Source organism: Podarcis vaucheri, assembly GCF_965113315.1.
Source record: "Podarcis vaucheri genome assembly, chromosome: 9".
Classification (NCBI taxonomy): domain Eukaryota; kingdom Metazoa; phylum Chordata; class Lepidosauria; order Squamata; family Lacertidae; genus Podarcis; species Podarcis vaucheri.
The window spans coordinates 29200444-29265410 of NC_138767.1; the positions used below are offsets into that span (position 1 = coordinate 29200444).

The 64967-nt window shown below is 41.6% G+C and overlaps 2 protein-coding genes, 2 long non-coding RNA genes and 1 pseudogene across 8 annotated transcripts; 3 read left to right on the forward strand and 2 right to left on the reverse strand.

Annotated features, from left to right (window-relative positions):
• Positions 1-3062: 3062 nt before the first annotated feature.
• On the forward strand, positions 3063-28777 carry USP53 (ubiquitin specific peptidase 53). Its single transcript, XM_082236904.1, has 16 exons — positions 3063-3201; positions 9884-10513; positions 12865-12957; positions 13716-13850; positions 14339-14452; positions 14533-14615; positions 16307-16412; positions 17541-17687; positions 19216-19365; positions 19687-19858; positions 20984-21133; positions 21902-22048; positions 22260-22983; positions 23763-23833; positions 25411-25492; positions 27142-28777. The coding sequence occupies exons 2-16, from the start codon at positions 10370-10372 to the stop codon at positions 28124-28126; spliced, it is 3303 nt and encodes a 1100-aa protein (XP_082093030.1). The 5' UTR covers positions 3063-3201; positions 9884-10369; the 3' UTR covers positions 28127-28777.
• A 4973-nt stretch (positions 28778-33750) lies between these two features.
• LOC309540334 lies at positions 33751-40248 on the reverse strand. The gene is made up of 2 exons (XR_014223183.1): positions 39983-40248; positions 33751-34026 (listed from the first exon to the last, which is right to left on the reverse strand). It is a non-coding gene; the product is annotated as an uncharacterized lncRNA (long non-coding RNA).
• A 331-nt stretch (positions 40249-40579) lies between these two features.
• LOC309540328 lies at positions 40580-64440 on the forward strand. 4 transcript variants are annotated; one of them, XR_014223179.1, is made up of 6 exons: positions 40580-40671; positions 58916-58996; positions 59817-59843; positions 61111-61140; positions 62472-62602; positions 64200-64440. It is a non-coding gene; the product is annotated as an uncharacterized lncRNA (long non-coding RNA). The 4 variants fall into 4 exon arrangements; XR_014223180.1 differs by lacking the exon at positions 40580-40671 and adding an exon at positions 42691-45079; XR_014223181.1 differs by lacking the exon at positions 40580-40671 and adding an exon at positions 47203-47834.
• On the reverse strand, positions 41067-45429 carry FABP2 (fatty acid binding protein 2). The gene is made up of 4 exons (XM_082237122.1): positions 45266-45429; positions 42512-42684; positions 42263-42370; positions 41067-41363 (listed from the first exon to the last, which is right to left on the reverse strand). The coding sequence occupies exons 1-4, from the start codon at positions 45330-45332 to the stop codon at positions 41313-41315; spliced, it is 399 nt and encodes a 132-aa protein (XP_082093248.1). The 5' UTR covers positions 45333-45429; the 3' UTR covers positions 41067-41312.
• Positions 50292-50640, forward strand: LOC309540219 (large ribosomal subunit protein eL38 pseudogene; annotated as a pseudogene). The gene has a single exon. The product of its transcript is annotated as a large ribosomal subunit protein eL38 pseudogene (transcript).
• Positions 64441-64967: the final 527 nt, after the last annotated feature.

The window sequence follows — 64967 nt, forward strand, 5'->3', positions numbered from 1 at the left end:
ATCTGAAGTCTCTGCCATCGCCATCACATTGCTCCCAACAAATTCCAATGCAGGACAGATTCACAATAGCTTTTACCCCTACTGCACAATGTCGCCTCTTTCCAATGTCAGGAAAACCCAAACATAATAAGAGTTTTCATGGCAATAATATGGCCCCACAGTTCCTGAGCCTCCATACCTTCCTTGTTTGTCCATGTCCTTCCTTCCAATATTTAGTTCCTCCAGTTCTTAAGCCATTTGTGAAATCCTCCTTTTTCCAGATTCATGCTGGTCATTCCTTTCCCTCAATTCCCTGTCTTGTGGCCCAGTCTCACATCAGTCAATGACTGCTTACATCAGTCATTGGTTCATAGTCCTCCTCCATGCTTTTTCAACCCTTCTGTCCCATCCCCCGCCCCCATCTCACATCATACTTCAGGCAACAGAATACATTTTCTCACCTTTCTTAAGCCCCAAGATTTCCCTTTGTTATTAACCTCTCCTTTCAATACCTAGGTTAATTTGCTTGCCTGTCTTTTCAGTGGCCACTGCCTCCTCTACTTACTCTTCCCTCCGGTTTCTGACTCATAGCTCTAGGCTACTCTGCACTCCCTCAATGAACTCCATGTCTGGGTTCCTTATGCCTGGAATCCTCCTCTCCTTGGATCTCTTCCACAACACTTCCTTCCCCTGGGGCCTATGATCTTTTTCATGTGAACAGCTCACAGTTTCATTCCCTTAGCCACTGTAATGCTTATGAACATTCCATGTTGTCACAGCAGGATATGCAGATGAGCATATATTTTCTTCATCAGAGTTACACAAACCTCAACCAGGGGCCAGGATTCATGGAAACATGACTCTCCTGGGCGGACTTGCTCCCAGCTTCACAGAAAAGGACAAGAAAAGGGGGGGGGGAGAGAGAGCACATAGGGAGACAAGTGGAAGAGAGATGGTAAATATGCTAGGCAGGGCAAGACAAAGGGATACTAGGTGAGGTAAGAAGAGGGGACCAAGCACAAGACAAGGCAAAGCATGTTCCATGGTTTGGGAAGCTCTCAGCAATATTCCCCTGGTGGACACTTCTCCTAGCTTCCCTGGAGAGGTCTAAACCTCCCACCACAACGTCCAGAGGGAGGTGACCAAAGACAGCAGCTACTGCTCCTTGCAACTACCTCTACAGCTTGCTGATCTGAGCAGGCAAGAAGCATCTGGTGCTACCCTCAGTGTTCTTCAATCATGGGTCTCCAAATGTTGTTAGACTGCAGTTCCCATCATCCCTGACCACTGGGCAAGCTGGCTGGACATTATGGGAATTCTAGTCCAACACCTGGAGACCCAAGGTTGAGGAGCACTGTGCTAGATGGCATGGCCACTGGAACTGGGTGAAACAGGTCTAGCCTTCCCAGAGGGAGCCTATGAAGCTGCTCTACCTGACAGTAGAGATGCTAGAACTAAATCCCTGTCCTGTGCTGCCCAAAGGGAGATGGTGATGAAGTGGAGGCAATGGCTGCTCTTAACCTCCATCACTTGCCCAAAGATCAGTCTCACCTTGCCTGCTCACTCCTTCTAAGCAGCAGTGCCCAGCCTATTTCCTATTGCTACCCACTGCAGACAGAAAAGCAGCAGCATCAACCACTTCTTTGGACAGCTGCTTGCTTCCCTGCATGGATGTTAGGAGCTATTGCTGCCACTGTGACATGTCTTGTCACAGCATCCAAGCAGGATTCACACTTCTCTGGGGATCCCCCTGACAGTGGTGGTGGCAGCTTGTCAGGGGTGGGTACCAGCAGACCTTTCCAAAGTACTGGTGCCTAAACTATTCACTGGTGCCTCTGCTGCCAGCCCTAGAATAGGATATGAAGTGTGGTGTGTGTGACGGAATAAAAATAATAAGGGTATGTTGTTGTTTAGTCGTTTAGTCGTGTCCGACTCTCCGTGACCCCGTGGACCAGAGCATGCCAGGCACTTCTGTCTTCCACTGCCTCCCGCAGTTTGGTCAAACTCATGCTGGTAGCTTAGAGAACACTGTCCAACCAGCTCATCCTCTGTCGTCCCCTTCTCCTTGTGCCCTCCATCTAACCCCTTATGGGGTTATTTGCATGTTTTCAGCATTGTTCCATCCATTAGATTTCTGCAAGAAAGAAAAGTGGAGCTGCTTGATGGCAAATGCCCTGCCCCTTATCAATGGGCACTTGCCACCATGGCTATGTTCTACCTCCACTATCAGGTAAATTATGTGTCTCAATGCTAGTTATCGGGAACTGTGAGTGGGCACAGAGCGCTGTTCAGCTCAGGTCCAGCTTGCAGGGTTTGTACAGGCACCTGGTTGGTCACTGTGAGAAAAGGATGCTGAGACCTTAGAGTGAAGTGTGGGTAAATCCAGCAGGCTGCCGCCAGCTCCAGTTCCGCAGCTTGCTGACAGCTCTACCTTCGGCTTCTTCCCAGCATCCTTCATCAGCATCCTTCATCAGCACTCTTCATCAGCCCGCAGGATGAACTGAACCGGAATCCCGCGCGCGTCCAACCTCCCTCGCCACCGCCGTCCCAGGCTCTGTGGGGTTGATTGATTGATTGATTGATTGAAGGAGGGGGAGTGGGCAAAACCCTGAGCTTGGGTTGGATGCTCCTGAGATGACGTCACGCCCTCGCACTTCCAATCACTTCCAGCCTTCGTTTCCCTACGGCCTCCCTTTCCTTTGCCCAATCGGAAGCCGGCATTTCCCCCGCGCGCGCTCTCTCTCTCTCTCCCCCCCTCCCCTTTCCCACTTCTCCCTCAGCGTCTGAAGTCATCGGAATGAGCAGGAACTCGCTCCAGACTGCCCCGACTACTTGCCCCGCCCACGCCAGTCAGCTGCTGCTACTGCCGCGCGCGCCCGGCCTGCCCGTGCGCGAGCGCGCCTCCCGCGAGAACTCCCGCCCTGCCGCTTCTCTTTCCTCCTCCCGCCTCCTCAGGTTCTGTCCCTCTCTCCCCCCCCCCCGCCCCTCTCAGCCAAGGCGCTCGAGCGTCGCCGCTCCAAGCGGGAAAGAAGAAAGTTACTCAGCGGGGAGGGGGGGGAGCGAAGAGGGAGCGAGGGGGCGGGGCCACCGCCTGGTGCTGGTGGTGGTGGGCGGGGGAAGGAGCCCTGCCTGCGGCATAGTCTGCTTGCCTGCCGGACGGAGGAGCCCGCGCTCGGGATGGGGAGAAGCGACTGGCGTGGCGGCGGCGTCGCACCGGAGGAGGTGAGGTCCCTCAGGGGACGCGGCGGTGCTGCTGAGGTGGAGTGGGATGTGGGGGGGGGGGGCTCCCATGAGGGGGAAGCGGCGCCTGAGACGCGGGGAGAGCGAGCGAGCGAGGAGCGCCGGCCGAAGAGGCACGACGGGGTAGGAGGAGGGGAAGGGAAGCGAGGTGGCCAACGGCTGGCCTTTCGAAAAGCCGGTCGGTTGAGAACTGGGGGTGGGGGGTGGGTAGGGAGCGAGGCCCTTGGCCAGCTTCTCTCTCTTCCACGTCCATACACACCCTCACCCTCCTCCCTTCAGCCTGGAACTTCCTGGCACGGAAAGTTTTTCCTCCGGCGGCAGGTGCCTGAGGCGGCGGCGGCGGCGGCGGGTGTGAGCTGAGTTTGCCCCCTCACGGGCCAGCTCGTTGCTGCCCCCTCGGATTTGGCCCAGCATGTCTGGTGGTCGAGCTGGTCGGCTTCTTATGCCCCCCCCCCCAAACACGACACGCCTCTGCTGCTGCCACCCCTCGCATTCTCACGCATCCCTCCAGGGCCCTTCGCGGGGTGGGCGGGGGAGTTAAGGGTAGGGTCTCCTTGGTGGAAAGCCTTTCTTTCTCGTCCACCATCGCCTTTAAAACAACAAGAAGAACCTGTTCCTCTCCTCCCCTATGTATATTTTTCCTTTTGGTTGTCGAGCCCTTCGAGCCGTTTTTTTAACCCTTTAAATAATAATAATAAAACACTCTTCCTCCTTGTTTACTACTTCACGCTTTCTGCTTCAGCCGTATCTGTTTATTGGCTGTTGAAATGGCTGGGCTTATGACAACTCTCCGCCCATACCTTGCTCTTTAATCCGGAGCCTTCCTTAAGTGTTTACATGCTGCCGCTCACCCACAGCGTGTGGTACGGTTTCTGATTTTTTCCCCTCTCCTCTCCTCCCAAAAGCCCCCTCCATGGTTAATTTCAGCAGATATTATTACATCGAATGAAGAAGCAAGAAATCAGCATGCTTGTGACTGGAAAGCGTGTTTAGGGCGAGGAATGGTCCGGGGTTGAGAGACTGGCCCACGCACTGGGCCATTGTTTTGACTGCCATTGCATCAGACAAGGTTTTGCTAAATTTAACCTTTCCAGATCATTGAAACCTGTGTGAATAGGATCTGCATAGTATCCAGTACAGTATCTGATTTCCCATTCTTGGGTATGTGTTAGTCAGTTTCCAGCAGATTTTTGGCCCTGTTTTAATCCGTATCTTCTCTAATTTGAGTTGGTTGATCTTCTTGCATGAAAAAGACCTGCAAATGACATACTATATTCTTTAAAAAAAAATTTGTGGTTTGCATAAAATACTTGGGATACCCTGATTCTGAGTATTTATGTTCATGAACATGCTAAATCAATGAAACTTCATTTTGTTAATGTGGCTAGCTTCAAAAGTGTTAACATAAGTGTTAATTTTTAACCTGGATGTTACACACATGCTCAGTGATTGGCATTAAGTAAGGAAACTGCTTTTGAAGTTTATAGGCAGTTTATGTGTGGCTTGCTGTACTGCTTATGAAATGCAAGGATGACATAACTATTAGGTATTTACAGTTTTCTTCACTGAGCAGTAGAACTGATACTTTGTTTTCTGTGAAGTTTTTCAGATACCATATTCATGCTTTTTGTGAAAGAGCCACCCAGGGAACTTTGGTAATAACACAGTATTTGGATGAATAAATACTTGCAGTATGCATTGAATGGATAAATACATGTACAGTATTAGCTTGTTTGTTGGGTGGGATATATTTATTGCCCAAAGCCACGCTTCATGGAAGCAAGTAGTGCAGCACAGGTGGCTACAGTGGGGGTGGGGAGAATTAACAGAAATTGGAGCCCTTCACCCTTGACTGAACAGAAGTACCTTTCTGAAAACAGGTCCAATTGAGCACAGTAGTATTTGCTCCTCCAAGCTTCAATATCCAATGTGTTTATTCTTTTAATGCAGTAAAGGTAATAAAGGTAAAGGACCCCTGGACGGTTAAATCCAGTCAGATTCGACTGTGGGGTGCGGTACTCGTCTTTTCAGGCCGAGGGAGCCAGCGTTTCTGAAGAAACCCATTGAAAAATCAAATAGAAAAAAATGTTGTAGCAATTGTCTTAAGTGAATATAATTCATACTTTGAACTGAATAAAGCAGATCAGATTGCAGTATTTGCCAGTAATGTTAAACGGCTATAAATCTTGGAAGCGTTTCAAACCAGATTCAAAACATCAGATTTAGGCATTGTTTCAGTAATCTGTCAAATACCTTGCAGAGTAAGAAGTGGAAACTCTCAAGCCATAGTTATTTGATGTTTTCAAAACTTTCCCGTTTATTTATTTTTGTAAATATTTCCACCTTCCTGAAAACTGACTTTGTGTATTCAGGACGTGGTTCCACCCCTGCGCATTGTATGAAAAGATTATTACTGGAATCTTGATGTTAAATTCACAAGTCTCGTGACATAGAAGTTCTTTATAAGTCTTCTAAGATTTAGTTTGCTGGAGCATGCATAGGCAAACTCGGCCCTCCAGATGTTTTGGGACTACAACTCCCATCATCCCTGTCCACTGGTCCTGTTAGCTAGGGATGATGGGAGTTGTGGTCCCAAAACATATAGAGGGCCGAGTTTGCTTATGCCTGTGCTAGGGGAATGGGCTTATAATGTTATAGTATACCATTTTGCAATATGAAACTATGAAATACTCTTCCTGAGGAAACTTCTCAGAATGGAAATATGAGCATATTGAGGAAGCAGTGTAGAACTTGTTTTTATTTCAACTGGCTTTCTGGAGAGCAGAAGGTTGAAATTTTAAAATGGGTAAAAATATTTTAATTCTTTTGCCTTTTAGGTATAACATAGGACCTTCAGCTATAAAACAAAATAACTCTAGATCATTAGTTGCAAGAGGGATGTACTAGCACTAGTTTAGCACAGTTGTGCAAAACTGAATATTTAAACAATGTGCACCACTCAAAAAAGTATATTTTCTGTGGTGGTGGGGGGGAGCTCGTTCCATTTGCATAAGGGACTGTTTATACAGAAGGAGGAAGAACTAAAATCATAGCCCCCCCCCCCCAAAGGTTCAAACAAGAGTAGAGTTCCACTAAAGGTAAATTCTTGGGGGTCAGAAGCAATTTCTGAGTATGTATTTATTTAAAATCACAATTGTCTCTGAGCGGTGCGGATCAGATTGAATACAATAAATATTAAATCAGTTAAACTATAAAATCAGAAATTACTTAAAATACCTGCTGGAATAAGAACATATTCAGTAGATGCTGGAGGTTCAACAGGAAGGGCCCTGTCTAATCCTAGGTCCTATGAAATCTAAAGGGTTTTAGGGAAGAGATAGCTCTCCTTCAAACTAAAAAGTGCACTATGTCAATAAATATATTTATTCAATATGGTCATATTTTAACTTCATTAAATGGAAGTTGCTGTGTTTTTTACTGTTCTTACTGGGAGAAGTGAGTCAGACAATGCTGCATGTTGTGGCTGCTTTATCATGGAAGAATAGTGGTGGTAATGGCTGGTACAGTGGGGATGATGTTAGGAACTCTATTTAAATCAGCAGGTATTACAAATGGCCTGCCACTGTTAGCTAAGTACATAAGACCTGTACTGGATCAGACCAAAGGCCTGTCTAGTCTGGCATCCTATTTTCCAAAGTGGTCACCCTGGAGTTTCCTGAAATTGCACAAAAAGGGCATGATAACAACAGTTCTCTCACAGCCAAGGTGTGTGGCCACTGATCATGGATATTTATGGTTGATAAACAAACTGTTGATAAACAAACCTTCCATTAATGTGTTTAAGCAAGTGACTATCATTTATATTTTGTGGCAGGAAATTCCATAAGTTTATGCATCATGTGTGAAGTATTACTTCCTTTTGACTATTGTGAATCTACCATATTTAATTTGCCTGAGTGTCAATAGTATGAGAAAAGGAGAAGCATTTCTCTGCTTTCTCTACAACATTCTTAACTTCTATCACGATGTTCCCTCTTCTGAACTAAAAAGCCCCAGCCTTTTGGTTGTTAGGGAAAGTATCTCAGCCCCTTGATCATTGGAGTTGCCAACTTTCACAGCTCTGATACCCTTTTTACATGGGGATTCTGGGTGTTAAAAAGCCACTTGCAGTTTCTGTTCATAGGACAAATTATTCTGGACTTCTGCTGAATGTTGCACATGGGTTAATATTCCTTACAGCTTTGTGTTGTTAAAGGTATCTCGTATTTGCTACCACTCCTAACAGTATTTTAAGTCAGACCAAAAAAAAGTTCTTTTGAGACTGGCCTGCATACATTTGTCAGCATTTTTGTAATAATTATTGGTTCTCTGAGAACAGACAGTGTTTTGTTTTTAGACCACCCACGGTGCCTAGCATCAAATGATGAAATGAATATTTTCATGTTTGTTTTCTCTAATTTTGGTTAATTCCATAAACATATTATTTCAGTAACCTCACACAAAAAGAAAAAATGTCAGTCTGTTGTTTGAATCTGGGTCTAGAAGCACAAAAAATGTGGAGTGGTTCAGAAAATGTGTGAGAGGTTGGATAGGGAGATAAACCTAATGTGTTATTCACATAAGGTGGATTTAGTGTTTGAAAATATATTGTAATGCTGGGCTTCTACCAAGTTGCTTCGGATGTTTCATTCATCTGACATTTTGGGTATGTTGATGTATTCCAGTTTATGTGGAAATGTATATAGACTCTTGTTTTAAGCATACCTTAGCTGTTAAAATTTAGTGCTAGTACCTCTGGAACTGAAATAACAAGTTGCTACAAGAAGTGCAGTTTAAATGATACCATTGCATGAGTACAAAGAGTTCTGTAGAACTGGTGGAAAAATACATAAAATGTTGGCTTGGTTCAAAGTACGTTATTCTCTTTTTGTACAGCCTTTATCTGTAGTTACACTCATTCAGTACTACAAATATATTTTCTCAGAAGTCAACTATCTAATGTTTTTATTTTGTCTTCTGGATTTACTTATTACCTGTGTATCCTTTTGATTGTATTGTAGCTCTAAAAAGACAGCTAACTGAGCAGCACTGAGTAACTGTCAGAATAATATTAGTAGTAATCCAGTCGGGATATTTCAAGAGCATGGATGATAATGGGCAGACCATCCCCATCCAAGAGCAGTCATAGCTGCTGAACCAGCTAAAGCTGGGAAAAGGCCACCTGGGTCTCAAATGACAGAGCTTGATCAAGGGACATTGCTACGCAATACATCTGCTTTGTTGAGTACAGCTTCATCTAGAACAGTCTGCACTCCCAGAGTCTGAACACAAGAACACTGGTGCAAGTGACCTCAGACTTACAGGGATTTAGCCTCAGTTTCTTGATCCTCATCCAGCCCAATACCAAGTCCAAACATTGGTCAGTCTCACCTGATTCAATGGCAAGAGAAGTAGAGCTGAATATTATTAGCTTATTGATGGTGCCTCACCCAAATTCTCCTAATGCCACCACCCAGTCAGTGGCTTCATATAGATCAGAGATGGGAACCTGTGGTCCTCCAGATATTGGACTCCAGCTCCCATCAATCCCAGCCAGCATGGCAAGTGGTCAGAGATTATGGGAGTTGTAATCCAGCAATATTTTGAGGGCCACAGATTCTCCATTTCTGATATAGATGTTAAAAAGATTGATAGAACAGAACATTGTGGGATCCCACAGCACAACTGGCATGGGGGTTGAGCAGCCCCCCATGCCATCTTCTGAAGCTAACCCTGTAGATAGGTTGGAGCCACCCTATATCTATGCCTTCTACCCCCAATCCACAAAGCCTGTGTTATTGAATTTTATTTTATTAAAAGTCACTGTGGGAGCAAGGAGGAGACGAGCAGGGTTGCATTCCAACTCCTGGCAGTGATCAGTAGGGCAACTAAAGCTGTTTCAGTGTAAAACCAAACCTAGGCACAGAATGAAATGGGTCTAGGTAATGAGTTTCATCCAAAAGCACATTGAGTTGGCTGCCAACAGGTATTTGTGCTCCAAGGACTTTATATGTTATGCTATCAGTATATAGAAACCTAGAATTGGAAAGGAAAGCTAACAGCTGGATCTTAAGATAAGTTAATTCAAAGGTCCATAGAAAGAAAGCTTTCTGTTCCATTATCATAACTACATTCCCCACATTGAGACCCATGTTGGGCGAATGATTCCTACACTGCAGGGGGTTGGACTAGATGACCCTTCCAATTCTACTTTTCTATGATTGAGTTCAACATGGTCAGCTTAAGAAATGCCTTGATTAGCTAACACTCTCTTTTTGTAGTAGTTGAAAGTAGTTAAATGTGAGGTGATGATTTTAGGAAGTTTTTTAATCAGCTGGTAGATGTATTATACTTGGTAGATGCTTTATACCAAGGTTCCATTGGCAAATGTTTAGGTGAAATGCATGTTGCATCATCTGTATGTTCTTCTGACAGATTCCTGGGATCACTCATTCCAAATGGTGAAATGGTCTTGGAAACTGAAGTTATTAAATCCACTTACCATCTCTCTCTTCAGCTCTTACAACCCATCTCTTCATCCCAACTAAATAGCTGGAATAGAGAGAAGCCCTGTGTATCCATCTATGTTCTGTCTTTGCTGCTGTCAGCTGTGTACTTCAACTCTTTTGCTAATTTCAGATTCCCTCTCCCTTTCTCCTTACAGATTTTGAAAGAAGACAGATACACAGTGGAATTACTTTTGCAAACCACAGGAAGAAATGTGATTTATTTCTTAAAACGAAGAGAAAGAACCAACCTGCAAAAAGACTGATTATAGCTAAAACTAGCTAATAATTCCTGTTTTTTTTTCAATATAAAGCTGCCATAGTATTTAAAAATTATCTTCCAAAGAGTCATTTGCACTAATATTAAAGAAGAAGAAAAGGTGAAATGCTATAAAGATTGTCCATAAGTATTTGTATGGCTTATCATCATAATATTACATGATCTACTCATCAGAACAAAGTTTTTCACATTTTATTTTATCTTTATTTTTTAAAATAAAAAGAGCAGATGCGATATTGACTTAATGCAATCTGAAGACTTGGACTTCTGAACACAATGCCGTAACTTAAAGGCAATTGTCAGGACTAGGTTTGCTTTGCTTGGAATCCTTCAGTCTTATTTTATAAACACTGTTTCCTAAATAATGGCATGGGTAAAGTTCTTGAGGAAACCTGGAGGAAACCTTGGAAAAGTATATCAACCTGGAAGTGTGATGTCTTTGGCGCCTACCAAGGGCTTGCTAAATGAACCAGGACAAAACAGTTGCTTTCTTAATAGTGCTGTACAGGTAAGGAACTCCTCATATTTAATGCAATAAAACACAGCTCAAAGACCTATTTAGTCCAGCATTGTATTTCACGTAGTGTCCAATCAGATGAAGCCTACAAGCTTCATAAGTTATATTGAAAGCTGGCTATTAATATCTTTAAAATGCACCCCCCATTCACTATGTATCTTCCAAGATTGTACATGGTGGCAAGAATGAGAAGGAGCAACAGCCTCCATTTTCCTTGCCTTGCCTTTTGTACAGTTTGGTTCCAGAAGGAGGGGATGCAAGTGAATTGGCAATAGTGACTGTGGTGAGGAGGTGAGTCCACAAGAACACAACAGCCAGCAGCAAATTGAAGTCTGCTGTATATAATTTATAGACTCTTGAAACCAATGTTTCTATGAAGCATATATATGCTAATCTAATTGTTCCTAACCTTGAGTCTCCCAATGTATTTGCTAAGCAATTCAGGCCAACAAATAACTTTCATGTAATTTGAAACTTTTAAAAAAAAACCACCCACAAGGCTAGCAAATGACCACAGTGGCTTCCCATTATTGAGCTTGTGTATTTTCCAGAAAGGGCTGCCATTTTCCCTTGTATGGTAGCTAGCATGTCTGATAATTGCTGCTTGTTTGTATGAACAGGCTCTTATTCTACTTACGCTGAATTTGTAGGACTTCATAATATTGTGGTCATTTGTATTCCATAGAAAATACATGTTAAGCTGCAACTGAATTTTATCTTAGTTGTGCTAAATTACATTTTGCTTTAGTATGCACATATTATCAATGTTTGTCATTTAATCATTTTTGGTAGGAGACATGGAAATGCTGTTTACCTTCCCACCACAGCGGTACCTATTTGTGTACTTGCACTGGTGTGGTTTCGAACTGCTTGGTTGGCAGAAGCTGGGGACAGAGCAACGGGAGCTTACCCACATGTATTTAAACAAATTTGACACTGTGTTTTCAGAGGTTGATGAAGTAGTGGTTATCTTCCTTGGCCAAGAGGTACCACTTAATCAAAGTAGGACTGCAGACTTGAATACATCACTCATAATTGGAAAACTTTCCCTTTAATTGATCAGCATTTCAGCATGGGTGTTATCAAGCTTTGCTTAAGTAAGAAGAAAATAATTCCTTTGAAAAGCCTTTAATAGGTTTCTTTTACTAGCCTATTAATGCCACACACACAGTTACAAAAGATTCAAGAATATGTGAACATAAATTACCATCAGAAGTAAATTGAGAGCATTTTAGAATGCACATTAAATGAAGTTAAAGGATAACTTGTAACTGATGTGTTTGGAGTGAATATGCACTGCTATATATGCATTTAAATAGGGCCATGCTGGCATTAGGTTTTCTTCGTAGTCCTACTTTAAATGTCTTTGCACTTTGACATTGTATCCCTTCTTTCTAGTATTTGTTCAAAAAGAGTAAGATAGGATAGACGGATTTGGGATTTGTTCATGGAGAGAATTACATGTGCAGACAAAGCTTGATTTGATGTTTTCAGCAGTTAGAATTGCTGTATTAGAGACAAACCACTGTTTAAATTGAACCATAGCTGGTCATCTCAGCCACTGAAAACAGCTCTGTGTGTGATACCCTTTCAGCTATCATGGGGGAAAGTAGCTACAGTATTTCAGTGATAATTCTAATACTTCTTAGTTTTTGATCTTCCAATTATTCTCCCTTCTAACAAGTAGTAGTTTGAATTTGCATATGCATAACTTAAATTTTTTTCAACTAAAATGTTTCAACTAAAAGGATCCTATTTCTAAACCAGAGATGATGAGCCTACAACTCCCAGCATCCCTTGGCAGCATGATCAGTGGTCATGAATGATGGGAATTGTAGTCCAGCAACATCTGGAGGACTACAGGTTCTCCCTATCCCTGCTCTGAACCATCATTCATTTTACCGTCCATCATACAAAGATCACAGGCTGGTTTACAAAAATACATACCATAATAACAAACAAAAACAATACCACTCTCCCCACAGTTTAAAAGGCCATAGATTGTTTAATTTGCCGAAGACCTGGGAGAAGAGCAATGTTTTGCCTTATGCCTAAAGATATGTGTGCCAGGTGAAACTCCCTGGGGAGAGCATTCCACAAGAGGGGAGTCACTGCAGAAAAGGCCCATTCTTGTGTTGCAGTCCTCTGGACCTCCCACAGAGGAAGCAGATAAAGGAGGGACTCAGATGATGATTGCAGGATCCGGGGTCTAGTACTCCATGTTGTCATGGTGTATCAGTACTGTAATGAAAGATCAGTTTATTGTAGGCCTTCAACTATATATGTGGACAAATACGTTATTGAAGAAATTGAAGCTTTTATTTTCTGCCTCCTCATCTTAGGTTTTATGGCAACTTGACATATTTCGGCGAAGTTTAAGAGGTCTATCAGGACATGTTTGTCAGGGTGATGCCTGCATATTCTGTGCTTTAAAGGTAAGTTTAGAATCACAGTATCCAGTTCATAAAGAGATTTTGAAATTCTTATTCAAGGGAAACATGATTCAAAACTTGTTTTTGTAAAGGAGCATTTGTTAACAACTATAATTGCTGCCACTTAAGTATTTTGTATGCTGTTGTAATTACAGCAATGGAATATGGATTAGAAAATTGGGAAAGAGGGGACAGGGGAGTCTCTTTAAATCCCTATTAGCATATCCTTGAGAGGGAGAGCAGGGAGTGCTAGAAATCCGAGCATGAACACTTCTTTGAGGATATACTGAAACTTGTCATTGTTGCATGGAACTTCCATGCTCAGTATACCTGCTGCGGGGGAGCAACTGTGGAATTTGGTTAATGTCCTCATGCACTGCTTTTGGGTTTTCTGGAGACTACTGATTAGACATAGAGGGAAGCAGGTTGTTAGATTAAATTGATAGTTTCTGATTCAGAGGGCGCTTACATTCCCTTCACCAGTGCAAGGATTGCTACCGCCCTAGGGCAATGTCTCATTGCAAATCCCATTTATTTTCTTCAAGGTATAGTTGTGCAGAAAATGGGAAACATGGCCCAATAGAGGGGACAGGTAATAGGTTTTTTCCTCTACTAGAAGAAGTAGTATTTGGTATTGCACTGTGTTCAATACATCAGACTTCACTGGATTTTCTCCTAGATGAAGAAACCATTGGAGTATGCTAGCCTATTTAAAAACTGGCTATTCAGAAGTATTAATTAATGGTACTGTTGACTTTCAGACTATATTTGCACAGTTCCAGCACAGTCGAGAAAAAGCACTCCCATCAAATAATATGAGGCATGCCTTGGCTGAAAGCTTTAAAGATGAACAGCGATTTCAACTTGGTTTCATGGATGATGCAGCAGAATGTTTTGTAAGAGCATGATATTATGCTTTTCTTTAAAATTTGTCTTTGATACTTTGTGGCAGTGATATGGTTAGTTTGGATACAAGAGAGCCATATTCACAGCTCTCATTGAAGCATCTTAACCTGTAGGTGTCTGGTATCACTGGGGTTTAGGATGAGAATAAATTGAAAGGAATCTAAATATTTTGGGCACTAGTTCTATAGCCTTTTTTAAAAAAGGCAGACTTGAGAAGAATACAGATGGTATATATTTAATACAATTCTTGTTGGAGACATTGTTTACTGTTCATTACCTGGAGTTAAGTGAACTGTAATTCATAGCAAGTGAAGAAACAGTGTGCCTTGTGCTTTGCTTCACCATCATGTGGCATGAGGGTATCTGGGAGGGTACTGGACCTTCAGCACGGGAGTCTGGCATAGCATTATAGGGAGTCTGAATGCTGGGAAAGCAGGATATAAATCTATTAAATGAATCAATGCATTCCTTTGTTTAGGAAAACATCCTTGAGAGAATTCACTATCACATAGTGCCAAGCAGTGAAACAGATATGTGTACTTCTAAATCCTGCATTTCCCATCAGAAGTTTGCTATGACATTATATGAACAGGTAAGGTTTGTGTTTGTTGTTGAATTTAGTGCTCTTAAAGTTTCCAAAGTTACAAAAATTAAAACTTCTTTTATTTGTAGTGTGTATGTCGCAGTTGTGGGGCGTCTTCAGATCCTTTGCCTTTCACAGAATTTGTGCGTTACATTTCAACAACAGCTCTATGGTAAGAGACCTTGTTTTCTCCTTTATTCTTCCCCAGACCTCTTTCATTTTGTTCTTTTTATTTCCAGATTCTCATAGTATGAGAACTGGGAATTCCAAGGAATAGTGGAGAATAGAATGGAAGTGGGTGTGTTCAATACCTTGTTGATAAACTGAATAATGCTTTAAAAATTCACTAACTCCAAGGGATACACATTTTTTGTACAGATTTCCATAACACCTGTTACATGAGGATCAAACACGTATGTAGCTAGCCTTCCTAGGACACTGCTACGGTTACAGGCTATATGGTCCTTTTTCCTGTGTTGTACCAAAAGTTAAATCACTGGTTTATTTATTTATTTGAAATATCCTAAATACATTGTAACACAATAAAACAGAGAAACGAGAGAGATGACTATTCTGCAAGAGTTAAGGATTCAATGACATTTGAGGAAGCAGTGGAATTGGGTCATGTTTGAAAATATGCACATTCAACATATTTTACATCTACCCTTCCTCTGCAGTAACATTTCACACCATCTATCTGATTCTGGTTCGTTCTAATAAAACATAGTTCTTAACCTAGTTTGGACATAACAACAGGTTATAAGTTTAAATCAGGTAGCATATGCTTTTGATCTCCTCCTTCTGGCGCTTGCTAGAGGAGAAGAGGGGAAGTGGCATGCTTGAGCAGAAGACTTCTGCAGGGAAGTTCATGTAGCCCTAAACTATGGCTCTGTGTTCTGTAGGAACCAGGCAATTGAATCGGCTCTTGTCTTTCACCCTCAAGAGCAGGGCATCAATTTGGACTGATAGGAATTGAATCCCACTGGGATGACAGGAAGCAAGATTGACTTATGTTCCATGGCAGGAGCTACTTAAAGACACAACTGTTTCTGGCCTCTGAAGAGAGAACAGGAGTTTACTTAACTTCTGCTAGGTCCCCGCCCCCCCTTTCTTTTGAATTAACACTAGGGACAGTTTATTTTCCTTTCTCTCACCCCAGTCTCACACCTTGCTGAGTTAAGCAGAGTCGGGAGGTGAGTGCCCTGGACGGTTTGAGCAGGCAACAAAGGAAGCCCCTCTCTTGGGACCAAATGTTCAGTTTCAGTCCTGGGTCTTGCCCTACCAGGTAGAGTAACTTCCAGTCAGTTTAGGCTGTCGTTCTGCTTCTAGGTAGAATGCAGGCAAGAAGCTATCAAAATACTTTTAACCAGGGGAATGTTACAAAACATATGATTATGGCATTATTATAAGACTTTTATCCATACACTTCATCACATTTACGAGTATTTAGACTATATGTCATAAATGGCCCCTTCCAGAAATAAAATGGCTGGTTTATAGTGATGTATACCAATACTGAATGCATAACATACGGATTTAAACTATTTATTAATGTGTCCATAACCTGCAGTGTATTTGAGTTGCCTTACTCTGGTATTACTCTGGAATGCATTGCTCAAATATTATTGATTTTTGAAATCCTTCAAAAGAAATTAGGGTGCAAAATAGTAATGGTTATATAATTCCCTTATTCCTTTTCATACATAGTACCTCTGTCTGATTCTTCATTCTCTGCATAGATTAAGATTTTAGAGTTCTAAAACACCCATATTTGTTGTATAGTACATGCGCCAAATAGCGGAAAATAGCTGTTTGCTACTATGGCACTATATGCTAAGTTTAAAATTTACTTCTTCTCTGCAGCAACGAAGTTGATAGGATGTTGGAAAGACATGAGCGGCTCAAGCCTGAAATGTTTGCAGAACTGCTTCAGACTGCAAATACTACTGATGACTTCAGGAGCTGTCCTGTGAGTAAACAAAAAATGTTTCTGTTTGGGCTAACTTCATAAATGTGATGAAGCTGAACATTCCATAATTGAAAAGGGAATTTGGTCTGTTTCTTTCTCATTGATTTATATTTAATTTAGACTAATATTGTAAAACTGTCTTGGATTACCACATTCTGAAGCCTTCTTTAGTTGATAAAAAAACATGTGCTGATAATCCCATGAAGGAGGAGAATAGGAACACACACATTTGCCCTCCACTTGTGCAGATTCTTCCCAAAGGTTCTCTTTGGGTTGGGGGCATGTCTGCAGCAGCTCACTGTACCAAACACACAGATAGCCTGCTTGGAGTTCCAGCTCACAGGGACACCCCACATGCATTCAGTAGGCCACCCTGCTGCACACATGCTCTTAATCCACAGGCAGTTTTTGAGATTGGTCACTATGAGCACATACTGCAATGCTCTTCTCTTTCATGGGGTTACTGCCATGTGTCTATGAATACCTGAAGAAGGCTTGAGTGTAGGAGGCAAGTAGAGCATGGAAAAGGTCTTCAGGAAGATAGGAAACTGCCTCTTGGATGTGGGAATGAGGACCACTGCTTATTTTCCTCTGGCTCTCAAATGAAGCAAGTCGCTTTGGGCATCTATTTTTAAAAATTGATGTACCTTACTGGGTTCTATATATGGGGCAGGACAGTGTGCTTATTGTTTAGAGTGCATACAGTTGTGCACACGGCTAAATTAATTTATATTCATAAAATTTATTACTCTGCCTACACTCAAACTTAGAAGTATAGGAATGGTCATTTCAGATAATTTGACCTGAAAATAACTGTTGTGATTTAGACCTTTCAGATGTAAATTATGTGGTAGTAAAATAGCAGTGATCTGAGGTCTAAATAACAGTAATCTATCTCTCTGTCTTCTGAAATCTATTGTAGAAAGTAGTAGTAAGAAACTCAGCTGAATAGGGCATAATTATGATTAGTTTGGTTTTTATTTTAGATTTAAATAATAAGTTGCTAAAGTAACATGCCGTTAAGTAATTGTGAGACATATATTGTAACATTTATTCTGAATTCAATGTGAAATAGATAAACCATGAGGATTTAAACTAATTAGTTTTTATCTTTTCTCCTTTTTCTAGAGTAACTGTGGCCAAAAAATAAAAATCCGACGTGTTCTCATGAATTGTCCTGAAATTGTCACAATTGGCTTAGTCTGGGATTCAGAACATTCTGACCTAACAGAAGATGTCATCCGGAATTTGGCAACACAACTTTATCTTCCAGGGGTATTTGAGCAACAGCATTTAATATAATTCCTTTGGGTCATCCTCACCATTTAAGAACTTCTGTGTTCTTTTGAGAGCTTTGTGTACCAAAGAGGTGCTCATTCATTCCTGTCTCATAGTGCCATCCTATGCATATCTACTCAGAAGCCCCACTGAGTTCAGGGAGACTTTATCTTAGGTAAATGTGCATAGGATTGCAAGCTGAAAAGAGGAAAAGTCTATTTTAAAAAATACCTTAACATTTGAAATGTCCTCTTTTCAGTTACCATAAAATGCTGCAATATGGCTACAGAATTTAAGTTGCTTTAAAGTGTGACTTTATAAAGCAAGATAACATAAAACAGATACAAATAAAACTATTTTAGAGTTTCCATGCCACTTTTCTATTACAATTTTTTAAAACATTTATTTTGAAAAATTCATTGGTGGTGGTTAGTAAGGTCTCCAGGTGGCATGCAGTACAATAAATGTATGAAATCCTGTAAAATAAAGTTAGCTGAATGTAGCACAAGATGTTTGCCTAGTGTCAAAATAACATCATAGTTGACTCTTGGTAAGCCTGTCTGGGGGGTGGGTGGGTGTATTTCACAGATAGTGTGTTTAACAGTGGTACCTGATCTCCTTGGTCACCAACTAACAAAAGATAAAGCAAATAATAATGTTTAATTTCATCAGGGAACAAGCTTACTTAAAAGCCCTGGAAAATAATGTGCTCACCTGGCACCGAAAGGAAGTGCCAGGTGGATTCCACAATCAGGGCACTGGCTGGTTAATTGACAATAGACTTAAAATATTTTGATTAATAAGGCACTCCCAATTAAATGGACAGCATATCTTTGTTAAGTCCCTAATACTTTTCATTACATGTAATGCTACATCTATTTGTAAATTTTGTGTTGTATTGACAATATTGTATTGTGTGGACAAAGTCATTTCTGTTGACAAAGATGCCACCTTACAAGATGAGTCATGCTTATTTATAGATGTGTGCAAGTAAACAAGTTTTTAAAATTTAAGATATTTATACCTCAACAAAACAAAACTTTAGCGCAGTGGGTTATAGTCTAGCTAAACTAGTATAAATAACTTTTTAAAAACAGTAACAATTCAATAAAAAACCCAACAATTCTTAATCTTTTTCAGTTCTCTGACTAAAGATTGTAGGACACAAACAAATTTTAGAGCAATTTAAGGAGATGGGAAATCCTGATTCAGAGCAAAAAAATTGACTGAATCATTTTTGAGATTGCCTGAAGGAGTTTGCCCTGTTATGGTCCAGTCATGCTGCAATTAGGAACATGTCATCAATAGCAACTACATACACAGTTATGTGTAGTAAATTACAATGCTGGGAAAGGTGACTAATTATCATAGAACGACCAATTCTTCACATCAATGATTTTGTCTACAGTTTGTTTCTATACTGCTAACTGAAGTAATGAGCTATATCCCATTTTTCAGCTTTGTTACATAGTTTTCATGCTTTTTAGCTCTGCCATACTTTTTGACTGATGTATCATTTTTGCAGCTGTTCTATAGAGTTACAGATGAAAATGCCAAAAATAGTGAGCTTTATCTCGTGGGGATGATTTGCTACGCAAGCAAACATTATTGTGCCTTTGCCTTTCATACCAAGAGTTGCAAATGGGTGCTGTTTGATGATGCTAATGTGAAAGAGGTAAGTTTAGCTGTTCTGATTTGGTGATCTTTCTACATAACTGCCTAGATGTGTTCAAAAGTAAAATGCAATACTTACATGTAGTTCTAACAAAGTGGCACTTAAATGAAAGGAAATTTGTTACTCCACTAAGTTTTCACTGTTAGAAAAGAGATCAAACACTGACATGAAAGTAGCTCTTTTAAGAAGTCAGAATAATCTCTCTGAGAAGTTAAGTGTCAATTGAATATAGATTATATCTATTTTATCATCATTGAATTATAACTATTACTTAACTAAATTGAATTACTTATATATCTCATGAAAAACATAACTTTTTAGGTTGGAACAAAATGGAAAGATGTGGTGTCCAAATGCATTCGGTGTCACTATCAGCCATTGCTGCTGTTTTATGCAAATCCAGATGGTACACCTGTATCAACAGAAGATGCACCAAGGCAGACAATACACTGGTCTCATTATAAAGCCTGTGCAGGAAATGGAGAAGAACTTGGTAATACACTTGGCTCTTTCTTCATATTATTAAAAAATAATTTACTAAGTGCTTAACTGTGTACACAGTCTACATATACATGATCTATTGGTGTGTCCTGAGTTAGTAGCTGGAAAGAAGGAAGCAGCCAGTCCTCTACTCTAGCCTTGGGTAGAATGAACTAGCCATTGTATAGGCTGAGTTTCCCATTCCTCATGATCTACGTTTAATGTCAGTTGCTGTGCAGTGAAACTGACTAGTTGATGGTTCTCATGATACAATCTCAGAGTGGGAAACATCATGGAAATTAGTATCCCTGTGGTGAAAGTAGTTAGATAAGTTCTTAATGTGTCAGGGAAGCTGGGGGCAGTGGGTGTGGGGGCAGTGGGAGATTGAAGGGTCTGGGTACTATTAATGTTTCAGCTGAGGCAATATAACCCTAACCCTACCTCCCATATTAAGGAGGAATGGGCTTAGAACAGTTGCAGTGTTTCTGTTGGAGCAAGGTAGCATAGGAAGGAGGCCCTTTGGAAATATAGTTTGAATATTAGGTGTTTTAGTTTTTCAATGTGGGGAGTTCAATTAGTATTGTAGGGTTTTTTGGTTTTCTGCATTCAGCATCTAGCTATAGAACTGTTTGAATGTTACCACATTTACGCTGGCATTTTTTTCCACTGTACTACATGGACTTGAAACAAGTCTGGTAAGAAAAGTAAGGGCTTAACTACCAGTGACATTAATGACATATTTCAACAAACTGCCATTTAATCTGACTGTTTTTCATTTGAAGAGATAGCAGGTGCATGGTGTGATCCAGAATATACCTCCAAATCAGACCAGGGAACCATGCTGCCTGAGGGGTGGGTGTTGTTAAAAATTGTTCCCTCATGGGAACAATTTCTGACTGAAAGTGTTGCTTACCGTAAACAGCATTGTCAGGAGCAAATAGCATCAGGTAGAATGTGATTTTCAGCAGAAAACCTGTGTGGTACTCCAGTGAGAAAAGGCAGTCAGGTTTACATATGCTCACTTAAATGCATGCTTGATGACACATACAGAGCTTAGGCCTTAATTCTAGTGCTAGAGATGATTGTGGGGTTTTTTAGCCTCAAATATATTAACATTGCTTAACATTCCTTTCCCTAGGATTTGAAAAGTCTACTTTTTCTAAGTCGGATCGTCCAAAAGAGAATGGGTTTGCAGAATCAGTTACTCAGAAGAGCACTAAAAAATATCAGCCAGATGACTCAAATTTTAGTCGAAACCATGTTCAGTCTGGTGGTGTCAGAGGATCAGGTATATATCTTAAACATTCAAGGTAAAGGTACCCCTGCCCATACGGGCCAGTCTTGCCAGACTCTAGGGTTGTGCGCTCATCTCACACTATAGGCCGGGAGCCAACGCTGTCCGCAAACACTTCAGGGTCATGTGGCCAGCGTGACAAGCTGCATCTGGCGAGCCAGCGCAGCACACGGAACGCCGTTTACCTTCCCGCTGGTAAGCGGTCCCTATTTATCTACTTGCACCCGGAGGTGCTTTCGAACTGCTAGGTTGGCAGGCGCTGGGACCGAACGACGGGAGCGCACCCTGCCGCGGGGATTCAAACCACCAACCATGCGATCGGCAAGTCCTAGGCGCTGAGGTTTTACCCACAGCGCCACCCGCGTCCCGATATCTTAAACATTATAGTAATGTTAACTTACAGTGCTTATTATGCACTGGTATTGTTGAGTTGAATGTGTAATAGTTTTAGTGGGTAACACATTTGAACTGAACAGTAATGTAACATTACATTATTTAAGATATATCATTTTGGCTGTTTTGAAAGTTCTGACCATTAGGGCCTCCCCATAGAATGTTTTGGCTTACATATATGCAGCGTCTACAGCTATTTATACTTCTAGTGCTTGTCTGGTCTGCTGGTAGCATGCTGAAATCTTCCATATTGGTCTGGTGGCTCCAAGATAGATGGTTTTGTCTCATGGCAGGGGGTGAACTATTTGGCATTTTGGTTGTTTTTTATGACTGTGAACCTTTAATGCATATTCTTATCTATTTTTCCAGCTAAATTAGGGCATAATGAACATAGGGAAAAGGCAAAGGATCTTTCCAGAGAGTGCGCTCAGAAGGTAGCCGAGATGAAAAGCTTCTCATCCTCCCTACGAAAAGACACTGAGAGAGGATCAAAGAGAGAATCTGGAAAACAGAGAGGTAATAGAACCTACTTCGAGGAGAGCACTTCCAATGACTAACTTTCACCTACTATGGTTAAACAATCCCCTGTCTTAAAAGTGCTATTTATTGTTTGCTCTGAAATTTGATTGTATTAACAAGAATAATAAATTGCCCTTAAAGCTTAAAAGAGGTTGCTTTAATATGATAGAATATTTAAAATGTGATGTTGTGGTGTTTCCCCCCATAGATCTATCTGGAGAGGTCCGCACCAATTTTAAGCCAGGATCGCCACCTTCTGGGAATGGATTTAAGCAGCATTCTAATGAACGTGTGTATGGCAGTCAGGGAAAAGGACCTTACAGACATGAAAAAGTACATAACCAAATCAGACCCACTGCACAAGTATTGGGCTCAAACAAAACAGATGGCTTTTCTGATGGAGAGAAGATGAGCCGTGTAAAGACTGACGGCACCACTGGTTATGATACAGACAGTAGCCAAGACTCCAAAGACAAGGGAAGCATCAGTAGCAGCAAAAGTCGAAGCAGAGGTTGGAAGCCAATGCGAGAGACACTAAATGTTGATAGCATTTTCAGTGAATCTGAGAAAAAAGAACACAGTTCAAAGCCCAAATTAAATGCAAGCAATAAACCTAAACATGAAAAGGAGCAGAGTTCAAACTGGCCAAAAGAAACTCGAAGTCAAAAAGGTTTGATGACTATCTATGAAGATGAAGCAAAACAGAAAGGGAGCCGGAGTTCATTGGACTCAGAAGGGAAAGGAAATGCAGAAAAAAGTGTAGGATTTACAGAGAGGAAAACTCATAGTGATAGTTGGCAGATACAAAGGACTGAATCTGGTTATGAAAGCAGTGATCATATAAGCAATGCATCTGCTAATCTGGATTCACCTGTCATTGAAGGAACCAGCCCAGTAGATAATACCACAGTTAAGGAATCTGTTTCCTGCAGGTAATAAACATGAAAGTTGTCTTGTGAAAGTATGTGTAATTAGGAGTGTGGATCCAATTTGGATGAAGCCTGAATCCATAACCAAAGCAGACTGCTTTGGAGTGATTTGGACATTGTCTGAGACAAAACAGAGCTTCTCTGAAGCAACTCAAAGCTTTGGACTGCTAGTCAAACCTTGGGTCTGCCTTGGAGATTTGAAGGATGGAAAGGGAATTGAGTGTTTGAGTACAGTTTCATTAAGCTGCTACTCAGCACAGATATTATTATCTACATTTGTGAGAATGAGAACTCATCTGTCCTTACTGCATTGTATTTGTAGTAATTCATATTTGACATTGATTGAGCTACTTGTGCTGGCAAATGCTTGAAAGATGCACAAGCAAAAATAGGTTTATTTTTCCATTAAAGCTGAGGCAGAATATGGCAGAAGGGTATGTATGCAGAATAAGAAGTCTGTGACCTTGTAAAGTTCTCTCCTTGCCTTTTCCAATATAACTTCTGCTTGGTCAGGCACATTATAATGGTGCCTCTGCATTGGCTGTTCGTATGCTGTTGAAAGGTGGACAAATTGTGTGACAAAATATAATCTCTTGCAAGATTGGAGAGAGGGAGAAATTTGGATTAAAATATATTTCCAAATAAGTTGTCTTGTACAGTGAAGTTCCATTTTGAATTTTCAACTTTTGATGTTGTAAATATCAGTAACTATTTCTGTGAAGGTTTAATGAAATCTTGCCAGAATCTGAATCTTATGGTTTTTACTTAATCTTTTTTCACAGTGACCAGTTAATCAGATATTCTGGGTGTATCTTGCAGTCTACCTCCCAGCAGAACAAAAACTCTTCAGATGGTAAGAACTCAGTTGTTCTCAGTATAAGTGTATTCAACTCTTAAGGGTTTCTAAGTTTATAAAACAAATTTATCTAACACTAAAAAATTAAGTTTCTATCTCATCACATTGCGCTTTGTTGCTCCCTAATTTGTTATATCACTGTCCACCTTAGTCATTTGTATTCTGAACTGTTTTCTGAAAAGAGAGCTCACTACTTTGATGGAGAGGCAGCTTATTTGACACAGTCCAAGAAAGCTTTAAAAGTGTTCCTGATATATAACAGTTCTCCAAATAAGTTCTATAATTATAAAAGTCAGAATTCCTTCTATTACTGTTAAACTATTTGTGCTTCATTGATAATGGTGAAACCTCTGCTATGCAAGCCTAACATCTGCCATATTTAGTTTGACTAGAACCTAGAGCCAAAATTCCTACTGGACTGTCTCTGGTTTTAACCATGCATGGATCTTCATGTCAGCAGAAGAGAAAAATAACACATCTATTTTTAAATTAGCTGGAATTCTGAAGGCACAAGCCTCTGGGTGTCAGTGAGCAGCTTTGATTGAACACTTGCCATAGTGATATTATATAGGAGTCCTCTCTTGTAAGCATTTGCTGCCATCTTACGTACAGTACATGCAACTGCATGGTAACAAAGAGCAATCTAGTAAAGTAACTCTGAAACCTCAAAAGATTTTGCATGGACAACTTAACCATTTATGTTTGTAGCTAATTTGTCAGTAGTACATTATTGGAAGCTTAAATATATTCACATGGAAATCTATGCAGAAAATGTTTTCAAAACATGATGCTTCAGGATGACTTAATTGTATTTGGCACCTTAATAATTTGTTCAGATGTATCTATCTTTGGTACCAGTACAGCATTATGCTTGACTGACAAAAAAAAAACTGGTAACAGTTATCTCTGATAACTTACTTGTGAATACATCAAATCTTAAAATAAGGTTGTCGGTATGGCTTCTATATTCGATTGATAAGTTTTATATCTTGTAAATTCCTAAGTGCATTGCAGATTTATTTATAAAAGTATTTGTATCCCACACCTTCAAACCAAACCTTGTCCTGAGGGTAGCTAATGCTCAAAATAAAAACAATGGTTAAAAAGCAAAAAAAAAGCAAATGATCAAGAAAATTATGTACTTCTATAAAACATATTCAAATCATGTTGTGTTGGCGTGCTGCCTGAAAGTATACAGTGCACCAATATCCAAGGGCAGATGTCCAGTTACGGATGATAGAATTTTTATGCATTGATGTCAACTGCAAGCTCCTGCTTTAATATCTCCAGCTGAAATATTAGACTGCCGTCCTTTTCAGGCATTACGGGAGAAGGGTGGCATTAAGGTATTACATTTGGCTGATTCTCCTTGTACTTAAAAAGAATCCTAGGCATGCCTCATGCTTTATTTACGTTTACCATGGGATTTCAAGAGTGGGATTTTTTTATCTTAGAAAGCAAATGTTAAGTTCACAAGATTTTTTCTCGTTACTGGTATTGCTGATATTTCCTGTGCATATTTAAAAAAAATACATCATAATGTGCTTAAGGTAAACAACAACACTGTTTTGCAGCCTTGAAGAAAGACCAGGTTAATACTCATATGAATTATAGATCTCATAACCTACCTTCAACATCTCATCTGCATATGCAAAGGTAACCTTTAACAATGCAATTATGTAGTCTAAAGCAGCTATTGTAGAAAAAACAAGTTTATTATTTTGTAAAAAAAATGTTTTACATTTTCATTTAGAACTTTCATATTTTTAAAAGAATTTTTGCTGATATCCAAGATCCTCATTTCTACAAATTGGCAGTGTTCTCATGTAACACCAAATCATAAAATGTGCTTTGGTAAGTCATACTGTGCATGAGCTACATGCTTGTATACACAGTCCAAGCACTCTGACTTCACTTCACCCCTCACAATCACTATGTCAGCCTAAACCATGGCTTGTTGACCTTGCAGTCATGGTTTGTTAAGGCAAAACAAACCACAGTCCGGGATTTGGACATCCCACTAACCTAGTTGTCATGGTTTGTTTACCCACACATCTGAAAGGAGGTGAAGTGGGAGTACTTGGACTGTGTACACAGGATGGCTTAGCACTGTGGTGCCAACACAGCCATTGTATAACAACCACTGGGTTTTCAGGTTTGTTAGTTATTTTGGCCAGTTGTTGAAGGCTTAGACTAATCCCTGAGCATTGCCTTGAAATTACATTTTTGAGATTTCAGAGCATAAAGAACAATGCAAGATTGTTTTAAGGGGCCCTGTCGCTCCTTCAGATGTCATGACCAAAAGTCAGAGATGATAATAATTCCAGTCCAACAACAACTGGAATACCCATCCCTGTTTGAAAATCTTAAAGACAATCTTGCACCATTGTTCTTTTGTAAATGTGTAAGTTAAATTAGTGTAAGGGGTACTATGTGGAACTGCCTTTAAGATCTCTCTCCTTTTCTTATGCCAATCTACTAATATGCCATGATAATTAGTTTAAGCTTTGCTCTGTGTGTCTGCTATAAGATGTAGTAGGTGGCAACCCAGATAAAGCTTTGTGATTCCCAGGGTTTGGAACTGCCTTCCTGAGAAATTGCATGTGGCAACCTTTCTTTGTGATGCCAGGTAAAATCAGTATTGTTCTGATGAGCATTTGAAGAAGGTGTTTTGTTAATCCTTTTTATTTCTGTGTTTTAACTTGAATTCTGTTATCTTCATGTGATTGGTGTTGGTCACTTCAGATGCATAGAAAACAGTGCAATAAAAATAGTTTACCTTTTTTCCCGAGATCCTGAAAAACAACTGGATGTTGAATTATTTGAAAATTAGCAAAATGTCTGTGGTCATGATGTGGTGGTGTGAAGACCATATAATGCAAAATACTGTGCTCTCCACAGCTTCCCTGTTGGGGAGGATCAGGCCACTCACCATCAGTAGTGTAGGGCAAGATTTTCCCTTTCTCTACAGTATTCTCCTGAGATGTAGTGTGTTGTGACAATTTTTCATATGTTTGATAAGAAAGAGGGCTGAATTGGGATAGGGTTTCTTAAATACACACTCTGCCTTAATGACTCAGCCATGAATAATCAACCATACTGATATCTATATAGTCCTGCCTCTTAATCAGCAGTCCATTCTGAATGCTGGGTAGTGTTGAAACTGGCTTAGCCTAACCTTCAAAATATGCAGCTCAACCAGAATAATTGAAATAACATGAAACTTCTTTTGTTGACTTCAACTACAATTGGGTTGCAGTTTTAAGTGTTCAGTGGTTTTCATTCTTTAATGCTTTGTTTTCTAGGACTGACATACCTGATGGCAATAAGAAGCTTTTTCCTTCGTTAACACTACAGACCGCTTTAAAAGACCACTCTGAGAGGGAAATGAAGAACAATGCACTTAGTGAGCAAAGCTCTGCACAGTGGCCCACTGAAGAGATACTTGATGAAACAAACATAGCAGTACACAGTGCTGATAATTCAGCTTCTTACAACGGCGAGAACTTAACCATGTCTGAAAAGGTTCAGAACAGTGAGTCTTTCTCTTCCCATACAAGGACAGTTAGACCTAGGCCAGCGCTTGCATTTTTCTTACAACAGAATATATCCAAACCTTCCTATACTGAATCTGCGGCATCTGCTGAACGTAAACTTCATTTGTATAGTAGTAGGACTGATGATGACACACAAGAAGCGATTTACCAAAATCTTCCTCCTCCTTTACCACCAAAGAAATATGCTCTCACTGGTTTGCATGGATTAGAATATGAATCTGCTGTGGATTTAAAACCAACAGAAGTACCGGGCACAAATCCTTCCAGTGTTGAAAGGCATGTTGCAAGAGTAACTTCAAAGACTGTACCTGAAGCAAGTCCTTTTACACATGAAGAAAGACTTAAATCATTTCACGGAAATGAGTCTTCCAAGATGAATTTTCCATCAAGTTTATCAGTAAACGATCTGCAGGCTGTATCCAATAATCCTATACATAAGGGAGCTTGCCTCACAGGACAAGGTGCTAGCTCCCTGGATGCAAATGCCAATGATATTGTATCTCTTACTACTTACTTTTCAGTTGACAACTGTATGACTGATACATACAGGATGAAATACCACCAGAGACCCAAGCTGTATTTTGCAGACACTGGCGTGTTAAACAAAGAGACACCTTTGCCACCAAGTGGAATACAGATGAACACTTCATACCACAGTAATTCCGAATCAAATTATCCTACAACTGATCAGAGACATAAACCCAGCATTGGAAATATATATTGCAATAGGTAGAATATGCAACCATTGAGCATAAATGCTTGGCGCCCCAACATGTTGCAATGTTTAGGTTTCTGTACCTCACTTATACTTCATTTAGAAGTTACAGCTATTGAATGATGGTTTTGCACATGCATGCGTGTTTAAGAGAGATACAAATACTTTTGGACCTGTTACTTTTGTGCTTTAACAAGATTTGCACTCATTATAGGCTAATGCAGAATTATTCAGCCAGCATTGTTACACTTTTAAAATTAGAATCTACAAGAAATGCCCTTTAAACTGGCATTCATTTGATAAATAGGAATAGTTTGCTTTTTGCAAGTAATGAATGCTGCACCTTTTTAATATGACTTGGACTAACTAGTAGAAATCATTATGAAATACCTCTTTCGGTTTCCGATCTCACAAGTGTTTAATATTAGTTACTCATCTCTATTTCAGGGCACTTTCTTTATATTACATAAAGTAAATCATGCATCTTTTAATCACCAACCACCATTTTATCAGTCATAGAAAGATAGGATGCTGCCTTATACCAAGTCAGATCATTGGTCCATCTAGCTCAGTAGTGTCTGCACTGACTGTCAGGGGCTCACCATGGCTTTAGGCAGGAATTTCTCCCAGCTCTACCTGGGGATTGAACCTGGGACCTTTTGCATGTAAAGCATGTACAGTGGTACCTCGCAAGACGAAAAACTCGCAAGACGAAATAGTTTTTCGTTTTTTGAGTTGCTTCGCAAGACGAATTTCCCTATGGGCTTGCAAGTTTGTTTCCTTTTTCTTAAAACCGTTAATACCCAGGGTGCATTGCTTCGCAAGACAAAAAATTCGCAAGACAAAAAAACTCGCAGAACGAATTCATTTCGTCTTGCAAGGCACCACTGTACTCTATCACTGAGCCAAGGCCCTTCTCCAGGCAGGAAATGCTTATGCATAATTGTTCAAGATCTCTAATGTAGAATAGCCTTTCATGGTTTTGGAATGGTGGGTTGTGGGTAGGGAAGGCCATCCCATGACGGTTACTGTTCTGGCTTAATGAATTATGGTTACAGTGTTGTATTATTTATTTGGTGTTCATACTTACAAACTTCGCCAAAGGATACATGCAGTAACAAGTACAGTCTCCTAGGGGTTTGTGTCACTTTGGGTTTCAATTGGAATATTTTGCTCCCTGGTTATGTAAAGTTTTCACAGTAAGGAATGATTTGTGTGTTTGTATGGGAAGTTTCTTTTCCCATGGAGGCACTTTCAGACCAGCTCATGTTAAAACTGAAGTGATAGACCTTTGGGAACTGTACTACCTCAATATGGCATATTGATTCTGTACTACTGATGGAGGAAGAAGTGCGCAGCAGCACGATCCCGGTGTGGTGCCATTGTGGCTGCCCCCCCCCACCCATGCTGGGCGCCACACCCCTTCGGGTGGCACACCCCGCCCCCGCCTGCTTTCCGCCCCCCGGTGCCGGAGCATGAAGCTCCGCCACTGGTCTGTCCTTAGTGTACATAAACCAAGGGAATTTCGTTAGTTCAGGGGTAGCCAATGTATGGGTTGCATGCTGCATCTGACCTTTTCCCCCAGGCCTACATACCTTTGTGCTATCAATATTTAGCTACCTGCCTGTAGATTGATCATTTCCAGGATAAGAACCTTTGCACGCCGTATGTGGCACCTTGTCTATAGGTGGTTATCAGTGTAAGGAGGTGAGCTTTTCTTTGGAGACAAACCCTTGTTAAGGAGTTCCGAGCAAACAGAGTATAAGTATTTTTGAAGATGCTTTATAAAGTACTGGCCCAACCTAAGAATCTTACCTGGAACCCCTTGCAAGATTGTGAAAAGTGCATTTAATGGGAGTGTTGTCTTGACTTTCCCTTTATATTCAGGTACTGTTAACTAAAAAGTTACAGTAGTTCTAATACTACTGTCGCCTTGCCACATTGGTAAGATGTTTTTTTGCTGTTGTAGGTTTTTCTTGCTGTTGTAGGCTCACTTTAAAACTATTTTAGTTTAGACTGCAATCTTACAAATGCTGGAGGCTATCCTGATATCAGAACTATGCACAGAATGGTACATATAATCTGAATAATTGTGCAGAAAGTATGTTGAATTCCTTGAGTCAATTATTTCTGTTGCCCTGGATATCTTGTAACAAAGTCAGTCCATCAGATGTTTAGTATTTGAAATGATGCCTTAATAAGTGACTTTGAGTTTATTTTAATATATAAAATAGTAGCTAGAATTTCAAATAGCAATAGCTGGTGTTCCACACAGCCTACTTTAAATATTGCAAATTCTGCATAGCAGTTGGATGTACTAGGGGTTGGTTGGGACTGTCTTTGTGCTGCAGGAAAGATTTTCATATCATGAATTGTATAAATATATTTTTATATTGAAACTTGCTCTGGAAAACATTATTTATATATCTCTGCATGTATGGAAAATACTGTTTGGCTTTCCAAACATTTTATTTAAAACTACAAACAGGGGCACAAAACAAAATATTCCTCAGGAGCTATCATGGAATCAGTCAGATCTTTGAAGAGGGGAAATGTTATGGCAAAAGACTGTGGGTTGCATCCTGCAAAATGATCCTGTTTGTGAAAGGACTTCCACTTGTATTATGGAGCTTCCCCTCCCTCTCTCAGCTGCCCCCTAAATATGTTCTGGGGGTTCCTCAACTGTCTCAAGATGCTTAAGCATAAGTCCTTGCATGGACAGGACAACTTTACTGGATAAAACCCTTTAATTCACTTTTTATAAGTGTTTTGAATAAATAAGGCCTTCAAGATGATTGTTGGGAGAGAAAATGTAAATGCCTTTTAGCTTTAATCATAGTAATAGTTAATATATTTTTCAAACACTCCATAATGCTTGCACTGTACTTGGATTAAATCCAGAATATGTTTGTGCTTTTAACCAAATTGTGACAATCATAGCATAGCTGCCCAAGACTTTGGGTCTATTCAAGACATTGCTTTGTTTGAGGACTTGCATGTTTCATCATTGTTGGCATAAAGTAATGTCTGCATTGTGAGATTTCACATTTATTTGAATCTGGGATCTTCGGTCATGCCTAGTCTAGATTTGGAGGCCATGTAATGTCTGAACAGACCTCTTATGTTTACGTTAAGTGTCTTAACCATAAACATAACCTAAGATTTGTTGCTTACCAGCTTGTATGCACCAGACCAAATATCCTTCAACAGTTGCTCTACATCTTCTTGCCTCCTTTGCTGCTTCTATCAGTAGTGCTGCTGCAAGCTTGTACATATAACACAAACTTACAACACTTAGAACTGCAAGTGAAACCAAACCTTTTCCCTTCATTTAGGACAGAAGGAATTTCATCTAAAAGCAGTCGTGTAAAGTTCCTGTTTCTAATACAGTACTTGAGGGTTTTTAAAATAAGTAAATAAACTTTTCTCTCTCATTCCTTATAGACAAATAACATGTGATGTTGTTGTAAAGCCTTCACGGGCAGAAGTGGCATTGTGACAAGTACTGGAATCTTAAGTGTACAGTTGAAAGCTCTTACTGAAATGTATTTGAATTTGCAGTATTTATGTAAAGACTAACAAATGTGAATGACCTACTGTAAGAGCGTTACTACATTTTAAAAATGTGCATAGCAAAGTGTCACTTTACAAACGAGAAATGTTAATTTGTAGATTTGTTTCTAATGTGCTTGTGGGCACAGTCAACAAATGTATTCTGTTTGTAAGAAAGTTGAGTAGCGTCATACTTTCTGAAATGTACATGTCCTTTAAAGAAACTTAGATGTTTCTTCGTTTTCAGTCTTTGTAGACAAACTTTTGTACAGATCTGTGGCTACCAGATAATGCTTCTGTCATAACAGATGGTCAATTTTAACTGACCGTGCACTCTTAGTAGATGAATATTTGCTAGCAAATGTGCATACATTGATTTTTGACTTCTCCAGGGTGCCTATTTTTATAATTGTTCCCTTCAGATTATAGATTTGTATGACTTTTGTAATGTTAAATGCATTTAACATGTCTTGTAAAAATATTTTCATTGTCTAGAAAATTTTAATCCAAAATTGCATTTTTCTGCCCATTCAACTGTCAGATAAAAATGGAGTTACCCTACAGAGTGTTTATCTACTTCACTTGTATGTGTGTTTGTTTCTAGCGAGGTTTGTGTTTTACTGTTGATAAATGTTATTTTCAAGAAAAGGGATATAATGTTGCTTACCACTGAAAGACTTCTCACACAGGGATTGTTAACCTTTGTGTCAAATGAGCAAGCTAGCTGGTAGAAAATCTGTTTTCGTGACTTCCTTCTGCTCTATTGAATTTTTCATTGCATCTAAGAATTAACCTTGCAGGGTTTTGTGAGACTTGTGTTCCTGTAAACAGGTGGCTAACCTGTGGTCCTCCAGCTGCTGCTGGGAATTGGGAATTTAACAAAATGTGGAAGGGTGCAGCTGCCTGTGCTGTACAAAGGCTGAAATGAAATGAATTCCTTGATGTGAAACATATTTGACACAGGTCAAGTTCAGGATTAAGTCCAAACTCATTTAGTGTGGTCTCCTCTTTGTTAAGGCTGCAGCTCTGTACACACTTAAGTGGAACAAGAGCTGCGGGGCTATAACCAGACTAGCATAAAAGTGATTGACCTTTTAAATACCAATTTTCTTATGTGCTCTAGTTTCAGATTTTCAATACATACAGTCGTACCTTGGTTTTGGAATAGCTTAGTTCCCAAACGTTTTGGCTCCCGAAAACTACAAACTTGGAAGTGACTGTTCTGGTTTGTGAACTATTTTTGGAAGCCAAACGGACTTTCAGAATGGATTTGACTGTATAAGCATATACTGTAACTACCATGCACAGTGATACTGGGGCCCACATTGGTGGCAGCAATGTTAGTTCATACCCTGTTCATATTGTATGGCAAGGGAGACACACCTTCATTCCCTGCCCACCCCTCCATTTTTGAATGGTTTTTTCCTTCTTCTCAACCACTCCTTTCATAGCATAGAATCATGGAATCTTAGGAGTTGGGAGGGGACCCAAGGGTCATCTAGTCCAACCCCCCCTGTAATGCAGGAATCTCAGCTAATGTATCCATGACAGATGGCCATCCAACCTCTGTTTTAAAACCTCTAATGAAGCAGAGTCCACCACCACCACCTCTTGTGGGAGTCTGTTCCACTGCTCTTACTGTCAGAAAGTTTTTCTGAATGTTCAGCCGGAATCTCGTTTCTCGCGACTTGAAGCCATTGGTTCGAGACCTACCCTCCAGAGCAGGAGAAAGCAAGATTGCTCCCTCTTCCATGTGACAGCTCTTAGGCAACGCTGAGAACAAAGTGTTTTTAAAGAGAAACTGCCCAGTGTGTGATAAAAGGCTAGGAAGGCACTGTGCTTACCTTCAGGCATGCACATGTTCTGTAGTGAAACTCTGAACCCACACAGGCCAGTCACTGCAAAGGACAAACACAGCTATCCTATATAATTCAGTTTGGCTGTTAGAATTGGCCATAATGCCCAATAAAAGGGATATCCACTTACCCTTAACCATCTGCAGAACAGACTTTTAAACTCTTCTGCACATCAACAGTTATATCTGCCTTCCAATCTATTCCAAATTACTCTTTAAAGTGTGAATGCATAGATAAAATGAACAATTTTAATATAGTGGAAAACCTTTAAGTGCATCAACAGCAGCGTAACATTTGTCATAAGGCACAACTTCCATCCATTTCAGGTTGAAAAGTAGAAGGTCAAATCACACGTCTGGCAGGCTCAACAGTTCAAATGCAGTTGTCGCAGGCATCACTTCTCGAGAGAACAGTCTGTAACAGTTTCCCAAACGTCTCTTTGTTCCGAACAGACATGCTGCTGGAGGAATGGCAACAATAGCTTTTCTACCATGGAATCGGGTTGTCCTGCTGGATGAAGAAAACTGAAGTTAGGACATAGTATGTCAGTGTGCCCGCTACAAACTGAATATGTAAGCAGACCCAATGGACCAGACCAAAGACCTAAGCAGGCCAGAACCCTGTTTCCCACTGTAGCTAAGCAGATGCCTCTGCGAAGCCTGCCAGCAGGACATAAAAGCATTTTTAACCACACAAAAAACACCCACACCCACCACAGGTTGCAGTCCATGTAGCACTAAGGTGAAAGTTCAACCAGCATAAAGATTTTCTCACCATGCACACCCCTTAAATCTGTTCTTAGGTTTCTGGAAGTTATGGAAGTCGAACGGACTTCCGAAACAGATTCTGTTCGACTTCCAAGGTACAACTGTATTGTTTTCCATCCATAACCATCAAGACTGAATTAGTGTTAGAAACTCAGGTATACAGTGCTACCTCGGGTTACATACGTTTCAGGTTACAGACTCCGCTAACCCAGAAATAGTACCTCGGGTTAAGAACTTTGCTTCAGGATGAGAACAGAAATCGTGCTCTGGCAGCGTGGCAGCAGCAGGAGGCCCCATTAGCTAAAGTGGTACTTCAGGTTAAGAACAGTTTCAGGTAAAGTACAGACCTCCAGAACGAATTAAGTACTTAACCCAGGGGTCTGCAACCTGCGGCTCCGGAGCCGCATGCGGCTCTTTTACACCCTTGCTGCGGCTCCAGGGCGGATACTAGCGAGGGGAGGAGGCGCACTGTGCGCCCCAACACTCCCCACTGTGGCGGGCGCTGTACTGGCTGTGATGTTGCATGGGGGCGGTGTGTGTGTTAGTCATGCACCGTCCCAACCGTCACCTTCCCGCCTGCTGTCAGATCGGAGGGCAGCGGCGCACATGCTTTAAATGTCGCAATGGTTTTGCGGCTCCCAGGTTTTTTTTTTTCCTTCGGAAACGGGTCCAAGTGGCTCTTTTTGTCTTAAAGGTTGCAGACCCCTGACTTAACCCAATGTACCACTGTATAAGCTAATGCCAAACAGCTCCTTAAACCTAGCTTATGGTCTGCACAATGGGGTGTTTAGGTGGCATTTCCACCCCCTGAAAATTCTTATTATTCATTTCATTTCTATACCACTTTAGATTTTAAAGAACAAATTCCAATGCAACACATTAAAAGATCAAATAAAACAATGCAGAAGAAAGCAAATTGAAGCTTCAAGGAAAATACTTCAGATCCTTCTCTAAGTGACATTCTGCTTTCCCCATATTCATTTACCTAATAAATTTATATAGGGGTCCAATAACTGAAGTACTGTACTCCAGGAAGCTGGTGTGGTATAGTGGTTAGAGTGTTGGTCTAGGACCTGGCAGTTCAAAGTTCAAATCAAAGCTCAGTCATGAAGCTCACTGGGCGACCTTGAGCCAGTCACAGCATCTTAACCCAGGCATGGCGAAACTTGGCCCTCCAGCTGTTTTGGGACTACAACTCCCATCATCCCTAACTAACAGGACCAGTGGTCAGGGATGATGGGAGTTGTAGTCCCCAAACAGCTGGAAGGCCAAGTTTTGCCATGCCTGCCTTAACCATACCTCACAGGTCGCTGTAGGGATTAAAGGGGGGGGGGGGTGAACCATCTACTCCTTGGAGAACAAGGTATGATATACAGGCAATAAATGAGCTGCTCTGTTTATCTGCTTAAGAAAGGTACAGGAGCCAGCTAGATAGAGATGTCAGTTGCCAACTTGGCATCCAGAGATTTCCATGTGGGCACAATTGGATCTGTGCTAATCACATAATGTGACTGGTGCCTGTGGGGTTTCTTAACACTGTGAACGTGCACAAATGGGAACAAGCAATTTTTCCAAGCCCAGGTTTGGCAATTGTTGTTTAATCGTGTCCGACTCTTCGTGACCCCATGGACCAGAGCACGCCAGACACTCCTGTTAATTAATGTGCTAATTACCAAACTCCTGTTTGGTAATTAGCACATTAATAAACTGCTGAAGTTTAGTTTTGGCAAGGTGGCAGTTGATACAATTCTGCTGCACGTGTTTTGACTACCTCTGTGTTCTCAAAACCACAGGTGACATATTAAAAAACAACAACTTCAAGACATTGTAAGAGTTCCATAGTAAGTCGTTTCTCCAGATCCTGAAAACATTACATGAAATTCTGGGCAAGCCTGTACATTTGCCACAATCAGCAAAATCACTTACCAAGTCGGCTCTATTGCATTGTCAGTATGCCATTGTTACATTTATTGCAAAAGCTCCAGATCCAATCTAATCTCAGCATCAGTAAAATGTTTGACTGCGGTACTTAATAGAACACATATGTGAAACTCCTCCAACCATAGTAATGTCTCTCTAAATGGCCGTGCGTGCTTTCAGCCTATTCTTACACCTTTGGCATCCACTGATGGACACCACAGCAGCATCAATTATAGGAAGATACTTATGTGATGCTGGACAAAGTTGGGTATCACCTCCCACCTTGATGTTGAGCCCAGTCCAACTGACAGTATGCCAGACAACCATGTCCAACCGATGCAATAGAAACAATATTTGGCCTCTACATATGTATTACAACAACCAAGCTGTCCTTGAGGAAGATGATAACTAGGTTTTACGAACAGTTAAAATGTCTGAGAAAACTTTGCACTTCAACTTTTATGTTTTTTTGGATTTGTCAATGCAGGCATGATAGCAACACACTGGAATAATAAAAAGTACCCACTTTGGATTTGAGTTATCTTTCTCTCTTTCCCCCTCTTGACTTTTATTTCACATCAAAAATGTTGCATTTGCCAAGCTGCTTTCTCACCTTGTGAGAACGTTTGAGTAGTACAGACTTTGGACTTTCTTTCTTTTTTCTTTTTACACAACTGTAAAAAAACGGGGGGGGGGGAGAGTTCGGTGGTAAAGGACATGCTCTACTTGAAGAAGGTTCCAGCTTCAATCCTTGGTATCGCCAGATAAGGCTGGAAAAAGACTCTTGCATAAAACCCTGGAGAGTTGCTTGCTGTCACCTAGTTAGATAGACAAGTGGGCTGCCTTATAATCGGAATTTCCACTCGGCCAAGCTGATAAAGCCTCATTTTCCTCCGGCCGAGCTTTCAGAATCACCTCTGACGAATAATTAATGACCCGAGCCTTAGATGAGGCCTCAGGCACATTCCATTAAGCAGAGTTTCCAGCAGCATGCGAAAGTGATGAGATTTATGGCTACATTGCAAAGAGTTGTATTTCTAAGCTACGCAGACAGAAAAGACATCCTCTCTCCATGAAAGCAGAGAGCAACTGAACAAAGTAAACAGGAAACCACTAACGTCACATCCCGTCTCCTCTCCTGTGAGACTTCCAATAGTATGGAATCCCAGGAATGTAAACAAAGTCCTGTGACTCCACGCAACTGCTCAGTGGCAAAACAGAAACTAACAGGGAATTCAGTGGTAAAGGACATGCTCCACTTGAAGAAGGTTCTAGGTTCAATCCTTGGTATCTCCAGATAGGGCTGGAAAAAGACTCCTGCATAAAACCCTGGGGAGTTGCTTGCTGTCACCTAGTTAGATAGACGAGTAGGCTGCCTTAGAATAGTGAAAGTTATTCATTACCAACAACCATCATCTGCTATGTATTTTGGGAAACGATTTGTTTTCTGTGGGTTTGGCTGGCTCTTGAGGTATCTTCCCTAAGGCTGGCATGAGAGCCACCCAAATGGGGGAGGGGGCCCTCACAAACGTCTGGATGCCAGGTTCCATTTTGAGTCAAGGAGGCTGACCAAAATGTGACTTCAGCATTATTTCACCTGATCTTCAGCATGACGGAGCAAAATTCACAAATGACACTATCCATTTAAAAATCTCAATATTTTCTGAATTCTGAAAATTCCTGGGCACTCCCCACTAGTAGTTAATAACTTTCCTATATTCATAAAATTTTGGTGAATAACACGTAGAAGACAGATGACACCTCTATGAACACTTCTATTTTTAAGCAAAATCTAAAGGGTAAGACTTTTCCCACATCTTTTCAATGACGCTCCCAAAATTTTTAAAGCAAAATATTATGGAGCTTATCCAGTCATTTTGAATTCTCTTGAGCTGTAATTGGCCAAAATGTGTGAATCTTATGGTCCTAACCAGCATTTTACATATTTTCAACTCCCCCTCTCCCACTTTTTAAACATACACACAAAAGGAATGGTTAAGTTGCAATTTAGGCCCCACTCTAGTTGTGAGTGTAATTTGTTTCCGACTGTTTTAATGCTTTGCTTTATATTGTTCTGGTAAAGGGCTATTAGAATAAACTAATATCTAGATTTTTTACTCTGTGTATAAAGGTGGGGTGTATGGGGTGTTCGGGGAGGGGTAGTGCCGCTGGTGGTACTCCTTCAGCGGTAGTATGTCCACCTTTGGTCTCCACACTGCACTCAGCTCTCACCTATGGAACCTAGAAGCTTTCAGTATGCAACAGTGGCCACACCTGGGGAAATGGCTTCAACTGGCTGCTTAAACTATAACAGGGGTAGGCAACGTAAGACCGGGGGGGTGGGTGGATGCCCCCCAATCGCCTTCTCAATCCGGCCCGCAGACGGTCCAGGAATAAGTGTGTTTTTACATGAGTAGAATATGTCCTTTTATTTAAAATGCATCTCTGGGTTATTTGTGGGGCATAGGAATTCGTTCATTTTTTCTTCAAAATGTAGTCCAGCCCACCACATGGTCTGAGGGACGGCTGAAAAAGGTTGCTGACCCCTGAACTAGAAAGTGGTTTTGGCAGGAGCTGTAGAGGGAGGTAAGGAAGAGAAGGGCTCAACTTCAAAAGAAGAAAAACCCATCCTAAACTTCTGTTGCCTTGCAGGAGATCTTGGAGAGAAGAAAAGCTGAGGAAGTAAACCTACTCAAATGCAGAGTGGAGTCCCTTAAAGCAGTTGGATGGCGCCTTGTACGCCTCCTCCCAGCAATTACTGCAGCCAAGCTGGTGCCAAACATGTTGCTCTGCTTTCCTTTGAATCATATCAATGAGTCTTGCCATCTGGGCAGCCCAAGACCTCCATACAGCCCACCTCCTAGGCTTGCACCCTGGGAAGGTCACTTTGGCGCTGCTAATGCAGAGGTTCAACTTCACCCTCCGGAGGCACACTCCATTGTCTCTGGAGACATGAGCAGAATGCAACCTGCGTCTGCGTGGGTCGCGATTCGCCCCTTCTGCGCATGATGTCATTTTGAGCGGTGAAACCCAGAAGTAACCAGTTCCGTTACTTCCGGGCTGCTGCGGGACGCAACCTGAAAACGCCCAACCTGTAGCAAACGCAACATGAGGTATGGCTGTAAAAGGTAGCAGCACCGCGAAGATGTCTTATTTTCTAAGAGTCCAAATTCTTGCCTAAAGACCCTAGCAACCAAAAGAGTTCCAAAGCTATTTGATGCATGCCAATAATTCCCAACTGAAACAGGGGGTCAACCACAGGCAAGCTGCCTCTCACTCAGGTAACTCTTACAACCCTTATTGCCACGGCCGGGTGGCATTTTGGAGAAGGAACTTAAAAACATGAGCTCACCCCTAATCCCCCCCCCCTTGGACACCTGTCTCCCTCTTTTGTCACAGGTAAGTATTTCCTCCTCCGAGCGCCGTCTGTTACCTGCACACCCTTGCTAGGCTAGCAGAACCCGATCAAGGAGCTTGCTGTCTCCTCCTACACTGGAAAGCTTTGGCTTTAAGCATCAAGCTCCCCTTCTCTTTGTTTTAACCTCCAGCCTGAGGAAGAGCCCTAGAAAAAGGACCCTCGCGCCATTTGGCGTAGGAGGAAGCCTTCGACGAGGGAGGACCCGAGTTCGAATCCCCACCTCGCCCTCGGGCCTGCCTACCCTACCTCGCAGGGCTGTTGTTGAGGATACGTTGGAGGGCAGCGGGGAGACGCAAGTCGCCTCGAGCCTCTTGGAGGAAATGCAGGGTTTTTGGGGAGGGGAGGGTCTCCTTTTTCTTACCGTCACGGCAGCAGGTAGACGAAGACGAAGAGCGCCAGGTTGAAGGCGGCCATGAGCCACAAGTCCAGCCAGTAGGACGTCCCCGAGAGGGGCGGCCCGCGGGGCGCGGCCCCTGCGGCCCCCGCCAGCCCCGGCTCCCGCTCCGCCAGGCGCCGCTCTCGCAGCTCTATTCCGTTCGCCAGCTCCATCGCCCCTGCGCCGGAAAGTGAGCAAGCCAGGCAGGGCGCGGCGGAGGGAGGACGCGGCTCGCCCACGTGGGGAAGAAGGTCCGGCCGGCAAGACGACGCCCGGCGCACGTCCGCAGCCTGCGCCCGTAGAGATTCAACGGCCGAAAAGTAGAGAGAGACGCGCGCGCACCCGGGCAGAGACTTCCGGAGGAACACGGAAATCCGGCCCCTTGGAGCAGAGAGCCTCACCTCGCGGAAGCTTTCTATACTTTTTGCCCATAAGGTTAAAGCGGGAGCGAGCGGAGGTAGAGGCTCACCTGCACACAGGATGTGCTTGTGAGGCGCGACTCTATAAGTTTCCTATCTCTTTGTATCGTGCGTGACTGCGTCATAGAGGACATAGAGATAGTCAAAGAAAGAAGAAGAGTCGAAAAACGATATTGTCCTGTTTCAATAGACTCCCCCCCCCATTCTTTCCGTCAGGGGCAGAAGTGTCTAAGGGAAAATCCAAGTACTGAATAGGTGTGCTGCAATATTATTTGCTCTGCGGTTGTAAGAAATTGATACTTTAGTGTAGTGGCTGCCTTTGCTGTCCTCTTTTCGGTGCCTGGTTAAAACATTTTTTTGCTTAGGCAAGCCTATCCAGACACATAGGTGCTGATGTTTTCACCTCTTTTACTAATAATTTTTAATTATTTTAAAATCTTTTAAACTGCTTTAAAACTGGTAATATTAATATCACTTGTAAATCTGTTCTTCAAGGGAATGGGGTGGACAGATCAAGTAAACGGACTTAAGTGCTGGGCTGTGCCCTCATATTGTTTGCATTATGTAAATGAAGTGATCTAATATATATTTTTTAAAAAGAAAACAACATTCATGTGCAATAACGAAAGACAAATGTGGCTTCCAAAAAGCAGAGTAGAAGTAATGTTTATTTCCACCAACACCACCATCATCATTTATAAAAGGTAGACAAATGGTATTGCTATGACTGATTTATCTAAACAGACATGGGTATTATAAACATACATTAGTTGCATTTCAGTTATAGTATGTTGGCAAGCATATCAGAACTCCATTACTCTTGTGCTCGGTGGGGAAATTACAGTTGCCATAAATAAAGTACAGTTTTATTTCAGATTTCAATCCTGGGCTGTTATTCAACCTCTCTTGAAGATTCTCTTTGCTGTAACTCCTTCATAGACGTAAGTCTGAAATAGTACAAAAAAGAGAGAATCAGAATGTTACTTATTGGAGTGTGAAGAGGAAGGAGAGGAGAGAAAAACGCTGTCAGTTACTGAGCAGATCCACACCTTATATTTAAAGCACACCCAATGCATATTTAGAGGGACATTAAGGGGAACAAAGGAAGTGAATCTGTGGAAGACAGCAAATGGGTGCATTCCCCTCTCCATCAACTGGCTAGTAATGCATTTTTTATGGCATTTTCAGAAACATATGCATTTTTATGCACATTTTATGCTAGTATCTGTCGTTTCATAGACGTTACTTGGCTAGAGAAAGGCCCTACAAAATTTGGAGAAGTGAGAATTTCAAAGGATGGTTGTGCTTCCGTTTATGCATTATTTTAGAAAGTAAAAGTTGGTTAGCCAAAATGGCACCGGAAACACAAGAGGGCAGTATCAGCAGGTTTGGGGAAACCCGAAGGTTTCCAGAATTACCAGAATCATCCCAATAAGTAAGCTTATTGTGAAGAAAGACACAGAAAAATAAGAATTTGGGGATGGCATGCAGAAGTCTGAGTGGCTGGCTGACACCCTGAACAGGAGCACTGTGGCAGCTCCCACTTGTTATAATATCTTTTTTAAAAACAGGTTGAGGTAATCCAAGTTCTGAACTTTTACGGCCAAGAAGAAATGTCTCCCTCAGGTTGTAATCCTAACCCTTTCAATTCACCGAGGAAAAACAGGTATCTCCTTCCTGTTTCCTTTAAACGGAAAGTAAATTGTACTTTCAAGTAAATTAGCTTAGGGTCAGAATTTAAGAACTTCTCCTTTGTTCCTCGTCAAGAACCTAAATGATTTTTGTTGTTGTTAGCAAAGGAAAATAAAACTTAAGAAGATCTGTTAGCTATTCCTGCTGAACTTACCTGAATCATTTCATCTCCCTCGATTTCTCTCAGTGCCTTAAGTTCCTTCCCATTATCTTTCCGGTTGAATGTGCCTATAAGCTGGCTGCCTTTCAGGTCCCAGTTGCCCTACAACATAAAGAAAGACATGGACATTTTAAAATATGGTTCAGCTTAAACGTTCCTAGAAACCACCAGAAACCAAATCAGTTGTGTACTGCAGACTTGCCCCACAGGAACAAAACCATCACAGGAGAACAGATGTCTTACGTGGAGTTCAGTTCCGTCAGCCAAACTGTAGTCAAAATTCTCTTTTAGGTTGAATACTATCTCTATTGTGCGGAAATTGCTGGATTCTTTGATGGTGAATTTATTTCCGTCTTGTTGAATAATGATCTTCAGGTTGTCATGGGCCCCCAGTTTTCTCTTTACTAAATTAATACCTGGGGAGGGAAGAAGGTAGCAAGTAAAACACCCAGTAGGAATGTTCTTTAAAAAAGAAAAAAAGCAAGCAAATTGACTAATAGAAGGCTAGCACTGAGCAAGTTGTACCCAAGACTCTCTTCTTTTTGACCTCTGAAATAGTTTTCTATGGTGTTCACTGCTAACACACCCATTCTAGATATCCTTTCTGCATATCCCCATGCTCTTGGTCTGCCATGGTTTTAAGGCAGTGTGTGAACCATATGTGATCTGCAATATGCCATAGACAAAGGCTTGGAAAGCACATCGGACAAACTAATGCTGGGTCCTTGACATTTCTCTTTAATATTTGTTACCTCAATAACCCTGAGTACATAGATAACTTTCTGTCCTTCTGATCTGCTCTCTTTGAAAAGAGCCTTCATTAGTGTAAATCCATTCAGCAATTGATTTATGTAGCTCTCTATATTCTTCTGAGCCAGGGAGAAGGAAGATATCATTGAAAACATCTTGGGGGTGGCATAAATTGATGCAGCTCAACGTGAAACAGCTATGTAGGGCTGCTTCCAGATGTTCGTTGTGGAATGTACATTCCTCATGCATGCAAATTTTTTGCAGTGTGCACCTGATATAGTCAGTATCAAAGCCTGCATTTCTTCTCATTTAATCTGGATTTTCCCTTTCCCTGGAAAATGCACTAAGTTTTTAAATAAAAAAAACTTGTCCCAAATAATTTGTTGTTTCTCATTTTTCCAATCTTCAGTTCTTCACATTTTTATATCAGTTTGCAATTATTAAAAACTACCTTCACAAAAATTCACCAACGTTTTCTCCTAATAGATACATTTTGGTATGCAAATATTAGTCTTGTTTGCAAAGCAACTTTCCCTACTATAAAGCATTTTTCTTTGCTATTTTCACTAACATATTCATTTTTATATGCACACTTTACCCTAGTGTGTGCACTTTTGCACACACATTACTCGACTAGAGGATTGCATTGCAAAATTAAGAAAAATGTGACTTCTTTTTTAATGGGGGGGTTATTATTATTATTAAGATTTATATACTGCCCTTCATCGTTAGAGCTCAAGGTGGTTTGCAGAGTAAAATACAGTGTTTCAGAAAGTGTAGATTAGGTAAGTTTGCCTCCAAATGTGAACTGAATCGAATTTGTTTCCTATCAACCACCCATTTGGAATATCTCAATGAAGCATTTGCAGTATTAAGCCCTTATTTGGAAGCACCAAATATTGGGCAGGAAGGTTTTTCAGGAGTGGGTGAGAGTCAGCTGAAGAAAGTTGCATATATGTGGCTGGCCTGTAGGAGGAGGGTGAATGTATGACCTATAGGAGGAGGGTGAATGTATGGGCTGAAGAGGGCTGGGGTTGATGAGATTTAATCCTGTGAACCACCCTGAGACCTGTGGATATGGGGCGGTTTTTAAATTTAATTTTTTTATAAAATGGATTCCAACAGCAGCTTGAGGGCTGCAAATGCTTTGTAGTGGGCATATGGCATATTCCATTGAGTGCTCAATGAGATGTTAAGTCTTAGAAAAGTATAAGAGCAGGAAATCATTGCCTTGAGTTTTGCAAGCACAATTAAGAGGAAAGGTAAACTTTCTAAGATAAGAGCTAGTGTGTGTGTGTGAAACCAAGAGCTTGAAAACCTGAGTTGAAAAATCTCCTTAGCCGTGAAGCTCAGAGGGTGACTGGCTGCATACATACTATATCTTTAAAGCACATAGGAAGCACATTCTTCCCCACCAGTGTATATATACACATATATATATAGGCACTGTAGTTTGTTAAGGGATACAGTGGTACCTCGGGTTACATACGCTTCAGGTTACAGACTCCGCTAACCCAGAAATAGTGCTTCAGGTTAAGAACTTTGCTTCAGGATGAGAACAGAAATCATGCTCCGGTGGCGCGACGGCAGCAGGAGGCCCCATTAGCTAAAGTGGTGCTTCAGGTTAAGAACAGTTTCAGGTTAAGAACGGACCTCCGGAACGAATTAAGTACTTAACCCAAGGTACCACTGTACTGGGAATTGTGACTGTGAGGGGTAAACTACATTGCCCAGAATTCTCTGAAGGAAAGAATGTTTCAAACATGCTTTGTCAGCCATTCCACCTCACAGGGATGCTTGTGAAGATAAAACAGTGGTGGCAAGGGCATAAATTACGCACACCACGCTGAGTTGCTTCAAGAAAAGCGCACGATAAAAATAAAGACCAGTGAATTCTTTATTGCAACATGCCAGCAGTGCTAAATATATTTTTTCCCTCTGCGGGCGGGGGAAAAACCTAGCAAAACATTTCAACATCACTACATTGCCCGTGTTGGACGAATAGGAGGAGGAGGAGGAGAGGCAACCCTAATGGTTGTGCAAGATTCATTTACTGGCAAGGTATATTTTTTCCCAGGAAGCTCTCTCTAAAGGATAGAATAGCTGAGATTTAGTAGGTAGCAGACAGTGCAGCAGAACATCAGTGGCTAAGGAGACCATGAAAAGAAGGGCAGCATGTCCACCAAGCTTTCAAATAGCAGTGATAACAAACATTGTCATAGGAGGCAAAGGGAATCCAGATCTTACCCATCGCCTCCATGAACTTCTCATAGTTTTCACTCTTCTCCACCTTCCAGGTGCCATCAAATGCCATGCTTATCTGCTGTAAGAGGGGAGCTTAACCCAGAGGTGATTTCTGCTCAACCTGAGGTATTCCTTAGTTCCCTGGGGGGGATTTATGCCTTCACTTATCTTGAAAGCAATTCACACACTGGTGTGGCTGACTAAAGTGCAATTTAGTCACATGGCCCTATAAGATTTAGCTTCTAAAACTGATTATTTACCCTGTTGCAAAGGGTGCCTGTGAAAACCCAGCTGAAGTGAGTAAGTGTTCCCAAGTCAACAGTTCTTTGAGGTACAGCTATGAATAACATATTAAACTGTGACTGTTGATTTAGAGAGAGAGAGAAAGCACAGAGAGAAAAGGAATCAGGGTGGGGGTTTAGTTTAATTGAAAGTCCTTATTTGAACTAGCAAACTTTTATCAATCCTCTTTGTGGTGTCTTACTGCTGAGAGAAATTAAATATTGACCCAAGGAGAGAGAGCACAAAGCTTCTTCATACTGCCTTGCTGTAACCAACCCCAGGTGGTGTTTGGAAGCTGTTCCACTCTGTATAATAAGGGCAGGAAAGACAAGTGCAGAGCATTCAATCTGGAGCCTGACCTTTGTTGTCCGTTTTGCCTTAGGTGCTTTGCCAATTCAAATTCTGAGAATCTTAAGTATAGGGCAGCTAATTGGTTTGAATTTGTCAGGTCAGCCAAGGCAAACAAGATCAGACTGTAGTAAGTTACCGTATTTTTTGCTCTATAAGACTCACTTTTTCCCTCCTAAAAAGTAAGGGGAAATGTGTGCGTCTTATGGAGTGAATGCAGTCTGCGTAGCTATCCCAGAAGCCAGAACAGCAAGAGGGATTGCTGTTCTGGCTTCTGAGATTCAGAATATTTTTTTTTCTTGTTTTCCTCCTCCAAAAACTAGGTGTGTCTTGTGGTCTGGTGTGTCTTATAGAGCGAAAAATACGGTACCTCTCCTGCTGAAGATGTCTGTGTCTCCATAGTGCCAAAAAAAAAAAAAAAAAAAGCATTGACATGCCTGCTCAGCACAGGACTGGTTTGAGAGCAACATCTTAGCATGTGTATTTTCTAAATCGGTGGCGAAGTATTTTAAACAGGGGTGAGAATCCTGTACTCTCAACTCTATATACAGCCCCACTAAACTAAGTGAAGCTTACACATGAGTAGCAAGTACAGTGGTACCTTGGGTTACAGACGCTTCAGGTTACAGACTCCACTAACCCAGAAATAGTACCCCAGGTTAAGAACTTTGCTTCAGGATGAGAACAGAAATCATGCTCTGGCAGCGCAGCGGCAGCAGGAGGCCCCATTAGCTAACGTGGTACCTCAGGTTCAGAACAGTTTCAGGTTAAGAACAGACCTCCAGAATGAATTAAGTTCTTAACCCGAGGTACCACTGTATAGCACTCTAAGCCTAGTAAAAAGTCAACACTGACTTTCTGAGGAACAACGACTCTTACATCTCTGTGAACCTATCAGGAACTTGAAATGTGTGCTGCCAGCAATTCAAACATGCATGATAATAGCTCTTCAGCAACCTACTTTTGGCTTCAGTCAGTTCTAGACTACAGTGGTGCCTCGCAAGACGAAATTAATCCGTTCCGCGAGTCTCTTCGTCTAGCGGTTTTTTCGTCTTGAGAAGCAACCCTATTAGCAGCTTAGCGGATTAGCGCTATTAGCGGTTTAGCAGCTATTAAAGGCTTAGCGGCTATTAAAGGCTTAGAAAAGGGGGGGCGGGAAAAAATCGGAACACTCGCAAGACGTTTTCGTCTTGCAAAGCAAGCCCATAGGGAAAATCGTCTTGCGAAGCAGCTCAAAAACAGAAAACCCTTTCGTCTAGCGGGTTTTCCGTCTTGCGAGGCATTCATCTTGCAGGGCACCACTGTACGTTTGAAGTCCCACACATACTTTCTCAACTCTTTCCTCCTCTCCAGCACTCTCTAAATGCCCACTGATTTAAAACAGTTAACAAACATTGATGAGTATGATTTTTTAAAAATTAAAAAAGTCCCACTCCACTTGTCTGTAGGCTGGGTGCTTGGATTAAATATTTGAAGAAGCCCTTGAATTAAATATTTGAAGAAGCATCACATATGAGTAGAATTCCAAAGTTTGTTTTAGGACAATGCCAAAATATTAAAGCAACCAAAATATACAAAATTGGTGTGGCAAGCTTCTGAGTTCTCCATAACATTTTGTCAAGTGGTTAAATGGTTAAACAATTTTGTTACATTTTCAGAAATGAGGAGTTAGTCATTGTTCTGCTTTTTGTTCCCAGCAGGTGGAACCTAATACCTGCACAGCACATAAAGAGTTTCATTTGAATATTTACTGTCTCGTTTCCCATTCATCTTAAGATTGTTTGGCTACAACATCAGCCAAAAAAGATTCCTCTCCCCACCCACCCATTACTCTGTTTACTGTTCAGCTTGATGAAGAGTTCTGGAGCTTGCACACTGCTTTGTGATGCTTTGGTTGGTGTAACAACTATCACCAGTGATGAATATCCACTTTGGAGGCAAGGTGATTGTGGGGGAAGAGTGGTGGCCCAACTTCAGGGATACTTGAAAGAAACTGATTATCTGAACCCATTTCAGTTTGGTTTCCAGTTAGCTCATGATGCTGAAACTGCCTTGGTCACCCACATTTTCTGGGAGCTAGGTAGGAGAAGTGCAACCCTGTTTGTTTTAGATTCCTTAGATTTCTAGATTTCTTTTGACACTGTTAACCACACCATCCTTCTAAGTGGTTCTGCTCCTACTTGCAGGGTCATTTCCGGAAAGTAGTTACGGTGAGAGCTATTGCACTATGGGAGTTGTCTTGTGGCATAATGCAGGGTTCCACCTTGCCCCCTGTGTCCCCCACATCTATCTGAAAATGCTGGGAGCTGTCCTTCGGAGATATACGTGAGATGGCATCAATATGGAGATAATACTAAGCTCTATCTGTCTGTTTCATATGAATCAGGAGTTGCCGTTCAGGTGGTAGACCAGGGCTTGAACGTGGTCATGGACTGGATATGGGCCAGTAAATTGAAGTAGAATGCTGATAAGACAGCTGCTTTGTGTTCCAGGTTCTTGGGTCCAAGAAGTAGGGAGATGGCCTCTTCTAGATGAGGTTTCACTCCCCCAGAAGGAGCAGGTCTGTAGCTTCAGGGTTACATTGCCTCAAGAGAAAAGGAGCCCGTAGATTACTAAAATACAAAGGCCTGGTGGAAAAGAAATGCAGGAAATTTAGAAAAGTTAAGTAATAATGGTGCCTTCCTTGGGACAGCATTCCAAAAGTGGGGCGCCAACACGGTGAAGGTCTATTCTGTGCCCTTAAACCACATTCAAAGCATATTTCCCTCCTCAAAGCAAACTGGGCACTGTAGTTTATCCCTCACAGAGTTCAAATTCCCCAAACCCTTGACAAACTACAGTGTCCAGAAAGTTTTGAGGAGAAAACTGTGCTTTGAACGTGCTTTAAAAGCATAGTGTGCATATAATTTGCAGCTGAAATTTTGGATACAGCACCACTGGGGAAGTTGGAGCTATAAATGTATATTTGCAGCCAAGAGCCCCACTATTCCGATTCATATTTCTATCCCGTCTGTGAGATCAAAATTACTCTACTAGTCAGGGGAGGGAATTGCTATATTAAGTTGATTGGATGAATGTTGACTGGAACCATTTAGCAGGCAGGATGCCAGGCTGGACTTTGTCAGGTACATTTCAGCTGCAATTCTCAAACGATATTCTGAGAGATAAGATAAGCACTTCCCTATGTTTTAACCAGCTAGCTAAATGAGGATCAGTCATACTCTTGGCACATCCTATCGATTTCATTGCTGCAGTTAAGAAACAGGTCTTGGCACCTGAACTGTGACATTCTTGTTATCAGCAATGATTTTCAACCATGCAATATATCAGACGATAATTTCACAAATGGCTCCCAATAGGAACTCCTCCATTCAGTTCTGTAAGCAGCAAAATGAGAACCCAGGAGAAGAGATTGTGCAGAGACAGAGGATTTGTTGTTTGCAAGTTACTCAGCCTGGGGATCTTAGTACCCAAAAGAAATCCAAAGTGTGTGATCATAGAATCGTAGAGTTGGAAGGGACCTTGGTGATCATCTAGTCCAACTCCCTGCAAGGCAGGAGTATGCAGCTGTCCCATACAAGGGATTGAACCTGCAACCTTGGCATTATCAGCACCATACTCAAACCAACTAGAGTTGGCCCTCAATGCCCATGCCTTGCTTCTGCTGCTGGAGATCAAAGACAGGGATGAACTAGATGCACACCAAGGTGCCCAGAATGGAGAGGCATAAGCTGATGCCCGTGCGTGACCAACTGCTTCATTGCCCTTTGAGTTTGCCAGCCTTCCCTCTGCCTTCCTGCATTCCCTCCCTCTGATCAACATGGCTTCATTTAAACATGGGTATACAGCACACTCACAGCAGAATTGGCAATAGCAGGGGACCAGAAAAGTGCCATCGTGGTTGGAAAGGTGCATAGGGAGTGAGTGGTTTACAATTGCATGGGGGACCTTGTTGTCAATGCTGCCACTTGGAGCTGAAGCAGTCAGGAGAATCATATGGGAAAGCTTTTATTGGAGTCTACCACAAAGAGCCCCTTCATGGATCACTGCCCTGTTGTGGCGAAGGGGCTTGAAGAACTCCAAGAAGCTCTGAGCTATGCCGTGCAGGGCCACCCGAGACGGACAGGTCATAGAATCTTTTCCTGATGAAAGACTTTAGACTAAATGTGATCCACCTGGAGAAGGAAATGGCAAACCACTCTAGTATTTTGCCAGGAAAACTCCATGGACATAAAAAAGGAGAAGCTTTGAGAAGAAAGTGACAGTTTCCAAGGCATGCTCTGGTTCATGGGATCACGGAGAGTCGAACGCGACTAAGACGACTAAACAACAACAACCACAAAAAGGGGAAGTGAGAAAACACGTCTGCGTGCTCTGCACATAGAAACAAGCTGTACTTTAGCTTTTCTTTCTCAGGTGCTGCGGCCGAGAAGTTCAGCATCTCGGTAACCCTTGCCAGAAGCCGTCGCCATGCCTCGCAAAATCGAAGAGATCAAAGATTTTCTATTGACAGCCAGAGGAAGGATGCAAAATCCGTCAAGATCAAGAAGAACAAAGATAATGTGAAGTTCAAGGTCCGTTGCAGCCGGTATCTGTCATCACAGACAAGGAAAAGGCTGAAAAACTGAAGCAGTCTCTTCCACCAGGTTTGGCTGTGAAAGAGCTGAAATGAACCAGTCATGCTTGAAATCTTGGCCGTGGATTGTAATAAAGGACTGAACTGTTTAAAAAAAGAAAGAAAGAAACAAGCTGTACTTTAAAAACTAGCATCTCTTTTAGAAAATCAGCCTGCAACCTTTTCCTTTGGTATGTTTTCTTTTCTGGGTGGGGTGCCCATGCACAGAGGGGACCACTGAGACCCATGTCTCCCAATCTGCAATCTGAAATGTTTCAGCCCCATAGGAGATGTTCCATGTGGTTCTCTTGACCATACGTTTTAGCTCCCAGAGCATATTTTGCATTGAGGTCAATGAATTCTATCTAAAGACATCTACTGAGAGCAAGTTTGTTGGGATAAGTAGTTGCGTGACCTCAATTGCCCAAGAATCTTTTCCTGATGAAAGGTTTTCCTACAGTGCCAGCTGGTGCCTGCTAATTTAGGCCCATCGGAAGAAATCATTAACTAAGAAAGACATCTAATCAACCCATCACTGATAATCAAGAGCATATAGGATAAAGTTGCCCCACAAGAATTGAGCAGAATTCCAAAGGTCGGGTTCTCTTTCAAGGTCTGAAAGCATTATCAGTTGCTACAGAAAAAGAGACCTGGGCTGGCATGACTAAACTCAACTGAAGAGGCTCAGTTTGAATGTGTACCTGGTTTTAAGTCATTAGTTTCCTTGCCCTAAGCTCTGGAGAATACCAGGGAGCCCATTAGACACCAAAATGCGGGAGAGGGAGCTCAGAGGCGCTCATGTGGCCCATTTAAGATGTTCCACAGGTCAGCCAGGGCTTCTACAGGAGTACCACTCATCTCAGCTGGAAAATCCTAGAGTCGACAGGAAACCAGCAAGATCCATTAGCTTCTGAGGACAGGCCGCCCTAATAGGTCCCACTATGTTGCAGAGGGGGAAAGGTGCTGCTGGCCTAAATCTCAACAGGAAGTGATCTGACCATGAAAAGGAGCTAATATCAATACCCCCCACTTTCAGATCCTTCTTTTCCCGCCTAGTTCAGAGAAAGAAGGTCCAGAAGGTGTCCTGCCACATGCATTGGGCCAATGACATGTTGGAACAGCCCCATCGTCATGGCAGCCATGAAATCCTGAACCACCCCAGAGCCAGTCTCACTGGCATGAAAGTCCCACCAAACCAGCAAGCAGTCCAGGAGTCCCTAACACCACCTCTGAGACCAGCTCTGTCAGCTCAGGCAGGGAGACCACTGAGCAGCAGACCAGCAGAGTCCCATATCCAACCCAAATGCCCAATGTCTCTCTCTCTCACACACACACGAGACGGGGGGGGGGGAGCCTGGAGAGAAGAGAGAGAATTTCTATAGACCACAGCATCTCCTCCTCTCTGACCATCAAACCTGCCCTCATGCTGCACTAAGTACCCAGGTTGGCACAGCTGAATGAGACCAAGGTGGAATCTAGACACATATAAAAAACACTGTGAAAATACTTTTTAAAAAAGCGTTTTGAAAAGTATATTGAATTCACTCACCATCGTCATCTAGTGTCACATTTGTATAATGCACTTAAAACACACTTAATACATTGTACACTTAATACTGTCTCAGTGATAATGATACAGACCAGATTGGTCTCCTCATTCCTATTCAGATCATGGATCAGGAAGGTCTTACTCCGAGACGACCTGTCATTCAGCAACGGCAGCCACAGACTTGAGGGTTGGCTGATAGGACAGCCACAATTCCCTAGGCTGGAGGAGGGGCTGGCGCACAGCACAGTCACCAACTGCCTGTGCTGTGTGTCCCTTACCTGTTCTGCACCTCCCCATACCGCCTGCCACCTACCAAGAACCACTGTCATTGGCCCCCCTGCCTTCCCCTCCCCTCCCCTCTCTTCCCAGGCAGATCCTATGCCCTTTTAAATAAAAACACCAAAATTTGAAAATCCACAGATTAAAACAGAACACTTTAAATAGTTGGTGCAGTAAAACCAACGACAGAGACCTTAACAGGAGCCCCTAGGCAATGATAATGAAAATTACCGTATTTTCTGCTCTATAAGACTCACTTTTTCCCTCATAAAAAGTAAGGGGAAATGTGTGTGCGTCTTATGGAGCAAATGCAGGTTGAGCAGCTATCCCAGAAGCCAGAACAGCAAGAGGGATTGCTGCTTTCACTGCGCAGCGATCCCTCTTGCTGTTCTCACTTCTGATATTCAGAATATTTTTTTCCTTGTTTTCCTCCTCCAAAAACTAGGTGCGTCTTGTGATCTGGTGCATCTTATAGAGCGAAAAATACACGTTTTACAGCACTTTTTATTAATTATTATTTACTCAGAAAATTACTGAGTTCAGTGGGACTTAATCACAAGGAATTAGGCATCAAATTGCACAATTAGGAAAACATTTATTATTGGAAGTTCCGTCAGTCCATGTATGAAGAATCGTTGGGTTACAATTCTTTAATGCCACTTTATATGTGGAACAAAACAATCACTTGGTTTTTTAGCTATCTGCTTGCCATCTCCCTCACTGTAGTGAATAATAATGCCTCTCTTTTCCTGGTAGTTATAACTCTAACACCCTCTTCTGGTCCACAGTATAAAATGTATTTGTCCAGAGAGAGTAGTTTACACAGGTCATTTCATCTAGTGCAAAGCTTGCATATGGGCAGCATTATTGAGAGACTTAGACCCTGTAGCCTTATGAAGAAAGCTGTGAACATTTACTTATCTATACGTTTTTATTTACAATACTGGTGTGCCACATTTTAGCCATGATGATTCTCAAAGTGTTTCACAGTAACAATGAAGACATGATTTAAAAACAATAACAATTTAACAATTTAAAACTATAATTAGCAGTTACAATAAATAAATACATCAGAGGAAAAAGAATAGCACAAACAGAACTGGTGGGACAAAAATAAATAGGTCTTTATTCCCCTGCAAATAGCAAAGCAAAATCAGAGACAGCCTGGCCTCAGTGACTGATGCTATGATAAGCATTCAGGTTACTCAACTGTAATGTGTTAATCCTGGGATAAGGATTGATGAATCTGTCATTTTTTGTTCAACATGGACTGAGCGTGCTCAATGGCCATGGGATGTTGACTGAGGGACTTTCCAGATGTCCATTTTATTGGGCATTCGTGAACATTTGTGCTCCCGACGTAAACCTTTAAATGTTATGGACCGGTAATATTGCTCTGACTGCAATCAGTGCATGTCTCATAGTTTCCTGCTAAAACCCCATAACTTTTTATATCACAGATGTTCAGGTCTGATTCTTTCTGACGTAGCCATTCTAACCATTTCCACATACTTACAGTCAATGCTGGATCCCAGCTTCCTGTGGGGCTTTTGTGGAAATGAGAAATGGTTTGGGGACAGCAGTTGCAGCCTGAATGTAAAACTGTAAACAGCTTAAAAACAAAAGTATGGTGGCACAGGGCAAGAATTTATGTTTGAAAAAGGGGACTCGGAACAAAGAAGAAGAGCACCCCTGACTGCCATATTTTGTTGGAGAGCTCATTAATATAATCTAAATTTCAATATTAGGGGCTGAGAGAGTGCAGTATTCAATTAATTTCAAAGCTGGCAATATAGAATCTGGAAGAATACTTTATACATGCTGTTTCCCATTTAAGTTACTATTAAGCTTAAAAGCAAAACACCGACCAAAAGATCTACTGAATCTAAGAAATGTATGGAATTGTTGGCATTCTGATGAGGTTGAAGCAGGTATGTTGAAGGAAGAAGACATGGGTACAAGAAGATTTCCAAGAAGAGGAATTTGATATATGTATAAAATCCATCAGATTAAATTGTACTATTTCTAGATAGGATATCTCCTGCTTTCTTCACTCCTTTTGTTCTTTTCTGATGGCTCTTTTGGTTTTATTCTTATATATTATATTTATTCTTTGCACATATGAAAGCTGTGCCCAAGTGACTTATGACATAAAATACATGGGAAACAGACACAATATCAAAAAATGCTAATTTTGGGATAGAATGGTTTCATGTATAGGTAAAGGGACCCCTGACCATTAGGTCCAGTCATGGCTGACTCTGGGGTTGTGGCGCTCATCTCGCTTTATTGGCTGAGGGAGCTGGCGTACAGCTTCCGGGTCACGTGGCCAGCATGATGAAGCCGCTTCTGGCGAACCAGAGCAGCACACGGAAACGCCGTTCACCTTCCCGCTGGAGCAATACCTATTTATCTACTCGCACTTTGATGTGCTTTCGAACTGCTAGGTTGGCAGGAGCAGGGACCGAGCAATGGGAGCTCACCCCGTTGCAGGGATTCGAACCACTGACCTTCTGATTGGCAAGTCCTAGGCTCTGTGGTTTAACCCACAGTGCCACCTGCATCCCTTCATGTTTATATGTTAACACAAAAAAATACGAAAGGGACATTTTTATCCATAAATATTGCAGGACCTAACAGCCCATTAAAAAGGTCAAGATTTTTAAAAGAATGCATGGAAAAATAAACTGAAAGAAATTTTTAAGTCCATACTGGGGGCAGGGGAGATTGGAGGCGTCTCCAATTTTGGAATGATTCCTTCCTTCCCAGCAGCCTCTCACACGCCACCTCAAATTATTAAAGAGGAGCCCTGTGGCCCTTCATGTAGTTGCTTGGGGAGTAAGGGATGGGAAACTCTCCTTCCACCAACTTCCTTGTTAACTTATCTCAGAATCTAAGCTGATGTCTAACTGAGTAATAAATTTAGGTCTTGAATACACATTTATGACAGCATTCAGAACATTCTTTCTCATATCATAAACTCCTGTCTTATTCACGAGGCTCTTAAAAAATTACCTTTTAAAATCTAGCATAGCTCTTTTCCCACTGTTTGCTTATCTTTCTGACCATAGAGAAGACCACCCACTTGGCAACCCGGTGCTGTGTGCATCTACTCAAAAGTAAACCCCACTGATTTCAACTGAACTTTTCTCCAAATGAGTGTACCTAGGATGACACCCAAAATACTTCTGTTATTAACTGCCAAGCGTACTTGTCCAAGATCTTCTGAATACTAGTGTTGCCGTACGTCCCAAATTTCCCATTCTGGTATGTACAATTCAATTTAATGTCAGCCCTGTCAAGTAAATTCACGCAAGTCTTTCTAAAACATCATTATTCTCTTTTTGTTTCCTACCGCTCTATATCTGTTGGTAATGGTGAAATGAAAAGAAATGGGAGTTTATAAGAAGTTGTTGTGGCCTTACCAATCATCCCACCAACAGCTGTTAACTAGATAGGGTAACAAAATTTTTTACTGTAGTAGACTAAAAGATCTGTTTGTTTTAAAAATTGCTGCTCCAAACAACCTGCCATCTAAACCAGCTCTTGCCAACCTGGTATCCTCAAGTCTACAACTCCATTCAGCCATGGGAGTTTTAGTCCAGAACATCTGGAGGATACCAAATTGGCAAAGGCTAATCTAAACTGTTCTTTTTTAATGGGGGTGATAGATTACATTTCAAAGCTTCCTCAAAAAACAACGGCAAATAAAGAAGTTTCATTTAATATTCTAACAACTTATTAGCATTCTTGGTGAAGCAGGCATGCTAGAAGACTTTCAAAATTATTGTTGACATCAGGAAACACAGATGGTAGTATCTGCATTATGGAGGATTGGGAATCAAATACACATCTGCTGCTTCTCATATGGATCTGAGCAATGAGGATAACTCTTGGCGTTGCTGCTTGAGACCTGGCTATTGTAGTGACTATCCTTGCCCATGTGGCTTTGTGTTTTCCTCCCTTGTGAAATGCTCTTGTTACACTTACTCAGATTTTATAGAAGTATTATTTGCGGCCGCATTCTGCATTAGCTGTGTGAAAACTTTGGTATCAGAAAAATGCCCCTGTTCCTGTAGGAAGGCTGTGACCCACATGTGAGGCTATGAAGCAGCTCTGATGGGGGATATGCCATGGCTCTTTCTGAGGAGAAGATGTGTTGTATGAGGAACAGTGGGTGGACGGGGCCCGTGAAGTCAATATGGCATTCCTGTCATCAATACGTGCTTATTTGTATCTAGCTACAATCCATGGTGCCATGGGTAATATGGGACGTGCCTAGGAGGTGCCAGGAGTTTTGTCGAAGTTCATGGAAGAACTTCGGTGCTCATGGAAGATCTTTCATTCAAGTCCCCAACCGCCACTCTTGATCAGCCATTTTAATACATTTGAGGCCCACCTCAGGACTTCTTGCCTCTTACGCAACTGAGCTCAGAGACCTTTGACAGACTTTTAGACAGCCATGTATGCAAGAGTCATTTTCCTAAATGGTATTGCTTAAGGCATCGTGAATGCCAGGAGAGATAAGGAGAAGAATGAAAGAGGGAGAACTTTGAAAGCTACGAGGAACTGAGGTGGGCGGGGGGCAAGACAGTCATATAGGACAGGGAAAGGGGAGGGCTATCATAAGAGAAGGATCCATTGGGCTGCCTTTCCAGGCTGTGTGACTCTGTATAGGATATAAAGACAAATAGAAATCAGAACTGGGTAACCTAACAGTGCATCTCGATAACCCAAAACCTGCTGTGAAGAGGCTAGATCTGGACACAATGAGGCTGCCATTCCTGGCTGGTGTGCTTTTCGTCTGTTTTCTGGCACTGGGGGTGTCCAAGGCTGTTCCAGTAACAAAAAAGGTTAGGCTGATGGGAACTTACAGGATTATTGTTATGGGTTGTTCCAGAACTTCCAACCCTGTTTCAAAGGGTTATCTAGGACAGTTCTAGGTGCGTGTGAATGATCTAGGTGTGTTCTGGCATAGTTTGTCCGCAAATAGGAGACATTTTCCTGAACTGATTTCTGTTATAAGAATATGGCCTGTGGTTCTCCATGAACTTTTCATGTTCTTCTTGTACTTAAAATTCCACTGTGGAATCAAAATAATCAGTTTTTTCTTTTTTTCTTTTCTTTTTTAAAAAACATCTAGGAAGACCAAGAAAAAAACAAAAAAAAGTGGAAGCAGTTACCCGGATACAATTTTGCTAGCCTGTTAATCAAAGTATGCATTTACATGCATTATAGGGCCGCAAATGTGTCCATCTGGTTAAGGCTCAATAGGCTGAACTGTATTCTGCCATTATAATGAGAAATCTGGATTGCAATAAGATCCACAACTTACATTTATAGTAGTTATTATTTGTTTCAGTTTTGATAGTAGTGCATCAAGACATATTTTTAAAATGTAATTATTTCTGCTGTAATATATGGAAGGCCGGGTTTTCTTTTTGCTTCAGCCTTTTAAAAAATAAGCAGCAGTTATAAGGTGGGGGCTGGCCCCATGAAATTGTTACTATAAAGTTTAAAATATGGTGAGAACAGCAGCTTCTGAAATCTTAGATCACAGTCAATGCACCAGGAAAAACAAACTCTGAACATAGGGATTGTATTCAGCTTTTACTCAGAGTAGACCCATTGGAATTAATGAATACAGCCAAGTTAGGCCCATTAATTTCTTTTTCTTTTTTTTAAAGCCAGGCAGCGCCCACGGGTCTCAAACCGCTGGAAGCGATTAGGGGATCTAAGCAATGCTTTGGTTGATGGAACTGCTGGGCTGAGCTGGCTCAGGCCCATTCATTTCTGAGTTTAACTTAGCTGAGTGTCACCTTAGAAGTTAGAATAAATGACAACTGATGTATCCAGGGAGCAAATGGGTGTCAATTCATTTCTGCAATGTGATACTTACCATTGCTGACCACAATTGTCGTGGGATATAAATGGGTCGGTCTCCTTCCCCTCACCCCACCCCAAAAGCATTCAGGTTTAATTTTCACCCTGACTCAAATTTATTTCAGCCAGGTGACACCAGAGTAATCAGCTCACCCACAGGCCATCTTGGAATTAGGGCAGCCGTGTGCCCTACTTTACAGAGGACCATTCCCTATTTGAAGGGCTACCAGAGGACAGTCGTCACTTTGTCCAGCTGAAACCTGGTTTAAAGTTAAAGAACCCTATAAGGGACAGAAGTGGTCTTTAAGTTGCTATCAACAGCTAGGTTCTGGAAACCTCACTTTTCTCTTTAAATTACAGCAAGTATTACTAAATTCAGATTTACACATATAAATGAGGATGCACAAATTTTATGAAAATCTGTGTCCCCCTTTGTCCTCTTTTTTGGCTGGTGCATTTCCTCCTTTTTAACAATGTGTGGCTGTTCTACTTGGAATAACGCCATGTCAGCTTGGACAACTGCAAAGAGAATACTCTTGGCATAAAAGAACGATTGGCATAAAAGAATACCTCCCTCCCTGGGAAGATGTAGCAAGTTGTGCCATGATGCTAAAAATCTAGTAAATGGGGATAAATGGGAAATCTGAAATATTTGTTACATTTTACTGAATCATTTCGATTATGGTTTTGACTATAGGTTGTAGAAGTGAATAAAGGATGTGAAATTCCAGGATTTCAGCCAGTCCAAGGGTCCATTTGCTTGAGACTTCTACTTATGGTGAGTTACATGTTGGGGAATGTGATGGATGTATAGATGATGATGATGATGATGATGATGAAGATTACATTTGTTGGTAGTCCCAATTAAAAGGAAATCTAGTAGCAGGCCTGTAAAGGGTTCAGTGCTTAAGATAGAGAGAGGGGGAAAATTTCCCAAAGTAATAAAAGAACCAAAACATATTTTTAAATTTTGCAACAACGTTCTCCAAACAAAAAAACATGTGAATTTTAAGGGAAAGTGTATCAAAAAAGAAGATTCATTTTTTTAAAAAAAACAAACCAATGCATTATATTAGGAAATATTGATTGCAAAAATATTGCATTAAAGTATATCTATTAGAAAAAGGTGCACTCAAATGCTGATAGATTTCCATTAGGAGTCTTTAAAAAATAATAATAATCACATACTGATACAGAAATGAGGTGAACTGATTAGATTAGAAAAACTGATTTATTAGAAAAAACGAGAAACAGACTTACTGACAGATTTGGCCATCCCTACCTAAGATCCTAGAAAGAAGCTACTATTCGGAGTTGGCAGCCCTGACACTGAGCTACAGAGCAATGGTAATAAGGCAGCTTAATATGGCTACCCAGCATCAACATACGCTTATTATAAACAGTTCCTAGGGATTGTAAACATCATCCTAGGGGGTGATGCAGAGAGGGAGCAGAATGGAGTGAAAGAAATGTAACAGCAGCTGTCATACAAAGAATCATACATCAAATAATCCAGATTGGAAGATCCTTTTTGTCTCATGAAATGTAGGCCAGCCAAAGAAACATATATACATTAACCCCTGTCTCTCTTCTTCCAGGCAGGTATAAATTTCAATATTGGAGTGGTAAGTCTCATTAGCCCTCCCCTGCTTTCAGTTGTTTATTCCATGCCATTGTCTTTCAGTACAGAACTGATTTTCCTTAAGGAATTATTGGATTTTGCAGAACCCTGGAGGGATCTAAATGACAAACCCAGCTTCTTTGAGATCTCTGGCATCCTCCTAGATTTTATTTTAATGTGATTCTCCTCTCCTTATACCAATTCCATAAAATTGGGTGGGTGGGAATGTTGTTTTGCCTCCACCTAGACAGGGCAAGGTATCTTAAAATGGTTCAGAGTTCAGCACTGTAAAGTATCCTTCTGCTATTGTAATAAGAATTTTAAGGTCTAGATATATAAAAAATGTTCATAAATGTACCAAGCAAACACGTACATAAACCACATCTCTGAAGCAGCACAGGAAGACAGTCCGGAAACCATTTTGACTCCCAAGCTGATCATGTTTCTCTGCAAGGAGGGAGGAGGTGAAAAAAAACCTTTCTTGCTTACAGGAATTTAGTAATCACCATTTCAAAGGAATGGGCAGACTACCAGGAAAGGCAATCAGATAAGGCATTATCAGATAATCTGGCAGACAGGAAAAACAACAGCACTCAAATTTCTGTTGTAGACCGCCTTTTCTGTGATGTAGGTATGATGTTTGTGGGGGGTGGTCTTGGGTTACACCCCTTCTGTGATGTATGTATGATGTATGGAGGAGTGGTCTTGAGCTCCAGGGCAGGGAATTTAAAATGTCTATATAAGGGCAGGCAGACCTTTGTTTGGGGTTGTCCTCCGTCCTCCTGCACGTGAGGAGAGCACCCAGTTGCAATAGATCAATAAAGATCAGGCTTACTAGCTGCTTTGCTTCTCAATATTCTCTGGTTGGCCTCTGTTATTTTCTCCTACCAATAGGGAACCCATGTAAGGACTCTATACGGGCTCTTGGATACCCCATAAGGGGGAAAGGGCAGATTTTGTTTACAACACTATGCACTTTGAGTTAGATTCACCCTTGCACAAGGACTCCCACTTGCACAACAAGGCTTCTCTCCTGTGCCCCACAAATCCCCAGAAATTGGCTTTGGGGGGTTGGGATATCTCCCAGAACAATGTGCAGACAGAGGAAAGGGGGATTATTCCACTTGGCAAGTTGAAAGAAATGCTTGCAGATACAGAATGATTGGAAGAGCATGGTGTTGAATTCCACCCATGACCTGCTGTGCTGCACTGCTCTCTGTTTTTCTTTGAAATGCTGATGTTTAGAAGTAACCCTTTGTTTTGCTTTACAGAAAACTGGACAAGACGATAAAGACAAAAATGTGAGTTTCTGCCTAAAGATAGTAAGGTATTCAAATGCATCTCATGAGAAGTCTGAAGTGTAGATTCAATGTGAGTGGGCATATGAAAGGGAAGAGTTTGTCATGAATTCCACACTCTACATTCTTTCTGCACTCTAAGGAAAGAGTCATTCTGATCCTTGCCCTTAATTCACTTGTCATATTGTCCAGGGAGCAACAATACTCTTATATGTCTGACCATCACTCTCCTACGTTTTGCCTTTATATTCTCCCATACAATTGTGAGGAGCAAATGAGCTTTCCCAGTAAATAAAAGAAAGCTAATTCATGGACCCAGGGGAGGGAGAACAGGGCAATTCTATTTATCATAGAATATAGGGTTGCCCAAAAGTAAAAAATTCAGACAAAAAAGTTGTTGAGCTTTGAGCTTTTTAAAAAAAGTTTTGCCCAAAGTGGTTGGGCAAAATCTTAAAATTGACTTTTTGAGCTATTTTTAAGGAAATTCGCCAAAAACTAGACTTCCTACATGGCTTGCCGTATGTTTGCATTTTCCCAGACATTTCAGCGATTTCCACTTGGATGCTGTTTCCAACTGCCATTTTCCTTCTATGTCCAGGAAATTCTGACCGTATGGCAACCCTATCATAGAAGCATGCAAGAATCTTATCTGAAGCACCCATGACATATGACCACCCAACCTCTGCTTAAAAACCTCCAAGGAAGGGGAGGCCATCGCCTTCCAAGGGAGTCCGTTCCACTATCTTACAGTTCTTACTATCATAAAATTATTCCTGATGTTGCATGGGAATCTCTTTTCTTGTAACTTGAATCCATTGGTTCGGGACATACTCTGGAGCAAGAGAAAACAAGCCTTTTCCATTATCATTTCAGCTTAATTAGCTGGCTGGGTGGAATGGGCATAGAGTCTTCCTTAATATCCAAAGCATTCAGGGCAATCTGTGAGAGAGTGTAGGCAGGTTTTACCCTCAATGTTTTGGGGGTTAAGGAAGACTGTTCACCACCTTGTCATGCTCAAAAAGTAAATGCAAGCTCCCTTGCTGGACCCTGCAATATTTATTTCTCTACTGAGAAAATTCTGTACCCACCGTGTTCAAAGCAATCTTTGCCGGCGCAAATAGTTCCCTCCAATGCTTTAAAAAAAGGTATGTGGATATTTAGCACAGAGCTTATAAAAGGTCATGGAATCCCTGCGCTAAAACTGTCTCTCAAAGCAATAAACATAAACTAGAATAACATGTTGCTGAACTTGAGGGACAGCGTCAGAATGATCTGAAGATCTTGAAAGTGGTGTGGGGTGTGTGTATAAACACACATTAACACTGCATTTTCAGAAAATATTGAACAAAGACCAAAGTCAGCAGAGCAAAGAGCAGAAGAGAGACGAGAATAAGAAGAAGAAAGGTCAGAAGAAGAAGAAGAAGAAGGGGCAGAATAATGCAGACGATAAAGAATAGAGGAAATGGTGAGCTGGACTGAGATCTGTTTCTTTGTAGTCAGATGATTTGCATTTTGGACCCATGGATTGCTGGAAATGGCTGGTGCCTGGAGAAAGGTTCTTCACACCTAAGCTAGATGAACTGCCCATTGGTGTACTAATTAATTGAATGGAGCCCATTTAATGACCCAGTTCAGGTAGCGTTTACACTTTGCTGAGTGAACCAAGAACCTGACTACAGTCGTACCTTGTTTTGCGACCTGGATCCGTTCCGGAGCCCTGATTGCTAGCTGAAAAGGATGCAAGGCAAAGCACCGCCTCTGCATATGCGCACAGAGCGTTTGCGCTTCTGCACATGAGCGATGTGTGTTTTAGCACTTCTGTGCATGCGTGAGCGGCAAACCCGGAAGTAACCTTTTCTGGTACTTCCAGGTTTGCCGTGGACATTCGCCGGAATGGACGCTAGACGAGGCGGACAATCGCGGAGGTATTACTGTAATTGCAACAGGCAAATCAAGCCTGGCCTCTGTACAATCAGGGCTTTTTTCAGCCAGAAATTGCCGGAACCTCTCAGGTGGGCACCATTGCTATTATAAGAGAAGAAAGGAAACATTCTTGGTGAGTTCCAGCACCTTTGTTTTAAACAGAAAAATAGTGCTGTACAGTGGGCCCTCATGTTATGTACCGTCCCCCTTACGAATCCTTTGGGTTATGCGCTCCGCTAACCCCAAAGTAGGTGCTCCTTGTTGCGACCTTTGCCCCAGGATGTGAGAGGAAATCGCACTCCGGTGGCGTGGCAGCAGCAGCAGGTGCCATTAGCGAAAGTGCGCCTCATGTTACGAGCGGTTTCTGGTTACGAACGGACCTCTGGAATGGATTAAGTTCGCAACCGGAGGTACCACTGTATACAATAACATGCTCAATAATGTATACATACAGGTAGGTCCTGCAACAAAATGACATCATATGGAGTGCTGGCATTCATGGATCCAGCCAGCATGCTGTGCGTTCTTCCAGTATATTCTATTCTATTCCATTCCTTCTCTTTCAGCCCGGGCGCTTGGTTTTCCAATCCTCCCTCCAGCAGCCAGCCAGCATTTCATACCCATTGAGCATATTTGGTCCACACTGAACTGCTCCGTGGGAGCCTCTCCCTCCAAAAGCTTTTGCTATACATTAAGCCCGCAGCTCACGTGGGGGTTTGCACCTAAAGCCAAAATCGTGTATAGTCAAAACACACTGGGCTCCATGGAGGTGAGATTTCCCAAGTCATTTTTCCTGATCGCTTTCCATTATTTATTTTTTGCCACATTCATAAAGCTGAATGTGCGCAAGTTGTGTGCTTTAGACAGGCTTTAAAGATATAGTGCATTCACAGCCTTAGCAAACTTAGTTCTCTGTTGGTGTGTAGGATAAGACCTCAGGATGGTAGCATCTCTCCCTAAGTAGTTGCTTTTAAAGTAGCAAATCACATTCACCATACTATGTTTCTTGAGATTCTTTAGCTACAAGCTTTTAAAACGGCATGAAACTGATACAAATTTGTGGTCTAGACATGCCTGATATTTACCGTTCACTGAACATTGCTATCTTCATAAATATATGCTTTTTCATAATTATCTAGATTGATTGGCAAGAAGACAGCTTCAGAATCACCACTAAAACATCTTTGGGAGTCTACATTTGATCATTAAAAAGAAAACAACGCAGACGCTGTCTTTTGGCACAAGACATTAAATGCATATTTGGACTGTTCTATGAAGTGATTTAGCTATTTGATTTAGCTCATAGAGGATATGCCCTTATCATTTGAATCAGAACGTGTTACTAAATAAGCCTTATAATAAAATCCTTTTTTCTCATCAGCTTTCATAGGGAGTGTTACTGCAGGATGTAGGATATTTTTTAACAAATCTTAAAGCCGCCCGGTTATCATGAAAGGGGAGCTTTTTCACCACTGTATGGGCAATTAGGAACAGAGAAAATGCAAGGTGCTTCAATTTCAAGAGAAAGATGTGCAAGTTTTGTTATGTGCATGGAACTTCATGGAAAACACAACTTAAGTTGCTCCAAAAGAAGATATTGGAGCACTCCAAATCATTTGTGTGTGTGTGTGTGTGCGCGCGCGTGCACGAGCGCATATGCACAGAAAATAGATCTGGCTGAAAGGCAATACAGGGGACATATGCACGATTCAACTATTATTGTATTGTGACTATCACGAAGGAACTCTGCCATTTTGAATTTGCCAATACATTACTGTGAGTAGAGAGGCCAATTCACAGCCTGTCCTAGGCAGTGGTGGCTGGTGCCCACAAGACCTGGTAGGGCAGCTAGGAGGTTGTTAGGGTGTGGTCAATGGGGTCACAGGGCCTAACTGTTCTGGTAAGAA

What these genes read in the sequence shown, in the direction of transcription:
- FABP2 (XM_082237122.1), bottom strand. Translation starts at nt 45,332, where the DNA reads ATGGCATTTGATGGCACCTGGAAGGTGGAGAAGAGTGAAAACTATGAG. An exon ending in GAAGTTCATGGAGGCGATGG is followed by an intron (nt 42,685 to 45,265) that starts GTAAGATCTGGA and finishes TTCCCTCCCCAG; the next exon opens with GTATTAATTTAGTAAAGAGA. An exon ending in CTGACGGAACTGAACTCCAC is followed by an intron (nt 42,371 to 42,511) that starts GTAAGACATCTG and finishes TTTATGTTGTAG; the next exon opens with GGCAACTGGGACCTGAAAGG.
- USP53 (XM_082236904.1), top strand. Translation starts at nt 10,370, where the DNA reads ATGGCATGGGTAAAGTTCTTGAGGAAACCTGGAGGAAACCTTGGAAAA. An exon ending in ATGACTTCAGGAGCTGTCCT is followed by an intron (nt 16,413 to 17,540) that starts GTGAGTAAACAA and finishes TCCTTTTTCTAG; the next exon opens with AGTAACTGTGGCCAAAAAAT. An exon ending in AGAATCTGGAAAACAGAGAG is followed by an intron (nt 22,049 to 22,259) that starts GTAATAGAACCT and finishes TTCCCCCCATAG; the next exon opens with ATCTATCTGGAGAGGTCCGC.